This window comes from Gallinula chloropus, assembly GCF_964237585.1.
Source record: "Gallinula chloropus genome assembly, chromosome: 19".
NCBI lineage: Eukaryota > Metazoa > Chordata > Aves > Gruiformes > Rallidae > Gallinula > Gallinula chloropus.
The window spans coordinates 9,782,079-9,853,494 of NC_140104.1; the positions used below are offsets into that span (position 1 = coordinate 9,782,079).

Here is a 71,416-nt window from a genome sequence, read left to right on the forward strand (position 1 = left end):
ACTTGCATGAGGCCACACATCATCAAGACTGGGAACAGAACTCAGGCCATGCCCACAGATCTCTCCACTGTAACACACTGTGTTACCTACCTAATTTCATCTCCAGGGATGAATGAAAAGCATCCACATAGCATTGACAAAATACACCTAGTCCAACATCAATCTTTCTGTAGACTATTTCTACTTCAGAAAGGTGTTACAAAACATTCTCATTTGACCTGAATTCCAAAGCCCACAAGACAGCTCCCATTGCTGTCAGCCAGCACAGGTCCTAATATATGGGCCCCTAAATTAAAGAGCCCTTCTCATGCCTTGTCTCCACTCCAGAATTCCAGAGTTGATTAATAAAGCAGATCAGGGACCAATCCAGGAACTTTCACAATAGGTGTGAAGTCCCACAGGCAGCACTGGTTATTTCCAGGCTGGCACTAACTAAACTGGTTGGCACGTGAAACCACATCCTGTGGCTGAGAGTGGGAAAGGTTCCTGGCCCTGCCAGTGCCACAGTGCAAGGAAACACAAAGTCAGACCTAACAGATCACTGCCTGAGACAGCAACTGAACCATGACCAGCATGGAATTACGTTATCTCAACCCTCAATAAGGGTGTCTAAATGCAGTGAGAATTGTGAGTGGAAACAAGACAGTGGAAAATGTGTTGGATGTTGAATTGGCAGGATTCCACCACATAGTTGAGGCCCAACAAAAAAACCTAACATCACATCACATCACATAATGTGCTCCTTCTTTCACTAGACAAGTCACAACAGGGACTTCTTTGTACAGCTGCTGACTTGTGGATAAAAGTAATAGTTAATGAATTTTCAGCCCCTGCCTAAGTACAGTGTTCAATGCTAATGATTTACAAGTACATACATAGATTGAGACCAATTAATGCAACAGCCTGCCCTCTCTTTATTTAAAAGTTCAATAAATTCTAAATCTTGACTTTGGAAGTACAATGGATCACTTGATCATACTTACGATCCAGACAACTGATTCTTAGGGATGTGTAATTTAACTGCACTTTTGGCTCCAGCACAACCTGAATAAATTTCAGTTGGTTCATGCCTGAACTGGTGTGTGACTCCTGGAGGGCAGAAAACATCTGTGGTGGTGATGAGAGTCTACAGAGGGCTTTGGGCAACAGGGAGGAGTATTAAGGGTCCTTTCCTTGTTTAACACATGAATCCTTCACTGCTTACTGGTTAGTTGTGCTGTTTGCCCAGGCTGGGAATGTGTCCAGGTTAAACATCGGTCTTCCCCATGTGTTGATGGCCAGTGTGACACAGAAGACTCCAATGATGTTCATCACAATTCCAGATTTAACCTGTGAGGACAAAAGTCCAAACCAACAACAATAACCAAACACCAGCAGAGCAAATTGCAGCAAGGCCTATTTGTACATACACAAGAGGCACATATTTGTACATACACAAGAGGCACATGTTCAAATATAAACCACAGAACAGCCATTGTACCCACTGCCCTATGTTCTTGTTTAAGTGGAAACACCCAGGAACACACTGTGCAAAGCCTTTGAACACTTTGCTGTCTAACTTCACTAGGAGCTTTAAGGCAGGTACAAGTAATTGCTCTTACTAGTTAAAGAACAGCTTCTGCCCCCTTCAAGTCTCCAGTTAACAAAATGGATAATGTTTGGGTGTTTGGCTCAAAACCTGGAACTGTGTGGTCTGGCCTGCCATCAGAGGACTGGAGCCTAGGGCAACTGATTGTTGCTTTCAGCTCCAGTAGAAACAAGGCTTCAGCTACACTTGCCAAAGCCCCAGAAGACTTGAAAGCACTGACTGCATGTTAACCCTTAGGTGTTTAAGAGACTTATGACTTGTCACTTTTTACTTTCAGCTGGGCTATGCTCTATGTCTACCAAAACCTGTGAGAAAGGTACTGTTGCTTCAGAAATGCAACCCTTTATTGTAATATTAACACCCCACAGGAGTGGAGCAGAGGGTGGTAGTTACAGCCCATAAGAGCTGCCTGGTTCTTTGGAAATACTTTGCTAAGAAAATTAAATTCTGACCATACTTAAGGATAACAGACAGCAATTGAGAGTTTCAGATAAGAGACCAGGAAATTATTTTCTTACCATATCTAAAACACGGAGGTGGCCATAGGAAAACACTATTGCATTTGGTGGTGTTGCAACAGGTAGCATGAAGGCAAAGGAAGCACTGAGAGTAGCAGGCACCATAACATACAAAGGATGGATCTTGACAGATGTAGCCTGCAATGAAATGGAGAGAGTATCACACTGGAGGTTTTCCAAAAGAAAAGCATAAAGAATATCTACCAGACCATTGAGACACAAAGGCTCATTTTGTTTGCTGGTATTGTATCACCAGAGTAATTTACAAGCATATTCTGAAACCCTTACGTGCTAGAACATAACTACTCTTGTTTCCTGTCCCACAGAACTTAAAAATAATGCTTGATGCTTTCTTGTTGTTTGTTTTGCTCTATGGTATAATTTGGAGTTCTGGTCAAATTTACTCAACAATCTTTTCTTTGACCTTGGACCACACTTTTGACAGAGTAACATAGGGATGGGATTATAATTACTATGCATGTGGCATAATACTCTTAGATGTTACATGTACTCTATGGAACTCAGAACTTCAGTACCATTTTAAGTCACTAATAGCTCAGCACCTTGATGGGGATAATTTTACTTTCATCAAATGGTACAACAAGGCAGCTGTACTTTCCTAGTTAAAGAACAAAACATTTTTTCCTTTATGCTACAACTCAAATTCTGCTCAGAAAAGGCAGCATCACTTACCAGGTTTGCCTTCATGAATTTTAAATTTGTTCTTGTTTCCCATGAAAAATAGCACATGGCTAATAATCAGGCCTACCACCTTCTGTATTCTGGCATAAATGAAGATGAAGGAACCATTCAAAGGGATAAATAGAAAGTGGTGGATTTTGTTTTGGTTTGGGCTTTTTGACTGTGTTTTTCCAGTTCCGAGTTGATGGTTGAAACGCAAAATTACCAGAAGTAACTGATGTTTCCTGATCAGGATTTAAAAAGTGACTCTCACATCACTTTCACCAGAGCCAAGGAACACACCTTAAAAAACAGCTTGAACTGGCTTCTGTTTCAGTGTGGGTGGCATGGGGTAGGCACCCTGAATTAGCTTCATGCCCCAAGAAGCTGGTTCTCAGGTTTTAGGCATATAGGTAGGGCAGATTGGAGAAAGCTGACATTCACACTTTCCCTCTACATGTGAAGCTATGAGCATAGCAGTGACCACCAGCTGAAATCACTAAGTATTATGGTATTCTGTCAGGTGGTCTGTTTCATTACGGGCTCTTGCAGATTAACATAGGAACAACATTCAAGACAACAAACATGACATTGCTTAGGCACTGGAGACTGACAGTTTAACTCCAATGTCCCAGCTGATAGGAAAACAGGAAGGAAGTCATCATACCATGGATGAAAAGACAGGGAGGAAGAGAGTGGCTGTGGCGACGTTACTGGTGCATTCGGTGAAGACAGCTATAGTAAGTGACAGTACTGTTGCAATGGCCCACGGTGGGATAGATCCGAGTGGAGTCATCTGTTGACCCAGCCAAGCTGAGAGCCCAGACTTCTAACAAGAAAAAAGAAAAGCATTTTGCAGTGAGGCTCAGAATCCCTACCTCATGAACAGGGAACTCATGTGCTATGTTCCCACCAAATAATGCTAAATGACTCCTGAATTACATAAACACCATCCAGGAATGTACAATCATCTCTGACACTAAAAATAAATTCCTGGCCAACTAGACATAATACTGAGTCCATCTTTCCTGATTTTTCTGGAACCCAACTATTTGCTCACACTTTGGCTACAAAATTATGGGGTTTTGCTAAATGGAAACAATTATTGCTGAGAGTATTGCAGATACTTATTGTATCAGTCAGAAGCTTCCTGGCATGTTTTTGTAAGGCTTCTGAAGATACTGATGATCTATGAATGCTTTTAGCATATAGATCACAGCATACATAAGCAGTGATTGAGTCAAACAGCTTACCTTTGGCTCTATGGCTTCTAATGCTCTGGATCTTTAGTAATGTACGTAAGATGTATGTAGATGAATGTAAGGCCCTAAAGCTTTAATTTGCCCCGTGGTGTAAAACTAACTTGCAACGAAACTTAGATCTGAATATGAACTTCCCCAAACCATGGCAGTGCTGGTAGTTAAAGCTTGCTTTCATTTAGATGTGTCTTAGCAGTGATGAAGGAAACAGTATGGTTCTGCTCAAGGTTGTTTCCTGGTTTGGGAATTCAGGTGCCTTTTCTGTGAATTTATGACCACAGGATCAAACCATGGGCTTATGGAATGTGGCATATTGCCTGGCAAAAGCCACGGGCAAGAAGTTCAAGAAACTCGACTGTAAACAATTTTGAAAGACATCTACCCACAATGATTTTCTTCCTGACCACTTCAGTAGTAATTCAGATTAAATCTGAAGATCTATAGCCTTTAAAGAAACCTGAAATGTTTCTGAAAAATCTTACAAGTGTTATCTCTACTTGTGTTTTTCTAGGCAGTGCTGGGATTGGGACAATAACAGAAATATGAAAGGCTGCTTTTCTGGTCTGCTGAGCAGGTGAAGATCCCAAATTACTTTGCAGCCTCCAAAAAGTAAGATAAATAGAAGAAATTTGGTCAGAGCACACAAATTCCTGAAGAAGAGGCACAAGCAGTCCCCTCTCCTCCCAGTTATTGCTAATTTGGATCTTAACATCTCTACTGGGTTTGGCTTTGGGTGCGTGCCCAATAATACAGAACCAGATAACAAAGCAGGGAAGTTCAGCTTTGAGTCAGAGAAAAACAGATGTCAGGACATACTGCGCTTGCATCAGCCAAAGCAAAACCTCCTCCCAGCAGCAGCACAATGCTCCAGGGCATCTTCCTCTGAACCACATTCCAGTCTAGCAGCGGGGATGATAAAAATGGCTTTTGTATATCTGAAGTGAGAAATGAAAAGCAGAACATGTTTTAGGAGAGTGAAGACGTTTTACCTCCTCTTCTGTAAGATACCAGTGAAAGAGTGAACAGGCAGTTGCATATTACTGAGAAACATGCACAGAGTAAGGGTAATTCACACGAGTACAGACTGTGCCCCAGCCTTGTCCAAGAGGTAAGGGAGGTGAGCTACCCTGAAGAACTGCATGAAAATCCACTACATGTTTCTGCCATGTCAGCTGGAGTTGGCTAACTGTTTCACAATGTTACAATTCCTCCTTTAAATACCTTCTTTGGTGTGTTCAGGGTCAGAAGTGCTTGGATTCCTGCCTATGAATTCGGGCTTATTAGCAGGAAGGATGAACAGCAGCAGAGCAATAAACACAGCAGGTGCAGAATCACTGATGTACCTACAGAAAAGAGAGGATCACTTAGACATCTCTCAGAAGATGGCTGCCTTACAGCATTACACTCACTGTTAGTCATCCTGTTTGGGGCTTGAACTCCAGCAAAACGAGTCTTTATCACAATACTGAGGTCTCTTACCCCTGCCACAACACACACAGAGTAATGAAAGAAACTAACTACAATGCACGTTAATAACCAGTCACAGATGACCATGGCTCCTCAGAGCTGAGTTCCTTGGTTTTGTTCTTTGTGGTGAAGCCAAGATTCAATACCTGTATCTCAAAGAAAGATATGTAAAGAAATGGCCTGAATGATGGTACTGCTGTGCATTTTATGTTATTAACATGCCACAAGCATTATGTGAAGAAGCCCTTCAAAGCACTGAATCAACTTCACTGTGAGTTCTCAGCTATTGTTTAGAGGTGATATTACCAAATATTGAAATGACATTGCAACTAATTGGAGCTCACAGAAACCAAATACCAAGATGAAGAGCAGTGTGACTGAGACCAGTATTACGGAATTTTCTCTTCCTTTACGAGGTTCAGCTTGCTCCATGTTCCAGTTTCCAGCCTTCATTGCAGCACAAACTGTCAAACAGTAGATCACTTGGTGATCTCACACACAAGCAATAGGATCAAGCCCAGATGAGGTTGGAATGAACCACCTCACACTCAAAATGGAATGTAAGAGCAAGGGAATCTGACTCACAACCAAGAGTGTACAGGATGAAAAAAAAACCCAACATAAAAACTTACTTTCCTCCTCCTGGGAAGAGCATTGTGGCCCAGCCTTTTACAAAGCCTGGGTGTCTGGAAAACCACAAGATAACCAGCAAAATAAACATTAGGAGGACATTGAATTCAGCATATGAGATAGGGCCTAGTTTCTTCATTTCTGCCTTCAGCACGGTGTATGCAGCTTTTTCTTTAGCAGTTCTCTCTGTCCCACAGCCCCAGCTTTTTTTCAAGCTTTAAGAAAAAGGGAGAAGAAAATACTGTAAGTTTTAACATACTAGAGGGGTTTAACATGCTTGTCTCTCTGAAGCTGTCACTCCTGGGGATAGACATGGACTACAGCAGAGGGCAGGAAAAAAGAAATTACAGCAGTGTCAAAGTGTTTCATGAGGACATATCAGTTCTCAAAGAATAATTGGGTCTATCAATGGAAGTTAAGCCTCTGTCCAACTTGAAGCAACCTGGGATGAAAAACTCAATTTTGAATCAAGGATAGCAAAACAGGTATGTTAGCTCTCCTAGGGTTGAAATTCTCAGATGTAAAATTGAAAAATAAAACTGGTAATTCTATCTGGGCATTAAGAATGTATAAAGCCTTGACCTTAATGCAACTCCCATGAACATGAAAGGTTTTCAGACCTCAGAAGTTGCTGTGAAATGGAACCACTCTCCACTAACAAATAAGTAACTTGTCAGTGCGGTTTTTTTAATCCAGATTTCTCAGTAAGGTGATCTGCATTACCTGAGGAAATCACACAATATCATGTACTCACTTGAGTCCAATGAAGGAGCACTGTAGCCAAAGCCAAGCTAGTACCAACATCAGAATCATGTTTGGGAATGCAAACCCAAACCAGGAAGCAAAATTCACTACATCATTGTTGTTGGGGTATAACCTGAAAAGAAAAATGCTTTCTGTATGAATGTCAAAACATTTAATAATGTACTTTCCCTTTTATAAGCACTAGTGACAATTATACATGTAAATCTAGGACCACCATTACAAGCAATCATAGGCAGCATCCATAGCCTAGCTGCATTTAAATCAGTTCCCAAACTCAGTTTAGCAAAGCAGTTTGTGGAAAAGTCCTTTCCTTTCCAACAGTATCTGTACAGTTTCCACAGCCACACCATGGGGGAATAATATTACAGGAGAGGCTAAGCTATTTTTAGCTGTCTTCGATGTGCTTATGAGAACAGTTAATGATACATTCTTCTGATGCTCTTCACTGCAGTTCCCCTGCTCATGTGCCACATTTCAGTTGAAAAAGAGGAGACAGAAGAACCAGTACCTCATGATCAACCATCTGTCTGCCAATTACCAGCAAGTATTTCTGAGTGTCTCAGGAGACCTATAACACCAGCACATAGCTATCTAAAAAAACCTGAAGCAGAACAATGAAGCCCATCACTTCGTACACATCCCTCACTCTCAGAATCCCAGAGCTTTAGGAGTTGGAAGGGACCTCGAAAGCTCATCTAGTCCAAACCCCCACCAGACCAGGATCACTCAGACTAATTCACACAGGAACACGTCCAGGCAGGTTTGAATGTCTCCAGAGAAGGAGACTTCACACTCTCTGGGCAGCCTGTTCCAGGGCTCCATCACCCTCACAGGGAAAAAGTTCCTCCTTATATTCAAATGGAACTTCCTCTGCTCCAGCCTGCATCCACTGCCCCTTGTTCTGTCACTGCCATCACTGAGAAGAGCCTGGGTCTGTCCTCCTGACTTTACAATTTTATAAACATTAATGAGGTCACCCCTCAGTCTCCTCTCAGTTATTGCTTACAGTTTGCAACTAAAGCTCTCACCTAAGACCAGTCAGTTGGTCACAGAAGCTGTAAGATTGTGTAAGCAAAAGAAACAAGAAGAATGACTTACTGATTCATCTGGCCTTTCAATACTATGTTTGGTCCTGTTCCAGTGAGTGTTGCAGTTCCTCCAATGCTGGCAGCATAGCATACACAAAGTGTCATTCCCTTACATACACGTTTCCTCATTTTCTCCTCCTCAGAAGATCTGGGGTCATCAGGGACTTGTCCGTTGCTTATGACTAGACACAAAGAACATGACTTGCCTCAGGTTGCACTAGGGGGGTAGAAGAGTTCAGTGCAGGATCTGCAGGTTCAGTACTTCCAGTTTGCATATATGGTCCTAAATACTTTGGACTCACATTCATGAGGAACCAAAGAGAGAGTATGACAACCTGGGTCTGCATGATCCAAGTATGCTGTTGTACATATTGGTGCCACAGTTCTCAGCACTAATTTCCTGGTTCACACAGAGGCTTAACACCACTGCAGTCACTGGAACCATCCCAATACCACATTGAGAACCCAACTAATTTTAACAGCTGTAAATTTGGGCAGAAAAATCCCCACCCAAAACCAAATTCTTGCCTGTCATAACTGTTAAGATAAATGTTATATTGGTTTACATCAACTGTTTGTTGCTGTCTCCCTTGTTCTCCGAGGTTAACAGTCTAATCTTGAAGTCTGATGGGACTGATGGAGCAGGACCATGAATTGATGGTGATTACAAAGAACTGAAAAATGCCAAAGGATATTATTTTTTGCACAAATTAATTACCTTCACTACATGTTAAAATAAAGTAGTCATCAAAACCAAGCAGATTCTTCTAAGTGGACAAAAACACCCAGCAAAGTTATTACTACTGGCCTTACAGCAGAAGTCTGGTTTTGGAAGTCAAGAATCAACATTAAAAACAGCATTTGGAAATATGAAAACTTATCTTTAATACAGCTGTTTAGAAGCTAGAAATTAGAAACCTTATAGAACATTCTGTGACCAACTAGCATTCTTGTAGGCTTGCACATCCTACATCAACACGCTGTTGGAGTTTTGCACAATCTTAGTTCATTCTCCCTTCACAAGTGAGGTAAAAAATGAGGCAATCAAAAAGCATAGCTGTATCTAGGCTATACCTCCAAGGCTCAAACAAATGCAGCAGTCTAGCAATGCCTGGCACACATAAACACCCCCCTCCTTCTACACTGTGTCCTCCATGGACAGGCAAGCCAGAAAATGGGCATGGTGTGTTCCAGCAGAAGGTGTGAAGTGTGAGACACAGTATGCACTACCAACTTTTGCACTCCTTCTTGCACACAGTCACACAGGGAATTGTGGCAGACCAACTTGCTAATTCAGTGAAATTACATCTCCATGAAAATTCACAAAATGAACCTTCCTCCTCTGAAAAATCTGATCCTTAATAGTATTTAATAATACAGCCCTCTAACAGCACTGCAGAGCAGTGAAATCAAAGGGACTGAGTTTGTGCATATGGTTAAAGTCAAGTGAAACCTCCTGCAGAACCACAGCATTGGCAGATGGACCTTGTGGAGTCAAGCATTGGGGTAAGACCACACTTTAAAGTGTTCCAAAGAGTAGTTTGTCTGCTGTGAGTCAAATGACACTGGCTCCTGTCTTCCATGTAGCTTTTAAAGTATTCCTCTTTCTTCTCCCCACTTCCACATACAATCTGGTCAATAGATATTTATTGCCCCAGAGACCAAATAGGTTGTGTTTGCACATGTTTTTTTCAGACTTTCTTATACAGCTTATAAAAGCCAAATCCCCACTGATAATCACAAGATTTAGTCAGTGGGGCTCTTGGGGGTTGGATATTTCCCACAGGATATGCTTTTCACTTCCCTGAGCAGGCAGTTAAGTCTAAGGAAACTATGAGAGGATGACCCCAGCTGGAAAGAACCAATGTAACAACCTGCACAGGATTTAGCACTAAGCATAACAAAACAGCAGCCACCAAAATTGGAAGCCATTCTGTAAAACCCAAATGCTATGTATTTAGGGATTTTCAGTCAGGTTACCATCTCTTTCCTTGGAAAATTTATAGACAACTCCTCCTAGGTCAGGGAGCTCTTCAGTGTAGCAAGTTCAGCACAATCAACACACTGCTGAGTAGGCCCTTACCTTGCACTGAAGTGGGATCTGATGCATTCTTTTCCTCCATCTCAATCACTGAATTTGTTTGCCCAGCTGCTTGTTCCATCACGGTCACATCATGCTCTACGTTGTCCATTTGATCCAGGACAGCCCGGACAATGGGAACCATCATAGCTGTGGTGGCTGTGTTACTAATCCACATGGATAGGAAGGCAGTGACTATCATAAATCCCAGCATGAGGCTGAAACAGGCAGAGGAGAAAGGAGGAAAGAAAACAGATGCTGCTAGGCTTTGTAATCACTGTAACTTAAGACAGCAGAGCAAAGGCAGGGATGTGTAGCATCCTGTAATAAAAAGCACAACCAGATTCCCTTCTAGGGCAGTTCTGCTACCTTCACTGAAGGAACACCAGAAAGCCATTTAGCTCCTTCACCTGCACCTGATTAAGTCTGTCATTGTGTTGTCTCCAGTGGCAAGCATCTATAAATTAGCCAGATTCTGGTTTTGGCTGGAGGACAAATAAACTGTTCTTGTTGTTAGACTTCACCTCTGGAAACTCAGCACAAGTGCAGCTAGAGGTTCCTTAAGTTTCCATTCTCTGCTGACTGTTAAACACCATCCCTAAGCCTCTGCTAAATTGACACAGGCAAGGAAGAAATAATATAATACTCTTACAGAGCAGGTTTCACACCAAGAATCAGCAGGACCCTCAGAGCAATCCTTTTGTGAAGATTCCACTGTTCAACAGAAATTGCAACAATTAGCCCTCCAACGAAGAGCATGTTTGTGTCATTGAGGTACTGCAAGCACACCTGAAAGACAAGAGAAAGTAGGTCAGGGGCCCAAATGTTGCCTCTTGCCAGCTTCACTGGAACATGTTGCCTTCCATCCTCTTGAAGCCACTTCCTGCTCTAGGCCCCATCCAACGTTGGCAGAAGAAGCAGTTGCAGCCTCAGAGCTACCTGCAGTTTCCTGAAACTTTGGTCCACTAAGTGCTGAACTGTCTAGTGCAGGAGCTTTTTGTGCATCATGAACCTCCTTTTTGGATCATCAGGGGTTTACAGTAAAGTACAAAATGACAGTAGTTTCCTAAAATTTTGTTAGGTTCAATGTATTGTATATGTAAAAGAAATGCCAAGCTCCAACACTGATTTCTCAGCACCTTTGGTAACCACACCTGCCCTTACCATCTTGTAGGCCTGTAGTGAACCTTGGCTAGAGTACCCAAATACAGCCTCTCTCCCCTGGACTAAAATGCTTGCACAAACAGCCAGAATGAGCTTTGGAGGGGATATGGTGTCCACCCTGTCAGTAGAAGCTTGCCCCATATATTTTGAAATCTTCCAGAGAATATGGTAGCACTGCTCTCCCTTGGGATGACAAGCTGCTGGCACTAATGGGATGCTCTCCAGCAGGATACTCGCTCAGAAATGAACCTTTCCCTCCACCACCTCAGGCCCTGCATCCTTGACATTTCAGGCAAACGTGTATTTAGTTCAGCATCTTCCCATACAGGAACCCTGAAAACTGTTCAATGTGTTCATAAAGACCCACAAAACTGGAGCACTTTTCTATTAGACTTATTTGCTAAATACGGATGGGGGATCAGAGCAGTGGACATCCCTGTATCAGACAGGGATTGAGCAAGAACTGTTCCTTACTGATTTAGAGCTCTGAACTCCAAGCAGAGGGAAGAATACCACAGGTATGAGGGAGGTAATAGCCAGTGGGATCACTTCGGTGCACCAATACACAGCCATGATGATGATGATATATGCACATTTGGCCTCCTGCAACATAATGGAAGACACATTTAAGCACAGAATATTCTTAAAGATAAGAAACACATTGGCAGCACTTATAAAGGGCCCAAACTCTCCACTGTCTGTAGCTTAATAAGTTATACTGAAATAGGTAGCAGAGGCATGGGGATTTAAACCTGTACTTTTAAACCTTGTTCTGAAGTCACTTGCATAAAAAGATCTTTTTGACCACAGTGTTTCTTCTAACAGACCCACACAAAGTGTAGGGTGTGAGAAAAACAAACCTTCCACAACTAGGTAAGTATACAGTTTGCAGTGTGCAATTACCTCTTGGCAGCTGAGGTAAGCAGATTTCAAGTTTAGGAGCCAAGAACTTTTAACAGTATTTGTAGATTTGGGAATTTCTATTTTGAGTTAATTATTTTTAAATGGATGGCCAAATTTCCCAGTGTGGATGCTTTGCTTGTCTGAAACTCAGAAGGCTTCAAGGGGTGCCCACTAGCACACCTCAGCCCAGAAAATACAACACTGAATAATTTAAGGTTTTAACTTTTAAAAGTAACTTTTAAATTAAAACTGGTTTACTTTTTTACTCTTTTTTTTTTTTTTTTTGGTGATTAAGCACATTAGAGGTATTGAATCACTTTCCCAAATCATACTGTGCTTGCCTACCAAGGGGATTCCCTAGATTAGAAATGTCATAATATGTCTTTTTATACTGTCGATCAGGCACTTCTGTAACCTAGCCTTCCTTGGTTGGTACTTTCAAAATTGTTAGGAGAAGCAAGCATTCATTAGCCAACAGTAAACAGTGTTTTAAAGCTTAAGTCAGTGTTCTGTAGTTCAGAATTTGCTCATATTTAGAGTATGTGTTTATAGGATTTTATTCTAATACCACAAATAGGACTTTATTGCAAAAATAAATGGTGTTACAGTGACATTTAAAAACTGTCGTAAGGTGATATTTATAAATAGGGGTGTGTTTTCCTTCATTTTGTTGAGAAGCTTAAGAAAAAGAAAACAGCCTTTATATTTATTTTGAGGGGGTTTTCTTCATGTTTCCAGGAGATTAATTACTGCACAAGTTAATAAAAAATGTATTGAGAGACTAAAAGATATCGGACAGATCCTATTTAAGTGTCTTCCCTTAATAAATATGAGGTAAGCTCATGATACAATTTATGCTATACCACAGTAACTAAGTGCTAGAACTGACTGTGGTTAATCTGTTGCCAGTATGAAAGACAGATAAACAACTCAAAGTGAATAAAATTCACAATACAGAAGAAACACTGGTTTTGTATACTGGAGAGTAAATAATTTATGTGAAGTTCAAAAAAACCCAACCATGCTTATAAATTAACTCCAATAACCACAGCCAATTCAAACATCCAAAGATCTGGAATTAAATAAATATCTGTATCTATACCTCTATCTACCTGCCATTTATGGGAATAGTCACAAAATGTTTCTCTGGAAACACAGTGATCTGCCTTCTCACTGAGACCTGAAAAAGAGGTCACTGATGGAAATGTTACTCTCCCATTGTGAAATACTGTAATTTCCCAGATTAGACTGATGACACAATATTCCTACAAATACTGGAAAACTGAAGACATTTTTTTAGGGACATTACCTTTCCTAGTATTAATCAAAGCAGTACCTAACAGGCAGGAACTCCTCATTCTATAAACACAAGCATTCACCTGAAAGGCAGGGCTGGCATTACTTAGACAGGCAAACCAGAAGGGCTGACACTTTTTGTTTATAAATATGCATGACATTTCCCCCTATTTTAAAATACACTGAGCAATAGAGGTCACTCAGAAGAAAGACTGGTTTTAGCATTAGAATAGCCTCTAAAGCTCTAGTAGGCTAAAATACTGTCAACTGAGCTTTCACATTTTGCCAAGAAGGCATTAAAGACCAAACCCTTCACTGGGTTATTCCAATTTCATGCTGGTGTAATGCCACTGGGGAGCAAAGGAGTTGTGGCATTATCATCACTGGAGTAAGATGGATGTGGATTGGAGGATATTGAGTTTGAAAACCTGTTACAATCGCTGCATAAGACAAAATGCACAGCTTCTGACTGCACCACTGATGAGGAATGCCACTCTGCAACACTCCTTAAAGTATCTTGGAGCCTCCACAGCTGAGTGAGCTGGACGACCCAGAAATCCTGTCTTTCAGTCCGCTGCCATCATTACTAGATACTGCAAGGCACAATGTGCGGGCCAGTGATGCATGTATTTATCATTGGCCCCAAAAGAATTCCATCTCATTTGCAAGATGGGTTGAGCCCCAGGTCCTGGCAACGGCACAACCTCTAGAATGAATAGAGATTGGAACAGAGCTCCTTCTGCAAGTTCAGCTCCCCAGCACCAATGCCTGGGAGTGAGACCTGCAACACGCATTCCTGAGATCTGTCTGGGATTGATCTCTAATTGGGCTGTCCCAGAAAGGCTTCAGGGACGAGGTGGCAGGAAGGATCTGCTTCAGTGTGGCACTGCTGTGGCAGGGGTTGGGCACTGCTCGCTCAGGTGGCAAAGGAGATGCTGTGGTGAGGGCAGACCGGGTGGCCAGTGCCGCACGGGGTGTCTGGGGCAGGGCCCCACATGAGGCAGGCAAGCAGGCTGGGTGCCCAGCAACCCTGGACGTGGCCTGCTGCAGCTGGCTGGGACAGGGGGCTTCTGGGCAGCAGGGCCCAGACCCGAGGGACAGAGGGCTGGGCTCCTGTGGGGCTGCAGGACCAGACCCGGGGGACTCTGTTCCCTGCATGGGACCCGCTGGCACTTACCCGCGTCGGCACAGCGACCGGCAGCGGCAGCAATAGCAGCGGCGTGAGGAAGAGGATGGCGAAGGACCGGTACCTCAGCAGGGGCCGCAAGCACGACGGGGCCATCTTCTGTTGGGGACAACGGTCAGGGCGCGAGCAGGAGCAGCGCGCGTCGTTGCCGCCTTAAGTACGGGGCGGCGGGGCCGCGGCGGGAGGGACATGGCGGGGGGCGACACGAGCCGCCCGCGCCCTGACGGGTCACCGGCCCGCCCGCGCCCTGACGGGGGGCCGGCCGCTGCCGCCCTGACGGGACACCGGGCTCGCTCCCGCCCTGTCGGGGGCCGGGCCGCCGGTTAGCGGTGCAGGCGCGATTGGGAGCGGGCGAGCGGCAGGAGAGCTGCCGGTCTGGCGCCAGCCCAGCGCCCCTGCCCCGCGGCGTCTTTCCCTTCGTCCCTCCGTCCCTCCCCACAGCAGCCCCGAAGGACGCGGTGCCCTCAGCGCCTGTCCGACACCTGGGAGGTTTCCTCAGCCTGACCCAGACCACATCAGAGATCGCCGGCCCGCTCCGTCGTATGGGCGCCGGGACAAAACATGGGGCGTTTTCCCTCCCTCTGTGCTTGTGCTGCCGCAGCCCTTCCATGAACAAGGAGAGGTGCTGATGCCTGCGTGTCAGGCAATCACACCAGTCGTGAGAATATGTTAAGAAAACACTCCCTGCGCATTGTGCCTTCGGAAAGTTTGCAGTGAGCGCAGCTCCTCGTCATGCCTTTGAAGTGCTGGAGCAGGGCACTCAGGTGCTGGCCAGTGCAGGGTTCCTCAGGTGCTGGCCTTTGAGGAGGGAAATGGAGGTGCCAGGAGGACCCCGGGGCTCTCACAGTGGGGAGGAAGGCCTGAGCTCCCCTAGGGAAATGCAGAGTTAAACCCACTGCCGGGGTCTCCTCACAGCCAAGGTCTGTGCAGGGACACGTGGCTGTGTCTCACTGCTTATTATTTTGTGAGAGACTCTGTGTCTGTGGTCTGGGTTAAAAATAACCCAGAAAGGTTAACTTGAAAGGTTATTTTTAATGTTGTTCATTTCAATGATTTGGCCTACAGTGCAGCCAGAGGAGCAGAATTGGAAGGGATGGCACTACTGGAAGTGCAGCAATCGCTATCAAGGTGGCAGAAAGAAGCAGTTAGAGGGGCTGGAGACAAAACCGAAGACAAATAATTTGTTGATATTTTATGTTCTGCTTCTAGGATGCCAATAGCCACCTCAAATTGAAGGCAGCATGAATCATATCTTGAGAATTTGGTCCTGCAGTCTCTTACTACAGCCTTACCAAGGAGTTAGTCACAGAAATACAGAATTTCAGATACCACAGCAAATAATGAGGGAGCTCTGGCTACAGCTTGTACTATGTGTCCTCTACTGACCAGAGTAACTTGAGCGACAGAAGTTCAAAACAAGACACTCCAATGTTACTGTTCTGTTTGTAAAAGCAGTGAATGTCCACTAAGCAGAATAGTAGCCAACCGGATCTGGACAGATTCCAAATCTTCAAACCTTTAGCAGCAGTCCCTCTGGGTTACTTACCAACACAGAGGAAACTTCACACCAGCGCAAAGCCTAGAGAAAGTGGGGAATCGGCCAAAACTTGCATTCCTGTGGCCAGTCTCCAATGAAAAAATGGTCCCTAGTCAACAACAACAACAAAAAAAAGACTACAAGCACTTACATAAGAAAATGCAAAGAGTTAACTCTAAAGGAGTTGTATGAAGGTTCACTTCAATAGACTAGTGCAAATATGATTTGCTGTCTTCTTGTTTAAATAAGATGCAGTGCAGAAAAGAGAAAATAAAGAAAAACCTGCAATACCCACTTCCCACTTCTGGTGGAGCTGCCCAGCCAAGACCAATTGAATGAGAAAAAGAGGTCTAGGAACAACATTGACTCCAGATTTGAAAAGGGAGTGTGTCTCAATATCTTTTATCTGAGCATATTTTTATGTGAGATGCAGATCCCAAACAAAGCTACTGTAATCTTTTCATGAATCAAGACCAGCACTGATAAACTGAATTTAGAAACCTAAATTTAAAGGCTGGTCATTCCCAACACTTTGGCTAAAACAAAAGCTGGGGAAAAAATCTTAGTCACGACCATGGCAATGCGCAGCTTTTATTTATTTGTTTGTTTGCTTGCTTGTTTGTTTTAAAAATTAGGCTCCTTTTCTAGAGGTTTGCTTCAGGAGGAGTGCAGGTTGCTTTGTTGGAGTGCATGTAGAATATTTGTTCATGCAAAATGTCAGTGCTGACTCCCCTGAGAAGATATCAAGTTAGTGCCAAATACAGTTCCTATGGAAGTCTACTAGGAATTCAGTTAAAACCAAGCAAAGCAGCTGGCTGCTGTAGAGTAGCAAGGACAAAATCCTGCGCTGAACTGACCTGTATGCTGAAAGGTAAATCCTGACCTTGTTATCCCCTTGCTCAAGCCATCCTGACACTGCACACTTCATATTTAAGAAACCTCCATCACTATTTTATAAACCATTGGAGTTATGTGTCAATTCATGTTCTACTGTAAGAACCAGGAGGCTGAGAAGTTGATAACCCCAGAGGGGTTGTGGAGTCTCCATCTCTGAAGATATTCAAGACCCGTCTGGATGCTGACCTGTGCGGCCTGTCCTAGGGACCCTACTTTGGCAGGGGGGTAGGACTCGATGGTCTTTGGAGGTACCTTCCAACTCCTAGAACTCTCTGATTCTGTGATGTTAAAACCACATATTCACATATCTTCACAAACAGCAACATATGCAGGAAGAAGAATATTGAGTGAGGACAAGACAGAAGATGCCTCTGTTCAGACTAGGAGGTGGAAAAGCTGTGCAATGCATAGTCAAGATGCAGGAAGGATAGAGCATGATCAGATGAAGTGGGGGAAGAGAGCATTTTACAGTGGAGGCTGGGTAGGCACTGCTCTCTATGGGATCAGCATGCAGCAAGCCAAGAGGAGCAGAGGAGCATGTTCAATCTGGCAAGCCTTCCATCTATTCTCTTTCTCTCTCAATCCATGCTTACAACTCAGATACATTTGGCAGTGGCTGGATATAAGAGTGTAACAGGAATGGCAGCTCTTTCACATAATTTGCCCACGAACTTCCTCTTTGCTGTGCCAAGAAGGCGGCAAACAAAGCTTTGGCTACTTGCTTTACAGAGCTAGCGTGACAGTTGGGCAAAAGGAAGCTGCAGAGCCCATCCTGTTTGCAAAACCTCCAGCAGGAGTTTTAGATTGTTCAAAAAGAGCATTCAAACAAAAACCTCCCACGGCCTGAAATTCAGCTCATGCTAATTGAGCTCTAACTGCAGGCCTTCAAGGAACATAACAGAGACCAGAGCAGTATTTGCAAGCATGCATGTGAGATGTGTAGTTTCATGGTCTTTAACTACTGCTTTAAAGACAGTAGGTAAAATTAGGGTTTGGTTGCACACACCATTTAGAAGTGGGAGACTTTGGACCAAATTTTGATACCCTAACGTTGCATAATGCTGCTCTTGTTCTTCTTGGTACTAAGTTTCAACTCAGTGTACCAAGGAACTCAAATCTGTGTTACAAAGAGACTTAGGCGTGGGTGTTGACGTGAAGTGGAACCCAGAGCTGAACTGTGTATCTTGTACCTGAATCCCTTTCCCTGGTTAGTAGTCAGCACTGCTCCCATTTGTAACACAGATATTTTAAAGCAGATGAAGAGCCAAGGGTACGATGCAGTAGCAGAGCCAAGCCCAAGAGAGTGGGCCACTGTACGGCTGGGACAGGAACAGCAGGGACAGAAACAGCTGCAACTTTCAAGACAGCATGTTTGTAGATGAGCTTGACAGTGTTGTCAAATGACACACAGAGACTTGCAAGCTTCCCTTTTGTACTTCACATGCCAGACTCAATGATTTGAGCCACTGTAAAGAGTTCCACTCTGAAGTGGGACACTACTGAAGACTAATTGACAAAGGCTGACCTGTATTGTTTGTGTTAATAGAAAGGGACTAGAAATCAAGTCCTCTTGGAAGGTGGGAATTCCAGGGTCATCAGTCCAGATGGAAAAATTGGAAAGTTCAGATTTTAGCATAGATTAGGTTATTCTGAAAAGGCTGCTTTTCTGATATATCCTATTCACTACAAGCCAGTCATCCCAGTTACTCCTGTTATAGATGGACAGGAAAAGTCTGTGGGAAGGAGGCTGTATAGTGAGCAGTTGATTCTTTTAATTACAATGATACATATTTTCTGCATCTAATTCAAATGCTGTCCAAACACACAAGTACAGTCTGTCTGTTTAAAAGCAGTCCATCTGACCTAGATAACTGCTGTTTCCTCTCAAGACAAAAACTCTCCTCACATTCTTTTCAAAGTTTTTTTTCATGTTGCAGGTTCTACGCAACACCCAGAGGTACAAATATTTAAACAAAATTACCTAAAACAAGGACTGCAAGACCTATCATACTTGCTACTGAGAAACAAAGATGCAATACAACTGACCAGGAGAGATTCCTAGAAGAAAAAGAAGTATCCTCTACCCAGGTTTTTGAAAATCACATTTAAAAAACAACCAGCTCAGAACTTACCTCTATGTGATGCTTGATATAAAAGAGGTGCCTAGAAGAGGTCTTGTACAAGAAAGGTATGCAATGGAAGGTTTACACAGAGTTTAAATGAGAAGTTTTTACCAGCATTCAGAAAAAAATCACTGTTACATTACTGTCCGTTTTCCCTCCTATCAGTACTTTCCAGCCACTGCGAGTCCAGTGTGTTGCTTTAGGAGTATCTTTCAACTAAGTTCCCAGTGGAGCATCTGATATTTTTCCAAGAAAAGCTTTTGAGTCTCTGAACGAACAGTCCTTTCAGTACAATCCCTCTGCTCAACAACTTTCTACATAAAAGCCCTCATTATGAATTTTGAGTCAGTGGGGTTTTCTCACTCAGTGTGTGTTGCTGATCAGGCTCTCTTGACCTAGAGTTGGTATTTCCCATATAGTATGCATGAAGCCCTACAGCACACTCAAATGCTGGAAAGACTAATGACTAGAAAAGAAAAAAAAAAAAAAACCAAACACAAAAAACACCAAACCAAAACCAAGAGGAAATCACATTAAAAAATTTTATTTGGATTTGGCAACTCTGTAACCTCCCCTTTTGCTGCCATCTCATTAACATATTTGTTCAAAAGCCTTTTCTTTGCTTCATTACATAATTTGTGTTACAAAATCCAAATAAACACTCATTATTCTCGGGTCTAAATAATGGCTTATTGGGCTTCTTTTTTCTTCTTCTTTTGTTTTTCCCAGAGAAAAATGGAGGCCAGAAGGGGCTTGTTTGCATGGGAAATAAACCACATGGATTTCTGAGTAACATCTGTTGTGTATGGCCTTACAATACATTATGCAAATACTAGTGAATGATCCTAACCAATACCTCTGCAGAGTAGAAGAATGAATATTATTGCCCTACTTCTACAAACTGAGAAGGTGAGTTCATATTTTCTACATCTCCCATACCTCATTGTTCAAATAGCTTGTCCCTATAAACTAGAACTGAGTCTGTGACATCAGAGAAGAGCCACTTGCATCATAGTGCTGTAAGAGATCAGTAGTAGTAGCAGGTACAAGAAATGCTAGGCCTTCTATCTGAAAATCCTGGTTTTGGCATTGAAATGAAAATGTGAAGTTCTGGTCCTTTTTCTGTCCAACTTAGACTTCTTCCTTCTACAATTCCCCATGTAAAACTGTAGAGCTGCATGACCGCCAGCCGAGGTCCTTCCCAGCCAGGACAGAATATCACCAGGCAGAAAAGGCAAAGCTGGTTAATGCAGGCTGGAGATTTCACCTTGCACACACTTAGAAACCCTGAAGTGGTGCCAGGGTCACTGGGGTAATGGGAGGGGTCTGGGAGTTTGCTGGGACAAGGCTGTGAGGTTTGGTGCAGTGTAGCCTGGAGGACCAGTGCTGGAGGACCATGGTGATGGTGGGCCTTTCCTGCCCACCCACTGGCTCTTTTTGTCCAAGTGGGACAGCATTGCCCCAGAGAGGCCAAGATGGGTTTGTAGGACTGGATACTACCCTGACCACCACTCCAGAGGTGGAGGGGCTGTGGTGTGCCCCTGCCCTCCCTGCTCACTGCAAGCCAGCCCTGTGCCCAGCATCTTGGGCAGGCTGAGAGAGCAACGGCTGTGGTGACATCAGCCAGGAAAGGGCTGCAGCCAAGTGGGCACCAGCCATGGTGGGGTGCAGGGCAGATGCTCACAGGCAGCCTTCCCAGCCTTAGGCCACAGTGCTGGAGGGCTTGTTTCAAGGTGCTTCCTCTCCCTCTCTGCTGGGTCCTGTCTAGACTACAATGTTTGATCATCAGTAAAATACCATGAAAAGAGAGTTGACAGGTAGGGCTGCTGTGCTCCCCAAAGGTTTCTCTGTGGGCAGGTGCCAGTGCTGCTCCTGCACAACTCACAGCACAAGTGCTGGGCAGGAAGGGGTGGTGGGCCCGGGGGGCCCCCCGCAGCCATTGACCACTCCAGGCCTGGAGGGGAGATGGTGGCTGGAGGGCTCCCTGCGGCCCCCTTGGGATGAAGACAACATTGTGCTGCCTCTCATGTCCCTGAGGTGCTGGTGGGCAGGCGGCCTGCCACAGCCTGCTGCCTCCCTCCTCAGGGAGTCACAGGCTCATGGCTCCTCCAACAGAGTGGGAGAGTGCAGACATGGTATCACAGAATTGCACAATCACAGTTTGGGTTGTGAGGGACCTTTAAAGGTCATCTAGTCCAGCCCTCCTGCCATGGGCATGACATCTTCAACTAGACTGGGGTGTTGGTGCTTAGAGGAGGCCAGAGGCAGCCGTGCTAATGTGAATTAAACTTGCCTGGTTCCTCTAAGGATGAGCAAACTGATCTGTATGTGGAACTTGCACTAAAAACCAATACTTGTTTTGCAATTCTGCTGTTTCTCCTTTAAAGAATTTTTGGCTAAACAGCTGCTTGGGGAGGAGTTATTACAACAGAGGCTTTCAGTTTCGATTTTTTTTCCCCTCTCTGCTCTTAGAAGAGAGGATATCCAGCAGAATAAAAGGAAAAATCATGACAGCAGAGAGCAGGTTCTGCAAAAATTGGTAAGAGATCTTTCTTCCTCTCTATCCCTACAAAGTGTGGGGGTTTCAAGAGCTTTCTAGGGTTTTCCTTGATGTTATACAGGTCCCCTGAAACAGGGAACCACACACACAACAGGAAGGGTGTATGCTCACCATGGAGTAATGAACTAAAACATTTTGTATGCGTTTTTGTATACCTATGTTGCTGCTTTTTTGCTCCTTTCCTGCAGAGAGGATTCTTCCATAGCTCTCTCCTGTGCTGCATATTCTCTTTTTACATAGTTCACTGTGGGTAATTTTGTAGTAGCTGCAGAGTCATCAGGGCATGGACCATGCCAAAGCCAGCAGCTGCCTCAGTTTTACCCCATGCCTGATGTTTCTTTCTGTTGTTATATTTGCAGTTAAGTGATAAAAATATTACGGGGTTGTGGGGTTTTTTTTTAAGGTAATTGGTAGATTTCCTTGAGGCATCTTACCTTCCTTAAGAAAACTAGAAGACTTCACTATCCCAGGGCTTTTTTGCTGTGGCTGCTCTGTCTTGGGTCTGGGCTGTTTGCAATTTATGTGGCCTTATCCTGGCCATTACCTCCACATTGAGTGACAAGCAAATACGTTGGGCAGACTGGTTCTGTGGCCCAGACACAAGGTCAGAGTTTGGAACAACTCAGATGGCATCTCCTATTCTGCCTCACACATCTCCTCAAAGTAGCAGAACTGCAAGCATAGTGTCCTTTCCAGCAGTCTCCCTACCTTGTAGGCCAGAAAGGTTGCATGGGCTTATGTCTAGCTGTCATGTCCTAACAACCATCACTCTCTTGTGTCAAGCATCTGAACCTCCTTCTGCAGGGTCCAGGGCTCACCACATTAAAGGTTTTGAAATGACAGGGATATACCTCACTTCCCATTGCCTGACACACTGATGAGCCTGAAGTGAGGGCAGTGAGGCAGGCATCCTGAGATACATCCCATGGGATCAGGGTTCCAGGCCCTGCCAGCAGAGGAAGTCAGAAAACCCGCTGGTGTGCACATCAGTCATCCCAAAGCAGTTTCAAGGGCAGCAATGGAAGTTTTACATGGCTCAAGATTCTCACCTGGAAGCTTCTTCATGAGGTCTTATCCAAGCCCTGTTGAACTGTATCTCAATTCTTGCCAGTAATGTGAACACACTGATTATTACAATCAAATAAGCAGTTTCCCCAATATACTTCAGTGTCTCTTCCTGAACCCAGTAGGCATGGAGACATCTGTGTATCTCAGCTCAGAGATAGCCTTCATCTGAACAGAGCAGCTGCTTGGCTGGGATACCTTAAATTGGTCTACTGGAAGCCAAAGAGCTGTTTATTTTGGGATGCCTTAGATGGACCCAGAAGAGGGTCCCTTCTTTTCTTTACACATTTATAAACAATGTAAACAGCAGCCAGAGCTCTTACTGAAACAATTGTTGGAGAAATAAATCAGGAGCCTCCAGCAGCTGCCCTGCCCCTTTCAGAAGTATTCCTGGTAATAAGACAGAACTGAGTGAGTAACAGAATCCAGTTTCTAAATCTCTCCTTCAGATGTTGCACAAAGACAAATACTTATGTCTAGTCTTTAGGGACAAACTAGTTGAATTGTAACCAGTTGTACTGGGTCTGGCTGAGATGAAGTTTATTTTCCATAGAGGCCCATACCCTGCTGTGTTTTGTATTTGTGGATAGAACAGTGTGATAACAGACAAACGTTTTGGCTTTTGCTGAACAGTACTTGCAACAGTGTCAAGGTTTTCTTTTTTTCCCCACTCTGCTCCCTCTCCCCTGCAGTGAGTAGGCAAGGGATGAGCAAGAGTATGGGAGGGGACATCAGTCAGAAGAGCTGACCCAAACTGACCAGAGAGATACTCCATACTGTATAACCTCATGCTCAGAAAGAAAAGGTGCATTAGATGAAGAAGAACAGGGTTGGGGTGGTGTTTTTAGCTTCCAAGGTGGCTGCTGTTCAAAGACTGGTTGTGCACAGCTATGCCTGTGGGGGGTGGCGAGTGATGCTTCACTTGTTCCACACCCACCCTCCCCCTTCCTTCAAGCATTAAGCTGCTTATCTCAACCTACAAATCTTATCACTTCCATTCTTCCTATTTCCCACCCCTGTCTCACTGTGTGTGTGGTGGGGTAGCGGTGAGCGAGCAGCTGTGTGGCTGCTGGGCTGCAGAACACGATCAACCCAGTTCTTTTCTCTCCCATTTATCTTCTTGGTAGTAAACAAGATGTGTCTGCTGACAATTTCTCCCTCCATGAGGTCCACTGCTTGCGGTTTCTCACTCTCTGTCCAGAATGTGATGAGCCAGTTGCCCAAAAGGATATGAAAGACCATCAAACAGAAGCACACAAAGAGGTGAGGAATGCTACATGTTTTTCAGGGTTTTCTTCCAAATAGCAAAAAGCTTTGTCAGCCCTGAGGTAGTAGCATGGCACTGTTCTCTATACTAACTAGATTTGAAATTCTGCAATTGTTTGACCAGAAAACATACAAGGGTCTCATATAACCCTTCAGGCCTGGTTACAGTACCTTTTGATCTTACTGCACAGCTTAAGAGAATAAAGCTTCCACTGCAGTATCTCAGCTTCCTCCACCCAGCAAGATAAAGTGACAGATCAGGTATACATACATACAAGCTCCTAGTGATTGTGAATTAGCCAGAGCATGCAATTTGATTAGAGGAAGATGAACAGTACCTCCTACAAAGCTATTACATCAAGGCAGGTTTTTAACAAAACTGAACAGTGAGAGTAAATTTATAATCTCTTCCTATATTGAAAAGACCCCACAATAGCATTTTAGTATAGCATTAAGAACCCTGCAGCTGGAGGTACTATATTGAAGAGGTACTACCTTTAAGCATGAATACACAGGCATGACTTTTTATTCTGTCTTAGTAGTTTTACTTTTTTTAGCAATTCCATTGATTTCAGTTACTTATCAGAACATGAGAAGCTCTCAAGGCAAACCTAGAGCAAGCTAGCATACCTCCTGTGTTTTCAGAGAGGCTATTATAATTTAGACTGCCTGTATATCAGACCTATACTTTTAAGTTAAACCTCAGGCAAAATTTGGGATACACAATCTTTATTTCACATCACACTTTGCATTTCACATGGGCATCTTTGAGGACTGAATCCATGCACAGAATGATGTTTTCCAGCAGGATCATCAGATACCTGTTTTCCTCAATATCTCATCAACACAGCTCAGGCCTGGCAGGGAAACAAAAATTCACCAACAGCTTGTTGATGGTTGGCATGGAAATTACAGGAAGGTCACCTCAGCAGCTTGAAGTTGTATTGATATATGAAAGCACTGATCATCCATGTATGCTCCCAATGAACTGCCATATGTTTTGCTTGCAGGTCAGGTGTAATCTTTGTCACCAAAGCCTGCAGCAATACCAGTTGGAACACCATGAGGTAAGTGTGGAGTGCAGTACTTACTACCTTCTGGGCTCACCCCTTTGACCAGCCACCAAGAGTCTCACAGTAATGGGTTCAACAGCAAAAAAGCAAGTCCTCAACTCCTGTCCTGGACCATGAATAAACTTAAACCTCTCACCACTTGCAGTGTTTTTGGCATGCCTTTCTCCCCTTGTAAATAAGTATATTCCATGGTGGTTGCCCATCCAGTTGTGATGGGATACTCTGTTCCAGGACATAACCTAGTACTTTCTCATCCTTGGCACCTTAAGCTGATGTTCTTTGAGGGCTTCTCAAAGATGTTTTCGTCTTGTGCCCACACTCATATTACCTGCTTTTCCAAAGGAGCAGTTATACAAAATGACAGTCAAAGAAACAGCTAAGATGATGACACACAAAAGACTTGGTAGAGGCTGTGAGGTGAGAGCAGCCTGTCTGTGTCATAGTCTCACTGTTTCAGGGAACTAAAGCAGTGAAGACACAGCAGCCTTCCCCTGATGGTGGTAGCTGGAATATTGGAATTTCCTGGGTGGGCTTGTGGTCTGTCATTAACCTGTACTGACACAACATCTTCACTGCTACTGGTACCCATTTTGTCTTATATTGCCAAAACCATCCTAAATTAAAGATAGTTTAGACAGGTAAACTCCTATATCAGTTAAGCCTGCATTTGGTTGTGTAGATACCTCTTAGGGAGGGCATTCTCAAGCAGTCCCTGTTCTCTCCCAATGTCCTCTTTTAGTATTGATAGAAAATTTGCAACACTTTTCTCTGTTCACGTACAGACGAAGGAATGCCTCGAGCGACCAACGACATGCCAGATCTGTGAGCTTGAGATGCCTTTCAACAAGCTGCAGGAGCACTTGAACACCTGTGCCAGCCGAACGGAGCGGTGTTGGGAGTGTAACAAATACATCATGTACAAAGACCTGAGCAAACACAAAGGCATTTGTCAGAACAGAGATCTGCCCTATCCTAAAGATGGGAACTTTCCAACCAGTGAGGCATCCACTAATGCAACATCTATTTGCCCCACTGGTAAGCAAAATTCCTCGTTTTCATGGACTGGGTCAACTCTGTTAAATCTCAATGAGAATTCTCCTGCCTTCTCTACATTTCTCAGTAATCCAGACTGGAGGAAATTGTTGTTTAACCAACCACAGTGAATGAGACAAGTGTTGGTTTCTATTATGCTGGTTATTGTAAAGCCAGAGTGGTTAGCTCATTGGCTCATTGCTCTTTTATGCCTCCCTTATATACTGGAAGTGAAATTCCTTCTGTCAGAAAATAAGTAGACCTTCCTCCTCTTTCTATTTGTCACACAGGAGAAGACATGATTTAGAATTTCTTCCTACTTCATATGTAAAGCCAGTGATGCATACCTTGATTTCTTGAAGTTGATGGCAGCTTTATTAGGCCTAAGGAATTGGACAGAGTATGTCAAGACAAAAAAATCATTAATCCTGTCAATGATTTCAGGAAAGAGCAGCCAACAGTAGGTGCAAAATAAACCATAGAGAGCAACACCAACCACCCCCAACCCCCTGCTCACCCCCCAGCAACAGGATTAGCTAGGTCAGGGTAGGAGTGAAGCTTCTTGATCCACAGAACATGGGGCTGTACAGCTCTAACTCCTTTGTGGACACTGGAATCAGCATTCTGTGTTTCTCTAGCAATAGTGGCCATAAATGGATCTGAGCAGCCTGTCTAGATGCCTAGTGTCAGCACTATATTTCTCTTGATGATTTTCTTTTCCTTCTGAAGGTACTGGGGGCAACTTTTGTCAGAAGTGCTGTAAATTGTTCCCAGATGACCAGTACTCCCAACATCTGGTAAGCACATTTGCAGCTTAAGCACAGACCATTCCATTCTCTTGGTCATTTTCAGCCTGGTTATTTCTCTGAAAAGCTATATTTTAGGTAAGAAAGGGCACATGTCTTGGCTTTTCATGCTAGTTTAAGGATACAATGTGTTCAGCTGAAGCATCACTGTGAGTTGGTGTTCACTGTTGTTGTGTTGTGTGTCCTCGTGAGTGTGTGTGCCCATTACTCATGTCTGCTGCAAATCACAACATACCACACAGTTGGGTGTGATGCCAATCTTCACATGCTCTCTTTTGACAGGAGAAATGCAGTGCAGCCCATAAGCTGACAAAAGATCCTGCTGGCCAGTCAACTTCAAAACTCAGCGGTTTCCCACCAGAGTCTCCTTCCTCCCTGGCTACTTCTTCCTGCTCCCAGAATGCAATGGTGTGGAAAGATGTTCGTCCCAAAGTGAAAGAAAGAGACCAGCCATTGACCTCCAAAACCTTTCTTAAACCCCCAAAGAACAAAAAGATTGGCATTCCCTCTCCCACAGGAGGAGGACTTTCCAAGTCACCTCACGCTCTGGAAGAAACCCAGTCTTTTGACATGCTGGTAACCTGTGCCCATTGCAACATTATTCTGCCTCTTCCAACCCTTCAGAAACATGAGGTGAGAGGTGACACATAAGACTTGGCCTCCTACGTGCCAAGGGACATACTTACTGAGCCACTACTTATCTCCATAGTGCCTGGGCTCCCAGTGCCCCTTTCTGGATTCCACAGTGTCTTGAAGTGCTGGCCATAAGCACACTCTTTCTGTAAAGTGTGGAAGTTATTAATTCCATTACCTCTTTATGCTTGGATCTGCACAAGCAAGAACCTATAGTCTGTTTGAGTTTTAGGAAAATAATAACCATGACTCAAATAATTAATTTAAAGCTGAAATCTTGGAAGGTCTTCAGCAACTGTCTGTATTTGCTGAAGGACAAGATTGTTCCTACTAAGCAAATAGTATGATTCTATCTCAGCTGCATCAGAGATCCCAACCAAGGGGCCCGGTTGCCTCGCTACTGAATGTGATTGCATGTTGAATACAATGTTAAATTCTCCTCTGATATGACTGCTACTTATTTTTCTAGATCAAATGTCATCGTTTGACATCTTTGAAAAATGCTAGGATGAAAGAAAAAGCAAGCCATGGAGAAGAAGGTACTGCAGAATTTCAGAAATTTGGAATAGAATTCATCACTTGGGATTGCTCTACTTTGGGTTAATAGGAACAATGGGATATTTTGCAGAGGAAGTGTGTCTAGAAAAGCTAATACTTGGACTATCACACAGGTCTTTAGATTCCAACACACAGTAGATTCTCATGAGGTAGCATTAAGCAAGCAATTTTTCAGAGCAAATACATTTTCACTCTCTTGACTCAGAGTAACACATACTGTGCCTCAAAGTGTGCTACTGGGAACAGTGCAGTACGTTCCCTGCTCACAGAGAGACCAGCACAAAAGATTCCACAGAAGAGATGTTCTGTCCCAGGTCTGTCTGCTCCCACAGTGAACAGAGACTTAAAGAATATCTTCATAAGACAAGAAGTAAAATTACTTTTTCTACATAGTAAAAATGGCATATTCAGTGGAACCACTGATATAATTATTTCAGAGGAATATTCCAGCTTGCACTGATCCATAGGCAGTAAGTTAGCCTCTTTCCTCATCCTGTCCCAGACAGGCTGTGAATCTTAACACTTCTCTCTTTGCTAACATCCCCTTTTGCTTTTCAGTTCCTAAGGAGTATCATTTCCTCTCAGTCCAATTAATTAAGTGAAACTGAAGGCAGTTGTTCTCAATCTGTCCTTTTTCTACTTGATTCAGTAAATGAGGTATTACTTCTCCCTGTAAAACTTTCCTCTCCTGGTAAATTAAAGAGAGAAAGCACCAAAGTGAGAAATGGGGGGTTTGTCTGGCTTTGAATTACAGGACTCTAGTCCTGAAATAAAACTAAGTACATGGTGATTACATGGATTATTTGACTTGAATTGTGGGGTTTTTTTATATTGTACAACTGAGTGATGGCATAGGAAGGCTGTAAAACTGAACCACTTGTAACTGGGCTTTGTTTGTTTTACAGAAGACTCATGCTATGGCACTCGTGATTAAATCTGGAAATAGAGCCATATCTTCGGTTTGAAGCTTGAACTCAGTTTTACAGAAAGGCACTGGAAGTGCAGCAGCTTTATTGACAAATAAAACTGACTTGCTACTCTGTATGAAGAACAAAGAATGACTCCGATTTTTATTCCCTGTTGAAAGGCATTTAAAAGGCTTCACCAAAAAAACCTGTAAAACTGATGGGACCTCAACAGTTGTTGTCATTTTGAATCCTTCTGTGTAAGCTTGCCCTAGGAAGGTACTTTTCAACCCACTTCAGCAAGGCAAGCAGCTTGTTTAAAAATGTTTGTTCTGGGGGAAATATTCAGAAATATTCAGAATACCTTGTCATGTTGGGTGCAATTAATTCCCCTTGCCCGCCCTGAGAGCTGAGACCTTAGAGTTTTTCAGGGCATGGCCCAATGAAATTAAAAAACATTAAATCCTGCTTTTCTTCACTTCAGTGAACCACTGAACCTGGGGCTAGCACAAGCAGCTTAGTCTCAGGAGACTGCAAACACATCCAAGAATAACAGGGTGTTCATCTTCTGATATACAAATGGAACTGACAGAGCCAAATGGTGGAAAAGCTACACATGAAGAGAGAGTGGATGCTTTGTGTTAATGCTTGTGAATATTTGTGAAGCAGTGCTTGGCACAGAACCATAGAATGGTTTGGGGTGGAAGGGACATTAAAGATCATCTTTAGAGAACAAGATGCCTTTTTCAGTCAGTGGTCAGTCTGATGGCTGGAACTAACCTGCATGTGCTGACCTGGCCTATAATTTGAGTAACATCTTCTCACATACAAGCTTGATATCTGCATCATTTATGCACAAGGACTCATGGGATATGAAGTCAGGCTGAGTTCATAAACCCCCCCCAGTGATTCAGCAAGGGCCCAGGCTCATTTATGTGTATCACAGGCATATCTATATGGGCAGGGCTGAGCTGAAATGCTATAATGGATATCCCAAGGGTAGATATTTCCAGCCCTGCAACCACTGGGCTGGTGCCAGCCGTGCGAGTGGGACAGCGGCTGGCCATGTGCCCTGACGAGTGTTAGTGGTTTCTGAGGCTCCCTTTCAGCACAGAGACTGACCATGGCAGTCAACAGCTTTTCATACATGCAATCAGACCTCATTAATCTAAATCTGAAACTCTGCTACTCAAAGGCCAGGAGTGTGGAACTTCACTGTCCCAGTTTTGCTAATCAGTGTCTAGTGAACTGCATTTGAAAGCTAGCAGGAGTACTCTGACCGCATTTAAGAAGGGATTTGCAAAGACAATCTAAGACAGTGCTCTTGCTGAGATTTATTTTAAGCTTTTAAGAAATTGTTCTGAACTTCTGGTAAGCAGGTCTAATACTGAACACGGTGCTGTGAGACAGAATTTTCTTTATTTGGGGGCAGAGGAAAGGGCCGTGAAAGGATGTCCTTAAAAACCTATCAGTCTATGCATAAATTTATCCTCTTTTATTCTGTACTCACTAGGGTTCCACACAGTTTAGTATTCTTTTTATTCTTTGATGTACATCACAGACTTGATGGATCCCCACACAAACATAGGCTTTCTCCCTCTGTTCAGTATTTGGGTTCTGTACAGGTTCCAGCTAAGCTGGATTTACCAGGCAACCCAGGAACTCTATTGTTCTGGTTGAAGAGGGCTGGTAAACACAACATGGTCTGAAGAGAGTCCACAGTAAGTGAGCAAAACACGTTTGAGTAGCTGTGTCTGAAGAGAGTCACAAAGCTTACATTGAGGAGCACCAGGCCAGCTTTATCTGTACACATGTCCCTTTCAGGGGCAGGGGAAGAAGGCTGAGCTTGCCATAGAAGTCTTATTATAGATACAATTTCTCTATTCTGAAAAGCAGAGGGCTTGTTTTGGAAGTTATGCTGCAGTGTCATCGTGTGGCTGTTGGGGTATTGGCACGAGCTAAACGGTGGTGTGCAGGACTGCGTGCTTGCTCCATCGCTCTGAAGCTTTGACACTGCTACCGATCAATACTTAGTACCTTCAGGCTCCCAGCTAGGTTAAAGACAGCAGCATCTGGATACTGAGACCAGCAAGCTGGGTGCCCAAGGACCAGGGCTGCATGCAGATACAAGAGCTGGCTGCTATGAGTTTGTCTCAGCAGGAAGAGAGCCGCCACTTGTGAGCCCCCAGAAAACATGAGCCAAAGGAAAATACCTCTCTGAAGGAGCTTTACAATACCTGAAAACAGACTCCTTCTGTCTCCCAGGAGAGGAAATAGCTGTCATGGCTACATCAGATGTGGGACCCTGGTCCTGGAGGTGCTGTGCTTACCCTGTCCAGCAAAATGCCCCCTGTTCCCGAGCTCTGTGAGCTCCCTGGGGACAAAATGAGGCTATTTTGTTTTTTCACAGTAACCTCTTCTTAAATTGCTGAGCTCTAGAGGGAGGGTAAAGGGCCTGTCCATTTGCAGAAGCTGTATGAAACCAGCAACAGCCTACACTGGGTGCAAGTCTGAGGGTCCAGAAGGGATGCGGACAGGGTAGCAGCAAAGTTGGAGGCGAGAGGCAACTTCCTTTCCTCTTTGCTCTCGTCCGTTTCAAAATTCCCCAGAGTTGCAACCTGGTTTGGTCACTAGATGGCAATAAAGAATCGGTGTGCGCTTCCCTGGACAGCCCGGAAAGGGCGGGAGAGCTTGGCCAAGGTTTGCCTGGGAGAAAGGGCGGGAAGAGAGGTCAGAAGCCATGGAAATAAGTGTCCAATCGTTCTGCTTGATAATGAGGATTTCTTTTGTTAGGTTGTATTAGATGGGTTGTATTTACCAAGCAGAAAATTATTATCAGATTAGAAGTGTAATTCTGAGTAAGGAAAGGAAGCTCAGCCTCACCAGCATGGGTACTTAGAATGGCATCATACTCCTGAAACACTGCTCATGTTTCACACACAGGGATTTCTGTGTTCTACCCAGAACCTTAAGACACATTTTTATTCTTAGCAGCAGCAGGAGGCAATGCATTCCTGTATAACTCCCCTTACACAGCAAAAACCTCACCTACATGCCTCTCCATATGTTTGGGGTCTGGGGGCGGAGGGTGGTGTTGTCTTGTTTGGTTGGTTTTAGCCAATGTTTTGTTATAGTGAAAACTTTAGTACAAATCTGTAAGCTACCAGTGAAGCAGCTCTTGTATTTGCCCATGCTCGGGGCTTCTTCCTTACACTGCCTGGTGCTGGGTATATCTCAGTTTGCTTGGAGGTTAATCTCCTTTGAAGGCAGGAGTTGTGTGTGTACAAAAACCTGCTAAGTCAGCTGGCATATCCTACTCCCGTACAGTGGTGTGATTTGAGAGCAGTGTTAGAGGAAGCTGAAGGAGCTAAATGATTAAACTGACAATATAACCTGCAGTGAGCTGATGGGGGAAGCCGTCCGACCTATTTTTAGATCTGCTCACTACTGCATCTCAGTTGTTCTGTTGCAAAGGACAGTGTGGGATCTTGGGACTTACTATTGTCTTCTATGGGATGTGGATTTTCAGTAGCCCAGCGGGTAAAAGTGAGCTCTTAAGAGCCAACTCAAGGCCCTCGTGCCACTTCAGCATGTTAAAAGAAAAAATATTCAGCATATTTTTTTACAAGCCATACGTGCATAGTAGGTAATCATAGAATCATAGACTGGCCTGGGTTTGAAGGGACCCCAAGGGTTATAGAGCTCCAACCCCCCTGCCACAGGCAGGGCCACCAACCTCCAGGCCTGGAGCTACACAAGGTTGCCCAAGGCCCCAGCCAACCTGGCCTTGAACACCCCCAGGGACGGGGCACCCACCCCCTCTCTGGGCAGCCTGTTCCAGCACCTTACCACTCTCTCTGTAAAGAACTTCCCCCTAATATCTAATATAAACCTTCCTTCCTTTAGTTTTAATCCATTCCCCCTTGTCCTGCCATTGTCTACCCTTTTAAAGAGTTAAATCCCCTCCTGTAATGATTGACAGCTCTTCATTTGCTGTTGAAGGACTTTCTGGGTTGGGATAAAACTTGGCAGAAACTTGAGCCCAACTACTTCTCTGATTTTTTTAGGAAAAACACCTAAAAACTAAGCAAACTGGTAATCTCCTATGCTATATGAACATTTTTCCTAGTAATGAGAAAGGAAAGCGGTAAAAGTGCAAGAAAATAGTGGGGGAGATTGAGCACTAAAAGTAAATGCTCTGGGTGATTGCCAGTGATTTCTGTGATTTCAGAAAGGTGTGCTTCCCACAGAGCACCAGCCCAGATGCTGTCTTTGCCTGGACGTGTGCAGAAGTGGTGGAGCTACTTACACCAGTTCTTATTAACAGCTGTCAAGAACAATCGTGTTCACTAGAAGACAGAAGAGCACAGCAGAAGGGTAGCAGCCTTATATATAGCTGGGCATCCTTATGTGTCATGCTATCCCGTTCTTGAAGCGTTGCTGGCAGATTGTCCTTCGATTGAATGGGAACTCTAATGTGGGCCTTTATAAGGTGTGGGGTGAGAGCAAGTTGATATACATGCCAGGCAAGTCAGGCCAACAGCTTGGTTTTAAAATAAAGAATTCAATAACTTTTCCTTGGCTTTGTAAAAAGGTGGCGTTTCAGTTCTGTGCCATGAAGTATAACGATAACCACTGTAACCAATGACTGCAAAGGCTTGGCAAGCCCATGGTTGGAAAAACATTCAGACTGCCTTTTGGGAGGTTTCACTTGTACCCATCAGTGCAAGAGAGGCAGCCAGAGGTCTGCAGTGAATCCTTCAGGGGATGACCAGACTAAGGTCATCCTTAGTCAGCTCAGCCCTTCTCAGAGTTACCCTGAGACCAAGTGCAGACCATGACTGCCTGGGTCCTGTGAAGAGTAATCAGCAGCTGGATTACTGCAGTGACTGAGTCCCGCAGCTGAGGGTGGGCAGTGCCGTGGTGGCACCTGCTGTGTAAGTGTGACGTCTGTGGGGAAAGAAAATCAGGCTACCCTGTCTGCATCAGAGGATGTGGCTGACTCCTAAAGGCTTTTCAGCATGTGTGAGTCTGTGGCAGTGCAATGCTCTGATCTAGGGAAGATCAGGAAAGAAACTCATCAGTACTTGCAAAGCAGTAGACCCTGGTGAGGTGAATCTCCTGGAGCTGCAGATGCCTACAGAGATGACTGCGGTTCTGTCACTACCTTGGGTCTTCAGACCCAACAAGGACCCTGGATGTCATTCTTTTGGCCCATTTTAGATGTTTATTTCAGGGTGAGGCAGCTGGTGTCCTAGAAGTGCCTGTTATTTTCTATTGACTGCAAAGGGTGCCTCAATAACCAGCCCAGATATATAAACCTCTGCATGTCTGACGAATCACACCAAAACCAGCACAAATATTTGAACTGTCAATCTCAGTCATTTCCTAAAACCAGTCCTTTCCACATCAAGGCAGGTGCCTTCTCAGGTAAAGCAAGGAGGAAATGAATGAGAGATGACTTATGAGTTAATGTGTCAGTAATTATGCTTTTTTGAAGTCTTTATAACCAGAGTAGGCTGATGGGTGCTTTTTGAATCACACTTCTCTGTGAACTATTACACAGGTCATGAGTACTGGTTTATGCTCACAGATGCTTGCAGATTAGGGACAAACATCACAAGGGGAAGAACCACCATAACTATTCTATGTGGGCATCATAGCAGAAGCAGGTCTTTAGAAAGGACTTAAATACAGTTGGAACAGAGATTTTTTAGAGAAGTTGTGGGAGAGAGTGTCTGAAGTGCTTACAGTGTCATACTAAAGTGAGTATGCCAGAAGCTGGAGGGGGTCTCATCTTCCTAAACATTTCTTACACAGAGTGTGGACAGTCAGGGAACCCTTATAATTTTTGTGAAGGGTGTCCACTGAGGTTGCTGAGAAGGTCCTTGCTGAGGAGTGGTCCTTGTCCTTCCCAGTGGCACAAGAACCATGTGAGGGAGAAGAGAGCAGATAAGGAGGTCATCAAAGACATGACATAGCAAGCATGCACAAGGGACCTGAGTTCAGGAAGCAAAGGCAACAGGAGTTAAGCTATGCCTCACTTTCAAAAGCTTCTCTCCATAAACTCTGCAAGTTCTCCACAAGTAGGCTGAGTGTGTCCACCTGTGGGTAATATTTACAGATGCTTGAAAACACATTTGCACATTTATAAAATATGTAAATATAGAAGCACAAATAAATATAAGTTATTATGTTTGACCAATCTCTTCAGTGTTCCTTTAACTGAGAAGGATTTAAGACAAGAGCCTCCATCAAGCATCTGTCTCTGTTTCTGAACTCTCTTCATGTTACATGTATTTTTATCATGGTTAATGTTTTTGTTACCTCATTGTTTAGAAATATAGGTATCTCTTTTGCTTCCCATAGCAAAACAGGTTAGTAATGCCGTAGGAGCCTGGGGACCAGGCAGTATGTATCTTACACACTTGGCTCCTGGGGACTGCTGGTGCAGGCAAGGCATAGACTCTGTATGATTAGGAAAGCTTTAATATACTGATAGACCAACCTGAAATAGGAGCAGCAGCAGAAGTTTAACTGTGTGCTGTTAAACAAAGGGCAGCATCTTAGGGAGTTTCACACACTCCAATGCCAGGGGAGAGGTGCAAGAGGCACTGGCCTGATGCTGTTTGCTGGCAGGGGTAGGGTTAAACCAGCTTGCAGGGGGCTTGCAGGGCATTTTTGCAGGTGTGTTGTGGATGCTGGTCCTGGCTAGGCTCAGCTGTGGCCAGGGTGTTTACTGCAGAGATGGGGATGCATAAAAGGATGGGAGGGTCCTGCTGGAGGAAGAGGTGTTTGTGGGTCTCCAGGAGAGTGGGTTGGAAGCTTTCAGGCTGAGGTGGTAGAGGAAAATGAAAGGTAGTCTCAGGGGTGAGCTGACCTCTGCTATCCTGCTGCCTCAGCTTTTCTTCCTGTGCTATTAGAGATTTATTGCTGTGGATGTGTGAGCTGAAAAGTTGTCCATTCAGCTTGTTGGAAGATCCCTGGAGCTGGAGGCAGCAGCAGGTAGTTTGACTGCTGGTGTCTGTACCTCTTCTTAATCTCAGAGTGATTCCCTGTGTGCAGAGTAGTGTGGTGATAGGCTTGGGGGAGGTATTTGTGGAAGTGAGGTTGTAGCACTGGCTGTTAAGTGCTGTGGCTTGCTTTGATTCAATCAAGTCCACTAGCAAGTGGTTGGGGGGAGGAGGAAACTGAAGCTTTTGGGGGACTGGGATGGGTGCTGCATTGCCATGAGCAGCTGGACTCATCTTGCACTACTTTCATGCCTGTGCCAGAACAATGAGAGGACCAAGGTAGTTGGGAATCTCCCTGTAGTGATGGCAAGCCTGTCAGAGGCAGCAGAACATCCTTGGTCTGTGGAAATGGGTATCCTGAGCTGCTTGGCATCCTGCTGAGCTGCATCTGGGTTGCTGGAAGGACATGGGTGGTGCCAGCTGGTGCTGTGTGGAGATCTTTCTGCTCCTTGCTCTTCTTTTAACAGGCAAATGGTGCTGTTTTTTCTTTCTCTGAGATGGATACTGCTACTCCCATAGGCCTGCACAAGGTACCAAAACCTAGTTTCCTATGACTGGAGGGAGTGTGAGGAAATGAGAGTTTATGGTTTCTGTTCTATTCAGAGATCACAGCGGAGTAGGATGGGGTTATAACATCATAAACTGCTTTATCAAATTTTGTCTGCAGCATGGTTCCCTCTAGTACCTCTAGACATCTCCTCAGAGGACGAAGGTGGTAGATGGGCTGGTTTCTAGCAGTCTGCTCTGCCAAGAGTAATTTCTTATACTAAATGCCAAGGAGGTTCCATATTGCTTCCTGATTCTTAAGAGTTTGCTTTGTTGTTACTTGCCAGAAGCTGCTTGTGCTGAAGGTTTAAACTTCATGAAAGCTGATGGTTGTTGCAGAAGGTCAGGTCACCCTGCCCCGTAGGGGACTCTCCTGTGGAAGGAGCTGGGCTGCTGTGCAGAGCTTGCAGCCCAGTGCCAGTGCTGCCAGCGTGTTAAAGATGCTTTTCAGGCATAGGGAATATACTTTTTGTAATGACTTACAAATGTCATGGCGTGGGTGTGTGAGGAAACACTGAGCAGAGGTGAGAAGTGAAAACTGCTCTTTTAAAAGTAACTTGTAGTGGTGAATAAGAGTGGCTGGTGCACAGATCCATCCTGAGCTACGTCTCATCTTGGGCTGCTCCACAGCAGTAGCTGCAGCTGTGTGGAGCTTGTCTTGAAGCAACACTGAAAGAAACTCTTCTTTTTATTCCTTCTTTTCCAAAAAACTTCACAAAAAGGGGTCTCTGGCTAATGTAGCACCTGCTTATTCATCTTGCTCCCTGATGGGCCCATCTCCACGGAGCCCCAGTGCCTGTCCCATGGGTGGTGTGCCAGTGCCCACTGGGCTGGTGGCTGCCCACTGGACTGGTGGCTGCCCACTGGGCTGCCTTTGGGCCTTGAGGGCATCGCTGGAGGGGTGGCAGGCTGGCTGACCTCGGCAGATGTGCTAAGCCTGCCCATGTGCACAGGGTGCAGCAGGAGCAGGGAGCCTGCGTGGAGCCCAGATGACCCTGTGCTGCTGCTTGGTAGTGTGACCTGTGAGTCCTGCATAAAGGCCTGTAGGATTTCTGCTGTGATGTGAGTAAATTTAGTTGCTGTTGTTAGCTTGGAGAACCTTAATGGCCTTTTTCTTTCCATCTAATTAGTGAGCTCTTCAAGGTGTGCCTGAAAGAAAAACTCCTTATTCAAGTTAAGGTTACTACTCAACTGAATGTGTTCTTGTTGTGCAGAAAGCTTGAGTTTCCAGACAATGATTTTAAAAAAAAGATTGGGAGTTTTAAGTTGTCAATAAAGCTTGTTTTGCCAGTTTGTGAACCACTTTAGTGATTAATAGAAAATTGCCACAGAAAACAGGTGTCTGCATAATGTCTATATAGGTGAAAATCGATTTTCCAGCTGGGCTGTCTTGCAAGTACATTTTTCTGATTTGGGAAAGCAGCTTCTGGCACCAGGTGCTGACCCCAGGCACTGAGACCATATGGTTTTGGTGCCTACATATGTGCCCTTTGTTGGTTTAGAACCCTGAGCTGTGCCCTTCTGGAGGCAGGGAGAAAAATATGTGATGACTCGAGTGTGGTTTGTTCAGAAGAGCTGTTAGAGGAAAGGTTTTCAACATCTCCAAAATTTCATACTGTGCTGCAAACCTTTTGTCTGTAGCCATTTTTAATGGAGAGCCTATTATGTCTTATTGTGACCTCTTAATTTGGTTGAAAAGCTGTTTTTAAGTAAAGGGTAGGCTATTTTTTTCCCCAGTGCTACCTAGAAAATAATCACAGAGCTATTAAAAAAAAAAAAAGCCTTAAGATGTGGGCCAAATGGAATCACAATAGCTGCTTGTCCCCGAAATGACTCATGACACTAGGACATTCTTGTGATGTGCCTGGGTTTGGCACAGGAAGCCTTGAACTCCCTTGAGTGGGAGGGTAATGTACATTAAAAGAGAATGGGTGGGGGAGACTTGGTAGTGCTCAGTAAAACACTGATCTCTATCCTGAGGAAGGAAATATGAAGCTTGTCTGTTGTACAGAAGCCTTATGGGTGGAGGAGTAGACTTTAAGTGGGCACCTCAAAAGCTGTGGAAGTTTTTTCTTCCACCTTTGTCCTCCAGTTCTTTGAAATCCTCAAGCCTCAGGGAAGAAAAGATGGTTTTAATGTGTCTCACAGCACAGCAGTACCCAGATGAATGGTGTCCTGCCTCTGGGTGTCATCCTCACATACCAGAGGGAAAGCCTTGGCCCTGGTGAGTGGTGGCTCTGTTTTTTGGAGGCAAAGATGTTTTATTTTTAAGGCATTCTGAGAACTTTCAGTAATGTAGATAGATGCTGTTTACAGTGAGACTTTCTGGTATGGGGAAGGACTACTTTATACGGGTTGTATTCCCTCCAGAGCAGAAGTGGGGTGGTTTTCCTGGTATGCCCCTGACTAGATGTATGTGAGGAAGATGAGGGATACCAGTGGCATCCATGCTTCTGTGCCAGCCACATTTCCTGTTCTCAATGGAGATGTCTTGCTATGTGTGAGGCAGTAGAGCAGGGACCAGGTTTCACTGTGGTGTGGCCCTGGACAGTGAGGGTGGTGGGATGGACAGTGGGACCCTCTTGCACCTGTGCTGGCAGAAGCTGGTGCATTTCTATCTGCTCCTCTGTGTTTTGGTGAAAGGTTCAGCTGCCCTGTGTGAGGAGGGGTGTGTAACTGACTGTGAGCATGTACCTGTGGTGATGCTGGCTCTGTGTTCTGCTGCTATCCTCAGGAGGGGTTCTATGTACAACTCCCTGTGCTACTTTATGCATCGAAGCAAGCAAGTTGTTCAAGCTGGATCACTAAGATAACAACAAGATAACATCAAGAGAGAGTTGTTTACTCTCAGTTTTTTCAGACAGGGGAGCTGTGAATCAAAGGGCCAAAATAATTCTATTTAAGAAGTATTTTCCCAAACTTCATTGAGGAAGGATGTGTAGGAATATTCTTCCAAATTCTGTTGCAGAAGACTTCAATTTAAATACCAATTAGACATCCTTAAATGACTTTCTCAATCACCAATGTATAATGAAAATATATATAAACATATTTTCTGATCAAAACCAGTAGACATGTATTTCCAGTCTGGAGAGGGCAATGGAATGTGACAAAATAAGATTTTAAACAGTTACCTACAAATTTTTTTCTTGTAATACCAAGCAGATAAATGTAAACATACATCATAACACATAAAAATGAATCCCACATTGAATATTTTGTTGGAGAAGCAATAAACTGTACTAAAAATTGATGAATGGCAAATACATTTTTATTTAACCATTTATTTTTATGGCATTAACAAATAGAAAAATATATGGAAGTATGCAAACAACTTTGTAGAGACATTAAAATAAAATGAACAATATCCAGTTGCTCATCCTTCATGGAGATTTTGTGCTTCACTATTGTGGACATTATTAAAGTACATATAACATGGCTGGTAGAAACACTGGAAAGAGATTTAATTCTTCAAAAACCCAAGCTTTGACTGTATTTCCCTTATTGGGAGCTTCAGTTTTTTAAATGATGGAATGAATCTGCTTTATGTTGCTTTTGATAAGCCTTTATGCATGCATGTTTTATAATAGGATATGTAATGGGATGTTCTTTGTATATTTGTCCTGAAAGTTTTATTTTAAAAGTCAAAGAAACAGTGAGAACTGCTCAGTAGAACCTTGTATCAAGTAAACTCTGCCAAAGGGTGATTGTCTGCAATAGGGTCTTGAACTGTTGATTATGGTCTCCTTCTGGCTTTATGAAAAAAGGGACTCTGGTGCTGTTGCTGTGTGAATTTTTGGAAGCTGCTATGGTGTCTGGGGCCACCCTTTGCCAGGCAGCGACCCCCATGGGCTCATTGCTCCCTGTGGCTGGCAGGGTCCTGCTTGGGGAGTGCTGGCACCTATGAGCAAGGACAGTCTGGAGCGGTTGACACAGGTCTGTGGGCAGCAATGGGCTGCCCCTTGCTTGGGTGCAGAGGTGGGATGCCCGAGGCTGGGTACATGTGCTGTTTGGCTTGCTCCAAGCACTGCACAAAACAGCTTCTTTCTGGGTGTGTTCCTCCTGCAGCCTGGTGCTGCTTGAGCTGGTCTGACCGCTGCCTTGCACAAGTCTTCAGGACTGGCAGGGGCTTCTCACCTTCCTGTAAGTCTGCTTTTTCACTGCTAATAGTAATTCCTGGGCTTTGCCTTCCACCTGATGCTCAAGCTGTATTTCTCTTTACGTCACCATAATGAATTTATAAGCTCAGAAGTGACAGATAATGTTTATTATGGAGATGACTTTCTTCAAGCTCCCTGAAATAACCTCCAAGGATTTGTAAGGAACCTTGCATTTGGTAATTAATTATGCAAAGCTACTTTTAACATATCTTTAGGTAATCATAACAAAAGACGACAGTTGTCTCTGTTAATTATAATGAAAATTTATTTATGAATATTGTAATTATGCACATTACTGTGTCTGCTGTCACTCATGGCCGAGGTACCTTCAGGCAGTATTGTTTTCCTCCCATTGTCTTTGTAACAAAGGGCTGATGAAAAGGGATGAAGTTAGAGGCGCTGTAGTTTAACTTCAGAAAACATGATTTGCTCTTTTGGATCAGGATTGGAAGCCAAGGCAGCGGTGTGGGGGAAAGGGGCAGACTGCCCCTCTGTCTGCAGCAATGGCACGCAGGGGCAGCAGGCAGGGAAGAGCCCGCTCTGCCTGGCTGCAGAGCAGGAAGGGTCCGCATTCTAGGTACATCCCTGTTGGTGCAGGACCATGGACACACTGCCCATGGGGCCACTGATGTTCCTTTGACATCATCTGCCTCCTGCATTGAGGCAACACACCATTTTGGTGTGGGGGACTTTTTTGTGACTGCTTAAAGTTGCTTCTTAAGTGCCTGAGAGCACTTCAATTTAGCTTCGAGATAGAGCTGTGCCTATCTGTATCAGCTAAGAATTTACCCACTAAGTTTTACTGAAGCATGTTCACAGGTCAGGTTTGCTTTAAGGTGATGAAGGCACAAATCTGGAGATCCTCTGGCCTGTTCTTGCGAGCTGGATGACTGTGACAATTAATTACAGGCTCAGATTCAGCTTTCTGGCACTTATTGTGGCCAAGGGCCTTGTCCTTCTGCAAAAGCAGATGATCCATCAGAGTGGACCAGCTCAGCCTTTGGCCCTCATTTCTTCTCCAGCACACAGCTGATAAAGGAAATTGCCATTAAATTAATTGAAGTTTAAAAGTTCACTTTATAGTTACCCTTTATAGCACAGAGGATGTCTTTGAATTTCCATAGCTTGACACTCACCAGAGGTCAATAATGTGTCATTAAATATCTTTGTATGTGCAGCTAATACTCAATTTTCTGCCCTATTGAGTAGTGGAAATGTGAAATGGTTTTGATGCCTGACTATGGGCAAGCTCCACCTTTAGCCTGTGCTTCCAAGACTCAATTTTCAAAGGCACTCTTGAGGTAGCTTGATTGAATGCTTCAGTGAAATAATTTCAACACACTACATGCTTCCTCCTTTTTACTTTGTACCAGCACTGACTGTATCTGTGTGCATAAATGGTGTGACTGGGTCCTTGAAGTGCATCTCTGTTCTGCTGAAAGCCTGGTTGAAGATGGTGAGTTTTTGCTTCATTTTATTATTTGTATGAATATCACACCTCCCTCCCCCAGCTATGCTGATGGCCCCATCCTGGTCAGGAGTGTGTAAACACAGGAGGGAAATTCCTTTCTTAGAGAAACCCGAGATTAGACACACCAATCTCACATCTGTTTCCCAAGGTCAGTTGGAGAACCCAGGAGATGCAGGCTTTTGGGTCACCTCTCATGTGCCAAAGCCAGAGAAGGGGGTGAAAACATACTTAAAAGTATGGCCTTGCTCAGACCATTTTATAGGAACTGGGTTCTTGTGCTTTTGATGAAAACTCTGGCAGTGGCCTTTGAGTATCTTTCCATCTTGTGCTACATTTGTAGACCATGATGGCATGGTTTTTGATTGACGTGGGTTTTTTGGAGGGTGGGAGGAGGATCTCTACTCTGCCATTTTCTAAAATCTAAGCTGAACAGTAGTCAAGACTGAGTTCCAAATTTAAAACCTGGAGGATGGAGAAATGGCCTAAATCTCCATAAGACTGCTTTGAAGTCTTATTTTTAAGCCTACCTCCATTCCCCAGATATCTAAACCTGGAGAGGCAGACACACATACAGAGGCAGGAGGCCCTTGATTTCAGAACCTGACCGAAATGACTGATCTCTGTGAGCAAACCTGCTTTGTAGATACCTGCAAGCACCACTGCCATCCCCTACACATCATTTTACTGTCATGCAATTAGAAGCTACAACTATGATGCCATTTCAGCTTTGTGGTTTGCCCTTTTAATTTTGTCTTGTTGCTATGGTAGCAACGAATGATTGCAATCACTGCTGTTTACAGTGCAATCCAAGTCACATCAATAGAGGTCTTGGAACCTAAACAATAAAAATCTGACTTAACTGCATTTGTTGTTGTACATAATAGGCTGTTCACAATAATCAGGATTCATCGAAATACTTTGTTCCTGAAGCATTTGGAAAGTTCCTTTAAAGGGTTGTCAAATGATAATTTATTTTCAATACATACTTACCCAGTGCTCTTCATGCTGCTGGACAATAGTTCTTTTGCACTGTTTCCTGGGGATATCCTTGAAAACAATTATTTTAATAGCCTTTCTAGTTTTGAAGAAAGGCTAGGAGGTTTTGGGGTTATTTTACCTCATATTGATCAGCATGGTATATAAGGTCTAAAATAAAACATCTTAAAGATAATTCAGTACTTTCTCCCATACTTTGTCTGTCTTGTCTATTGAGATTATTCAGGTTTTTTGAGGAAGGATTGTCTTTATTTTGTGCAAAGGTTTGTATGAAGGAGCTTCTATAAGCTAGAATGTCATCAGACTTTAATAATCAATACCTGATTTTTGAACATCACCTGCTGAGCTGAGAACAGAAGATGAGGGATAATGTGAGCACACAAGTGTCTCCACAGGCAGCAACGGGCACCAGAGCGGGGAAGCTGGTGATGCCGCCTGCCTGTGCTTGCCTATGGGTATCACACCACTTCCCAGTTCACACTGGGGATCTCAGGACTGCCATTTGCAAGGCAGGTTAGCTAATAGTGCTGCCAAACAGTGTGAAAGCCTGTGTTTGTGAGGTTTAGGGTGGTCTTGCTATTGATTTCAGCTGGGAGAGGATTGTCTGTTCTGACTTCTTCAGCTGTGGAGGGGTGAGGCAGGAGGCACACAGCTGCAGGGCTGGGGGATGGAGCATCACCTCCTGACTCTACCTGCAGCTGTGGGCCAGAGCAGAGCTCGTGGGACATGAGTTTTCTTCTCCGTGGTCATGCTCCAGTGCCTGCTCTTCCTTCCTGTACAGACCTGTGGGTGCCCTCCCTCTTCAGGTGTCCAGTGCCCAGACCCAGCAGAGTCACTGGGGCTAATGTCTGCTCTGAGCCCTGGGGAAGCTGGGACCATCTCTTGGGTGGTGTGTCTTTTCTTACAGAAAGTTGAATCTAGACTGTCTAAATAGGAGGCTAGTAAGGCAATTTGCTGTTTAAATGACCCAATGCACATTGGGTATATTGAAGAAAAAAGCCATTTCCTAGTGACTAAATCTCATTAAAAAAGCAATTTTCCAATCAATTACAATGCAATTTAGCTGCTAACTGTTTAATTATCAAAAAAGGAGCTATTTTGTTCTCTGTTCCTATATTTATGAACCGTGCTCTAAAATCTCATCTTCAGAGTACCTGTTTGGAGGAATGTGACTGCTCTATTGATGCAATTATATTAAAGTTAAAGTTTTCAGTTCAATGTATTGTATTAGTTCAAAGAAATACTGTTTGCGTGAAAGCTTTTGAAATAGGAGATTTATTGATTTCTACAAGAGCTTGAATCTTTATTGTTATTTTCATGCACTATAAAAATGGTATTATCTTATGTAGGTTTTATTAGAGGAGCGTTATTTCTCTCTCTTTTTTTTTAAATCCTGTGCAAGGATTGAATTTCAGTCCTGAAAATAGACTGTTGCTCTGGAAGGCAGGACTTCTGTCTCTCAAGAGAATGGAACGGGTAAAACATAGAGATGGTTACAAGGGCTGTACCTCTGGTGGCAAGCTGTGACTCCCTGTCTCAGGGTAACCACCTTGGTGAGCGATACACTCACGGGCTCAGTCCTGAGAGTAGGAAGACATTCAAGCAGCAGTGCTGCTGTATCCCCAGTTGAGAGAACTCTCGATAATTACTGAAATAATACATCCTGTGCCCTTGGGAATGCCAGTTCCTTCTCTGTAAATAGCTCCAGCACTCAAGCTTGCTCAGTCTTTTACAAGTTCAGAGACTGCCCTGACCTTTTTCAGCAGGCCCCAGAGAGCAGTAACAAGCCCATCTCCAAGCCATCATGTTACATATGACATGATGATGATACATGGAAAAATGTTTGGACCCCTGAACCGCGTGGCAGAATTAAGCACTCTGGTTGACTCCTAGATGGTCATGTGTGTAGGGTGTTCCCTTCCTGGGAGCTGTGTGGTGCCTTGCATCTACCTGCAGATTTTAAGGCAAGCCCAGGCTGCTGCCTCTGGCACAGGTTTGGGCACTGGTGCTGACCAGCTCCTGCCTGGTGTGTGAGCAGGGCAGAAAAACAGTGTCAGGCTTTGTGGCTGCTGCTCATCGGGTAACCTAGAAAGGGCTGTCTTGTGTCTTCCTCTGAATAGAGCTAAGGGAGTGGGGAAAACTCTTAATTAGGAGATAATTAAATAGGCCTTTCTCCAAGATGTGGCAGGAATTAAAATGGAGTTTAATGGTGATGACGACCGGATATCTGCACTTTGTTCCTCCTTCTCTCACAACTTTTAGACTGTGGCAAAGAAAGCCATTATATAAAATCCCTAAACAGGTTGTGACCCACGTCAGTACCACTCAGCATATAGTAATTGCCTTGCTAATGTTTGCATGCCCTTGTGCATGTCCAGTCAGTGTTTAAAATCACGGTGCAGAAATAATACTGGATGAGGTAATTAAGAATCTGCTATTGATAATAAAACTTTGGAAAGGCTATAGTGGTTTTAGGAATAAATTAGCAGTTTATGGCTCAAGACCTTTGCAAATCTCACTTTTAAGCACTTAGGAAAAATGCAGTTTTTCTGAGGAACTGCTGCTTTCCCTCTTTCTTGCAGGTGTATGTGCAGCTGTTGTGCATTTGCAGTATGTCGGTGGCCAGAAGGTTCTGTTCACGAGGGCAGTGGTATGGCACATGTAATTATTTATTGATTTAGCTCAAAATGATTAATGATTCAGCTTTAACAAACAGGTCTGGTTTATTGCTGTGCATAAACAGTATTGAGGTAATTAAAATGGTTTGATTGCGTTGCGAGGAAGGTGGGTGATGACCTCCCTCCTCTGGCTGGCACGGCTGGTGCTCTTTCACCACCTTGTGATGGCAGCCAAGACAGGCTGCCACTGTGTGCAGAAGACCAGGAGTCTGGGAAGTGCCTTCTCAGGTGTGCTGTGACTGTCTCAAAATAAGAAATCAAAAGTGAGCTGCATATGCTAATGAAAAACTGCAAATTGATCAAATATTTCCCATGTTGAAGCTGTGATGACTGTGGTGTGATGGAGTGGGTGCTGTCAGGAGCTGAGGCATTGCAGGGAGATCCTGAGGGAGCCAGCTTGCCTGGGGCAGTTACCTTCCCTGCTCTATCAGTGCAGGGGCTGGGTGTCAAGAAGCTGGTCTTGATTTACAGGGAAGCCTTTACAATGCTGTGCCTGGCAGAGGTGTGCTCCCTCTCTCTCTCACCTGGACAGATAAGAGCAGTTGAAACCCCTGAACTCCAAGCTGCTAAAAATGGATGTTGAGGAGCAGTGGGTGCCTGCAAGTTTTTTAGTTGATCTAACAGAACCAAGCAGCTTTGAATTATCCAATCTCCACCTGCCTTTCAGTGGGAATGATGGGTCATGCAGGCTTATTGAATGGGAAGGGGCAGGGAATTTGTGTGCTGTGGCTGGGGAACTTGCAGACTAGTTGTACGTGTACATAAGTGTAAAACATCCAGCAGCTTGAGAAGGAATACTCTGACCTTCAAAACACTGCCTGGGCCAAATAAGTGTTATTTTATTTCTAAAGTGTTAGGGATGCACAAAGATTCTAATTCCTTGTTCCTTAGTTCCTAAGAGTTGTCACTTAAAGCTCCATAGGAGTCTAACCACTTGCAAAACCCAGGGTTTCTGGGGAGAAGGGATATGGAGCTCTGGAAGAGGCTGGATGATTAATATTTGGTGATTGTAGCTTTAGAGTGATGTTTTGACACAAAAGCATACCATGAATTTGAAACTGAGAGCTGTGAGAATGAGCAGGGCTTGGTGTGTACTAATAACCACTATGTGCACCAGAACAGATGGGCATTAATAAGTACAGATCAGAGATATATCCCGGGGAATAATCTGTTATGCTATTAGATGCCAATAACATAATGCTGTGCTTCCTCATGGCAAGATACAAATCTATTCTATTTCTCACAATTAAGGGAGCCTTTCCCTTCTAAAACTGCCTGTAACTCATCAGTACAAACTATCATTGTATTGAAAGCCAGCTCTCCAAGAATGCATCAGCGATTTACTTTGATAAACTGGTTTTCAAATCTGAAGTCATTGCTACAAAAGGAAGTGGGGCTGAAGAGCTCAGAGGAATGCAAAGGGCAGGAAGGATAAGGCAGTATGGAGGGGTGGCTTGTGTACTGGGTTCTGTTTCAAAAAAGAGAATGGCTGTTTCTGACTGGATTTTTCTACCTGATGCACTTTTTCACGTGGGTCTTGGGGGGTCCATTTCCTTCCTCATGGCTGCCTGTGCTGGTTGGTAGCTCTTTGACCTGACAACTGTCTTGGCTTGTACAATGTGACCTGATCTAGGGGTGTCTTTCATAATTACCCTGCGATAATGCTTGAGTTTTTCCTTTATAGTTTATGAATTTGATTGCAACCAAGATTAACAGTCTTAAATGTGCTATCAGTCTTAGAGGGGTTTTTTGACAACCAAGAGTCCCACGTTTTGATAAGCAGCATGCAGTGGACTTGCAGCGTTATCTTTGTTAGGGAAAGAAGGTATATTTGCTGTCTTGTCTTCTGATGGTGGGTGCTTCCTGCTATGTCTCCACATGCTCCCTCCAGCCTGGAGCCCCTCCGTGGGCTGCAGGTGGGGTCTCGGCCTTTTCCATGGGTTTCTCCACGGGTTGCAGGGGCATCTTTCTCTCTGGCACCTGGGGTGCCTCCTCCCCTGCCCTTCTCTGGCCTTGGTGTCTGCACAGCTCATTACATCTTCTCACTCCCTTCTCCAGTGGCAAAATGCAGCTGCTTCTGGGTTGTTTTCTCCTGTATGTGATTCTCAGAGGCGCTCAACTATCTCTCGGGCTGCGGCTTTGGCCTTGAATTGCTCGTTGTTTATAGTTCAGGCTGGCAGAAAACTCTAACTGCTGCTTAAAGAAACTGTCTCAGCAGCCCAGCCTCACAAAACTGCAGCAAACCTGTAGGATGCCCTTGGAACAGGTTACAGAGCTGTGGGGGTTAAATTTCCAGGTTTGGTGATGATGCACAGTGGTAGGCACGTACATGAAGAGGCAGGTAGAGAAATGTGTGCATATAAATAAAGCCTATAAACTTGCCTATATCCATGTGAATTGAAATGATGTTCTTCAAAACACTCCATTACTAGCCAAATTTCACTGAAATATCATTCTGCTCAAGTGAGTAATGCGGGAAATATTATTTGTGATAATTACATACCTGAGTTGGGTTTACTAAAACATGATTACTTTATACATAGTGTAGGATGACTTTGATCAAGTTGCTCATTTTGTGCTATCAATTTAGTGAAGACAGGAATCATTTGTTTATGAAAATTACCATAAGTAAACAATGAGACAAGCCCTAGATTTATGGCTTAATGTTGTAATTGGGTTTTGCTGAAGAAAAAGAAGTCTTTTGAAAGAGTGAACTTGTAGTTATTTGTGTACACAAAGAAGGTGCAGTGTGTTGTAGATAGCTCATAAACTGCCTGCCAGCCTGTTTGTGGGAATCAATTTACGTGGGCATTCAGTGCCAAGCTTACTAAGGAGATACAAAGCTTCACTGCAAATGATATAAAAAGATAATAAATTTCTAAAGCCCTCTGCATGCAGCTGCATCCATCCATCCACTGAGCCAAGGCCAGAGCTGCTGCTTTCCTGACCTGGCAACGTGCAGTAAGTTGCAGGCCAGTTGATGAAGAAGGATTTTAGTTGCTGTGCTTTAAATGCAAGTGCCGGTACGAAGGGCACTCAGTCCTGAGGGGTCCCAGCTTTGATGCTTGTGTTTGTCTGGGGGAGCTGATGTTCAGCCATGGGGAAAGCCTTGCCAAGGTCAGGAAAACTGCTGATTTCCCCCAGGTTGTGAAGGCTTTGGAAGAGCCATAAAGTCAGGGTAACTGCATGGGAGTTGGCTTTAACAAGGAAGTGATATTAATCTTCTCAGTTATAGCCGAATAAACTCCGCTTTATCCATTCAACTGTCTTAAGTATTTGTAAAGAAGATATCTCTTGGACTGGCAGAGAAATATTTAATTAAATGTTTAAACCATTACATATACATCTTCTAATGAAAACATTTTATCAGACTGTCTTTCTGAATCTAATGGATTCTTTTTTCACTTGAGCAAACCGTATGTTATTTGGAACATTAATATCTAGGCAGATTTTTAGTCCCCTATCAGAACAGAAAAATAAAATTCCCGAAGATTCATATTTATTTCCAAGGCAATTAATCAGTGATTAATGACCTAATGCATCTATTACATCCATCACTTTACTGGTGCATGCATTCAAAAGGCTGCATTAGATAAACAGATGGTACTGTTTGAATACAGCTAGGAGAAAATGAAAACAACTTCTAAGAGGCCCTGCTTTGACATTACCTTGAAGCACAACTTGTAGGAAGGATTAAATTATTTTCTTAAAATTTGCAAATGTGCAACATTTATGACACTGCAGGTGAGGAACAGAATAAGGAATCCAGACACCTGCAGATTTTCAATTATTTTAGCCTATTGTATATCCAATACCATAGCTAAAGGATGCAACCCTAAGCTTCCTAATAGCACACCAAGCTTTCTATCTTTGGCCAAACAATGTTGTGGAGATTTCAGTCATCAGGTCTGTGTGGAAAGAGAGATCCTGTTGTACTGATGTCCTGGGGACTACATCTGTCTGGTTGTTTTCTTGTTCCTTTCTCTTTAGCTATAAAATGCTGCTGCAACCTCAGCTGGAGATAAGTGTCTCCACAGCCTGGGATGTGATACCCGGTCGTGGAAGCACAGTGGAGGTGCAGCACTGGTAACAAGGTGTGCTGCTTGCCAGCATTCATATGGACAAGGAACAGTCAGTGCTCAGGTACTGCCTCTTGTTGTGAGGTTTGGGGTCTCTCAGGACAGAGACCTTGAGCAGAACCATGCTAAAATTCAGTGAGGCCAGGTTCCTCTTTGGGTGGTAATGAGCAGCCAGTGATGACAACTTTCTAGGCTGTGCAGCCAGCTCAGTCTGTGAGGCACAGAGTAGATGAAAATTAATAGTTTGGATCATGAACTACTACAAATGGGTGTTGTTCAGAGGAAGTCAATAAAGCTTCATTGACTTACATGGGGCAAATATTTGGCTCAGTATTTGTGGTGTTGTGGGGGGATTGTATTAGCAGAATGGGTACTAGCTGTCCCCTGACCTGTGCTGGTGTGAGGATGCTTTTTTCTAAATTAATCAAGTAATATGTACAATTCATCTTCCTGAACTGAAAATGTGATCTTATTTTGTAACATACCAGAAGGAGTTAGTGTCCACTGTATGCTGCATCTCACAAGCCTTTAAATCCTCCTTCATGGATTTCTGTGCAATTACAGTTTCCTGGGAAGCTAAGAAAGGAAGAAGGCTGTAATCTGTGACTTAGATTAATGAAGAAGTAGAGCCTTTCTCCTTCAAATTTATCCTTTATGAATTTTAATGAGGCTGTAATTTGCAATAAAAACTATGCTCTGTCATAATAATCCTGCCCTGGCTTTCATGGGAGGGTCATGTTTCGGAGCAGGTAATTGGTAAATGGCAGTAATGACAAGGTGTCCTGCATCTTAACTTCAGGGTGGAATCAGCACAGGGTGTACTTCAGGGACAGGCAGTGTGGGGATCCACTGGCAGCAGGTATGATCACAGCCTAGCTGCTGGGACTGCAGTATCTAGGTGGGTAGGATTGCCAAGGTAAGACTTTAAGGGTGCAAAGGTCCTGAAATCAGTGCTGATGTCAGCTAAATTGCAAGTGGTTGTGATTTTGCTGGTTAGTCACGTGAATGCTGCTCTGTTCATAGATGTGACACTTCTTGCAGTCAGGCCTTAAGGTATTTCCAAGGTTTTTAGTGTGCAGAGACTTGCCAAACAGATTTTGGAGACGTAGCATCTTGCCTAATGATTGTTCATGTCAGAGCTGGTGATGTGCTGAACAGGAGGACCCAAGCAGGACCGGGCATGTGGCGGCTGCTTTGGGACTGCTGGGGCAGTGTTTGGCTGTGTCAGGTTCACCTCTGCACCTGAAGTGAACCGTCCCGGCTCTGGCAGTACAGTCAGTACATGGGAATCCAGCAGGAAGCTGATCCCACGCTAGGGTTTGATGGTGAACCTAATCCGGTGGAGTCACAGCCCAAAAGCAACTCTCAATTTCTTGACCCAAGTTAGGGGGACACTGGGGTCTGGTCCAAATCATCAGCATCAGGACCAGCTTCACTGTCTCTGAGGAGCCACCTGTGGGAGCATGGACCCACATCAGTGCAGATTCTCACAGACAGCTGAGTCCTGAGCACCCAGCGATGCTCAGAGAGGATCTTCAAGGAGGGAAGAATCAGTGCAATGGACTTCAGAAATGTCCTTTAAAGCTAAAGGGGAAACTGCTCAGAACAAATCCCTGCAAAACTTTATAACCTTTCTTGGCGGCTGAACAAAAGCTATTACAGCCTGGTGGTTACTGTATATTACAAAGGTTATTTCCAAACTCTTGGCTAGCACCCGGGGAGAAAATATATGCCTTGTGGTTGACTAGCATCTGAGTGCTTCCTTTCAGAGGATGTACAGCTCTGGTGTAATGAATACAGCAATCATCAGGTGCTGTGAGAAAAGGACAAATATTATTGTTATGATTAAACTGTGAAGGTTAAATGAATCATTTGGGAGGGCTGAGGCGTTCTGATATTAGACCTACTGGGGAACACAGAAGGAGGAAAATGCCTTTGTGAATTCTCTATTCTCTCCCTCCATCTTATTGATAGTGTTTTCATGCTCAAGTAGAAGGTCTGCTTTATGGGGTTTTGTACTTTTCCCTCAAAATGAAACTGCTGCTGTTATGCACATGTCCCTTTGAAGGCTGACATTGCCCATTTGTCCCCACTATAGATGATGTGAAATGGTGCCATTTTGACTGACCTAGGGCAAGGACAGCATGCCCAGGGCTGGAGATGTGACATGTTTTCAACAGGAAGGATCTGGTCAGTCCTGTTGTATGCCATCTTCTGCTGCTCAGACCCTCACATCTTTTGCTGTCCAAGTTCAACAAAATGTGAGTCTGGTCTTGTCATCGCTGGGTTTTGGGTCAGCCACATTGCAGGGTGCATGTGTGCCAACTCCCAATGCGTTGTCCTCCTGCAGTGGGTGGCCTTGGCTGCTCCAGAGATGGAGATGCCCGAGTGGTTTGGTGGGGCTTGGCCAGGCTGGAGTGGGCAGGGTAAGTCCAGAGCAGGCCTTCAGATCTCCCCTGTATGGCAGCCCACAAAAAGGAAGATACTGGAAAGTAAAAGGCAAATTGGACCTTTTGGCAAATGGCTGGAAGGAAATAGTAGATAAAATTCAGCTACTTGATTCATTTCCTTTAGTAGCAGAAAATACTGTCAAAAGTAGCCACTTTCCTGTCTGTCTGCAGTAAATAGAAAAGGTGGGCAAGGAGGAAGAGGAGTGTAGCAGCCAGGTAATACCAAGAAGGGCTGTTAAGTATAGACAGAGGATTACTCTGCTGAGAGAACAATGAAAAGGAGCCAGACCTCTGCAGCCTTGCTAAAAGCTGAGAAAACACAGGAAGGCCACTATTTGTGCCATTCATGGTGGTAGCCCAGCTGCTATGGGCTGCAGTGGTGAGGCTGGTGCTGGCCCCATGCGTGGTCCCCACCATGGGAGGGAAGAGGATACCTTCAGGGACACCGTTCCCACCCATAGATGGCTGCAGGAGCAGAACACATGTGAGGAGCAGAGCTGCTCTTGGAGAGAGAGTGAGGCCAGGAGAGACTGTGTTGAGCTCCTTGTCCAAATTAGTTGGGACTCAGTGTGCCATCTGGTTATTGCTTCAAGGCTGTTGACAGCACCACTTTGGAGGCCTGAGGAGCTCTCCTCTGGGAGCAGTTCTGCACATCCTCTGTGCAGTTCTGAAATCCCCTAAAACTTTCAGCACCACTGGACCTACCCACTTTTACTGACTGATGCTCTGGCCCCAGGCTCCAGAGCCCAGCCAGCTTGGGGTAGTGCTGCTTTCTTGAGTGTGCCAGCAAAATGTCTCCAGGAAGCCCCAGCTGCCCCGAATGACAGAGGACAGACTTCTTTCCTCCACAAAGGAGTCAGAGGAGGCTGACCCTGTGTAAAGTCCCTGCTGGGACAGCAAAATAGCGTCACCCAAAGGTGTATGTGACTTACTCTGTCTTATTGTGTTGCCATTCAGCTCACATATTCAATATGTACTGATATCCAGACTGCAATGTTGGCTTCCACTGGAATGACAATTAGTCTCTCTACCTTGTCAGTGAAGAACTGCAGTAAAGCTCATTGCTTGACACATCTCAGATGTGCAATAGAGAAAGAAGGAAGACACTCTATAGTGGATTCGTGTTGGGTACTTTTATTCTTCAATAGCTCCTGTACATCTGTTCAAAAAACCTGAAAAGGTAAGAAATGCCTCTTCCTCTGAGTGAGGACTGTAACGAGCTTATGGTTTGGATTTCTAATGTGTTCTCCATCCCTATCTGCTGAGCTACTGTGGGCAGGGCATTCTGCTGCTCATTCCCCATCTTCCCCAGCTGCAAAATGGAGATACTGAGAGTGTTGGGAGCTTATGGATGTATAACTGGGAAACAGTATAAAAGAACAGCATCCTGTGAGATAGGAGGTTTCACCACATCATGCAATAAGGAAAACAGAATGACTGAATGTTCTTATGTTTCTCTGAGTTCAGGCTTATCTTTAACAGACAAAGTGGCAATTCTAGAAGCACGAGTTGCACTCCAGTGCACCGCTGTGCCTCTCAGAAGTAATTGGATTTGTTACTTACCTTCCTTCTGAGCCTTTACAGGTGTTGTCCCAGACATAGTTCATTGGGGGGAACTATTTTTAATCAGGCTTAATCAGATCTTAATTTTACGTGGTTGCATTAAAAATCATTTCACTGATCACACCTCAAGGTAAATATGACATAATCAGCTCTTACTTCTCAGTTACATCACTGTCAGCAGCAGGAAAACTGATGCTTTTCCCTCATGCCCTAAGGAAAACCTCTCAGGAAAACCTCTCAGTCTATTGTACTCTGGTCAAAGCCTGTATGGGCTTAGCAGGGAAAGAGAAATCCTGCCTGAGACTGTTGGCCCACACATGTATTCCAGACTATGCTGGAAAGAAAAGCCACTGAGGCCCTGTCCTCTGGCTGGCTGGTTTTCAGTCTGCACTCCATGTTCTTCTGCCACTGGCTCCCTGCTGCGCTGCAAATTGTAATGTGCAATTTAGCTGGAAAACAAGCACATCCCCAAAAAATAATTACTGGAATGGAGATACCTGCAGGCTCTGTGTTTCCTGTGAATCAGATCTCTTTCGTTCAGAGTCTCAGGTCTGCCCTGCAAGGCGGTTTCCCCTTGTGTGAAAGACATCTGGATGGCTGCTGTTAGGTTTCAGCAGGTGCAATATGGGCAAAGTGCTGTTTTGCTGGGCTTTTACACTGACAAATATTGTTTCCTTCCCTCTCTTTTAGGCTGAACTGACTTTAGTATTTAGTATTGAACAGACTTGGATGTCCCTCCCAACATTTTCCCTATTCGCACTTTGAGGACAAAGTTATAAACTCAGTGAAATCTTCCTTTCCTCCATGTATTCACTTTGTCCTGTGTGGAAGAAGTTAAGATATCTCTCAAAAGCCTTAGCTTAAGCTAGGACTAATTTACCAGGGGCTTTATGCTTGTTTTTTCTTAAACTAACCTCCTTTTTTGGCTGCTGATAAACAGAAAATAACAGTGCTGGTGTGACACCTCTGCACAGGTTCCAGGCATGTTGCTGATTTTTTTTATTTGAACTTTGCATACAAATGAGTGATCATCACTGCTCTCCTCATGCTGGCCTGTGGCAGCCTGCAGTTGTATGTTGTTGTGTGATGCCTTCAGGATGTGGTTGACGGTGGGACCTGCAATCCTTGTATTCCACACCTGATACGTGTAATGAGAGGGCAGGGATGGCTTGTAGCAAGCAGTGGGACAGTTGTTTGTTATGACTGACAGAAAAAATGACAACAAAGGATTAGATTAGAGAATGCAGGAAAAACAGATTTTGCTGGAACATTACAAAACATTAGGATGCCCTTAAAGCCACTTAAATCAGAAGAAAGGGAAGTCGCAACAAGAAAATAGGACAGCATTGTGTGCCTGTAATCATGTTAGTTCTGACTGGCTAATTGAGTTATATGTCAGATTTCACTTTGGAGAGCTTGAGGCACACATCAATGCAAATCAGCGTTATTTAGTCATCACTAGCTGTTTGCAGGCAGAGTAATCTGATAATAGCAAAGAACTAGTAATGATAGATTCGCTGCTTTTTTCCACCCTGTGTGCCTTCCAAGCACTAAATTTGCAGTTTGCCAGTTGATACTTTCATCTGTGCTATAGAAAATTCCCTGCCTACCCTCAAACTTTATTAACCTGGCAAGAACACCCAAGATAGCATCCTGTATCTCAGTACATAATCACTGCAGAAACAATTTTTTCTTTCTTTTTTTCCCCCTCCAAAAGGAAGGATGTGACTTTTCAACAGTCAGTTTGTTTTATTTACAGCCATTAGAGGTGATCAGCACAGGAGAGCTGCCCCTTGCTCTGTTGGCCTCTGTGTAGAGGAATTGTATGAGTTCCTTCAAAAATCTCATTGCAATTAGTCCCAGACCTCTTGAATCATGAGCCAACCTCTTACAAAGAAGTCTGGTCTTTACATTTAAATCAGTTCCAACTAAAGTTGATACAAAATTCCATTGAAGTTCTGCTAGGTTTTTTAATTATTATTAATTTTTTACTCTTTTTTAGCAGCTTTGAGGAGGACAGGGGCCTGTGCAGTTGAATTTCATGTCAGAACACTTCCTTCCTTGCCTTCAAACCCAGCAGTTTCATTGTGCACACCACAGACCTGGGCCAGCAGCGTTTCCAGGTTTCAGTTACCCATTATTGGTGATTTGTCCAAGAATTTGTTGGCAAGAAATTTCTCTTGCATATGACTGTTTGGGGACAGTTTTCCTCCCTGGCCTAAATCAAGGTCAGAAGCTGCAGACCCATACCTATTCTACATTCATGGGATTTTTTGGGTTCTATTGTGCTTTGTTTTCAGTATTACTAGCTGACTGAATAATCTCCTAGAGGAAAACTAAAGAGCATTCAGCTGTATCTCTCTCCCTGTGTGTGCCCTCCATCAGCTCATTTATATGGGGACACTTTTTCAAGCAGTCATCCAGCTTTGCCTTACAGTCTGGTCTGTTGGGATGATCCTGCTCTCCCCTGTGCTTGTGGAATCATAGAATGGCACGGGTTGGAAGGGACCCAAAGGATCAGAGAGCTCCAGCCCCCCTGGAAGCCTGTGCAGTGTTGAGTTCGGCTGGCCTTGCTGGGTTTCTTCATGGCAGTGCCCTGCCATGTGCTGAAGAAAGCCAAAATAAATGGGAAATGGGGAAAAAAAGGAAGGGAGGGAATATACATACTGCAAACAGCAGGTGGAAATGGCTGGGGTCCCATCCTAGTTTCCTTGTGGCTTTGGGCTTCAGGTTTTGCCAGGATTGTTTGCCCTTGTTAGCAACAACACCAACAGTACTTCAGTGGGATGTTCCTAGGTGTAAGGCTTAAGGCTTGTGCACAAGTTTGCCCAAGTTACACGCTGATTTATGAATGCCACAGTGACCCTGGACAGAAAGAATGGCATCTGGGGCCTGTTGTTATATCTGTTTCAAGCTCCTGGGAAATTCCTGTTTCCTGAAATGAATCTCTGCCTTGTTCTGGGAAGTGCAGAAGGTGACTCACATTCACAGGCTGATTACCAGTTCTTTGATGAAAAGACTCTTCTCTGTGTGGAGATTTTTTCTACGTTTCCAAGCTCTAGGTGCAAAGCAGCTACCAAGGAAATAGCAGGGAGAGGAAATCTGTGCCTGCAAACATAGCATAAGTGATGATAAACTGTCAGAGCAAATGCTGCCTACGGCACATCCAGCCTCTTCCATCCTCTTTTCAGTATTTACATAATCCCCACAATACACACACCTTGGGCACGCAGGAGGAGACCAGTGTAAACCAGGAGATTGCGGCATTAGGATTCCGAACCGCTTTAGGAGGCTGCTGGATTTCAATATGTTCTCCCATATGTTTTAACACTTTTGCATTTCCTCCATCTGTTTCTGGGAAATGTGAAGGAATTTAATGATCTTTTCTAGGGTTATTAAACCAACAGCTGTTGTCATTAATAGAGGACATTCTTTACGGCAGCGTGCAAACTCCAGTGATAAATCCAGCCCTGCCACACTATATTTCTTTTTAATGAACACAGCATTTGTACTGAAACTGATGTTACAAATACAGTGAGTTCTCAAACTATTATTATATGATATAGGTTTGGCATAAAAATAAGATGTATTTTTTTTCTCGAATGTTTTTTTGCTATGAAATGTATTTTATGCTGGGTTAGACAAGAAATACTTCATTTTGTTTCCATTTTCCTTAGGGGAGACCTGATGGCTCTCTAAAAATACCTGAAAGGAGGTTGTAGCCAGGTGATGGGCTGTCTCTTTCTCCCAAGTAGCAAGCGATTGGACAAGAGGAAATGGCCTCAAGTTGTGCCAGTGGAGGTTTAAATTGGGTACTAGGAAAAATCTCTTCACCCAAAGGGTTGTCAAGCACTGGGACAGGCCACCCAGGGCAGTGGGGGAGTCACCGTTGCTGGAGGGATTTAAAAGATGTGTAGATGTGGTGCTGGTGGACTTGGCAGTTTGAGCTTAATGGTTGGACTTCATGATCTTAACTAAATACTTCTATGCTTTTTAAAGGTTCCTCTTGCATGCAAAATTGATGGTGACTTTTATTGTATTTGGAGCATATTTTTGCCTTCAGTGACCTATTGTCCAGCATCATAATGAAGACTCTAAATATCTGCTTGGACACACTTTATGTCTAATTACACACTCTCCTGTTTTTCAGTGCTTTCACTTAATACTGTATAGTGATGAGATTTTTTTTCTGCATTGCTTTGATTTTGCTACTGTGTGTTTTAATAACAGTAAAATAACCCAACATCATAATTACAGTTTTGAGCTCAGTGAAATACATAATGTAAGGTAATGATATCATATTCACTTGCATAGTAACAAGTATCTAATATCTAATAATTTCAGTATCTAATACCTAATAATGTCAGTAACGTGCATTGAATATGTAATATTCTTTTGAAGGCTTTAGGAGCTGTCTAGCACCTGCAAGTGGGAAGAACGGGATATTCCAGGGCAGCAGAGTCTTCTTCGGGCAGTCTGTCATTCCAGGCTTGTGAGTTGCAGCAAGATTTGGTGTCCTTAAATCAGACTCCAAGCCAAATGAGATTTGAACTTGTGTCCCATTTCGTCTGGATTAATGAGTATGAATATCTGGCTGTCGTATAGGAGTCAGAATAAATGGGTTTTGGGGCATTCTTCTTGCTGGGCTGCAAATCTAAGTGGTTAGAGAGTGGAACTGTAAAATGCACCTGTTTACTGTCAGATACTGTTTGCAACCCACTTAATTTCATCCTGGAGAAGGGTGAGTGATTTCTGCAGTTGGAGATGCCAGCAGACGCTGCCCTAATCCCCTTCCCAACTCTTCAGGAAGCCTGTCCCGGGGTTTGACCACCCTACCAGTATGGAAATGCTCCTCAATGTCCAGTCTGACCCTCCCTGGTGCAGCTTGGAGCCATTCCCAGGCGTCCTACCCGGCATCCCGGGAAAGGGCTCAGCACCTCCTTCTCATCCCTCCTCTGGAGCTGCAGAGTGCCCTGAGGTTGTCCGCAGCTGCCTTCTCCCACTGGGGACAGACCCCACCAGCTCCCCAGCAGACATGCTGGCACCACCTGGGCTCAGCTCCTCTGGACATAACTGGGGACCAACACATCCTTTAAATGGTGGGGCCCAGCACAGCACCCCGTGCCCAAGGTGATGCCACACCATTGCTGAGTGCAGCAGGGGGAAGACATGTTCCTCTGGCTGGTGTTTTCCTGTTGGAGTATTGGAGTCAAAGCAATTAACACTGGAAAAATACTTTTAACATCCCTTTCAAAGTACTTGAAGGATTCCAACTAGCATTAAAGTTGTATACAAACAACCAGGAGGCTGCTGATGAATTTCACTTAGGAGTAATCACTGCATTTGTATCATTAATAAATGAAAACAGGAAGAAAATGGTTTTCTGTTGTCTTCTGTGGTTTATTCATCCTGCACCTTAAAAAACAAAGCACACAACAAAGTCGTTTTTCATCTTGACTGAAATGCATTTTAAAATTAATTGTTTTACTGGCTTGAAAGCTTCATAAATTGGATTAGAATCCCATATATATATACCAGCCATGGATAATGGGTGATCTGGCCTGTTTGTTATCTTTCTAATGATTTTCTCACCTAGCATTTTAATTAAAATAATCCCTGCACTGACGTTGTAAGCAGAGATGGGCAGGAGCTGAAATATTCTCTCTGCCATGGGAGAAGATTTAGGCTGAAATTACCAATTTAAGAGGGATTTACCAGACCTGTACAAAATGCAGATATTGGAACCTGAATTAATTATCATGGAAATGACTGAGCACAGTAAAATGCATATGTCTTGTTAGTATTCAGCACTGCTACCATGAAAGGAGGGAAGAAATGAAAAAGATGGGATAACATGAGCAAGAGCAGGAAGAGAAAAAACAGATGTTTCTTCATCTGTGGTACTCCTTTCGTTGAACTTGCAGTCCCATCCAAGGAAGTCATGCTAATAATTCATAATAAATAGTTTCATTGCAGGATATCAATGTCCAAGGGTTTCTGGTTGCATTAGATGTAATTAATAGATGATTCTGCATCTATCTGGGGGCTTTATGCTGTTGCTTAACACTGCCATATGTTTCAGCTCAAAAAGCAATAACTGATACTTAGGGGCCTTCATGGACTCTTTGGTATATTTATATATATTTCTCCTTTTTTTAGCCCAGTCTCTGTGTTGAAAGTAGCAATCCTTTCTCCAAAGAATGCTCAGATATTATGATTATGAGCATCCTATAACTTCATGGGTGTATGGCTAGTGGGACAGATGTACAGGGACAGAGATGGATGGATTAAACACTTGACATTCACCTCTGCAGAGAAAGATCCTGTTTTGAAATACAAAATGGAACTGAAATAGAAGTAGATTGTGTGTGAAATATCAGCCCTGGTGTGCATAGCTACTTTGAACAGAAATATTTGCTACCTTTTTGACAAGCTGGACTCGTAGTCTCATTCTTTTCAAAGGAGAGAGAAAGCAAAAGGAAAAATGCAACTTGTCTTTAAAGAGCAGCAGGAACTCCGGATCATTTATGCCTTGTAGCATTTCCCCTCAAACAGAACTTTTCTGAGGATGCTTCAGGCTGAGTTTTTAAAAGAGGTTCTGGGCTTTTTCTTCTCTTCTGAGGGAACTCATTTGAAGGAAAGTTTTCTGGGAAAAGTGAGACCCTCAGAAAGAGAAGAGGGTTAGAAAGACTCACTCTCCAGGGACCAGAGACCCTTCTTCCCTGCTGCTGGTGCCCATGTCTTCCACCCCTCTCCTGCAGGGAGAGGTGGCTGCTGAGGGGGTAAATGAGCATCTCCAGGCACCCCCTGCTTCCCCAGGCACGACCCCATCTCTGCACCGCAGGCAACCAGCTAATCATTTCCACACTTCTATCCTATCCTGCTTCATTTGCTGTAAGGTCCCAGCAACGCTCATCTTGGCACATGTGCCTGAGTGGTGCTAAGAAAACCTGTCTGTTCGTGGGGTGCCTCCTGTTTCTGGGACCCAGAAACAAATAGCAGGGTTGATACTTGACAATGGAATGTCTTCCCAGCTGAGCAGCGCTTAGAAAAGAAGTATCTTTTGCATGATGGAGTTAAACAAATATCTTTGTTAAGGGGAATATACAAGACAGATTAAAACTGTCAGCCCCAATGTGGGAAGAAAAAAGAATACGGCCACTGGCTGGTCTGATTAGGAAAAGGGATCAATAAAGTGTCAGACTAATTTTGCTCTCTGATTAAAACCCTGAAGTACAGAATATTCTTGAGAAGAACATTTGGAGTCTCATCACTTTGAGTTGGACTCTTTTACCACTTTCATGCTTGTGACATGAGTGTGCAGCTTGTGGAGACAAGGAACATGAGTGATAATCTGAAGGCAGGTGTTTAGAAAAGTAATAAATACTGCATTTTACCCCTCTGCCTTGCTGGTAATTGATGGAGTGGATGATGACAGTTGGTGTGGCTTTTGGCAAGAAGGTACCTCAGGCTGAGTGCATGGAGTGAAACGGTCTGTGTGGGCACCCCAAGTTGGGTAGTTGCAAGCTGGGGCTCAGCCTGCCCCTGGCTGACAGCATCCCTGACAGCATCCCCAGCAGCAGCATTCCCAGCACTGCTGGCAGGTAGAAAACAACACAGGGGCCCCTCTTGGACAGTGACAATAATACAAACCCCATAAAGCCAGCCTGTGGTTTCAGGTGTGTCTGTCCCAGGGAAAAGTGTGTGACTTCCAGTGGTGCCTTCTGCCAAGCTGGTGACATTCCAGAGAGGACCTCCTATGTCCATCTCCACCTCCTGGTGCCCTGTCTCACGGCGGGATGGGCTGCTGGAGCTCCTGCTGAGGCTGTCAGATTTCTTTGAGCAAAGCCAGCAAAAGCGAAATTTTTAACTGGGATTTACAAGATTCAAGCTAAACCAAACCCAAGAATCCTGCCTTCCCTGAGGGCCAGGCAGAGCTTTGATCAGGGCAGCACCTGTGCCCCAGCAGCTCCCAGCTGTGTCCTGCTGGTGCAGTCACTTCCCAGTCCATGCCATGGGTATCCTCAGCTTCTGGCTTGTTCTCCCTCCTGGGACAGCCCTGCTCCTGCTATTCCCCACAGGCCTCTCCCTAACATTAGGCTTAATAAGATTAATTGCATTTCAGAAATGAAGAATCCATCCTGAAAGGGGAGATTGCATTTAAATTATATCTGGGCTTGGTAATGTTTTAAGTGTAATGCCTCCAGCATTTTTCACTTTCAAGGTGACAGTAATTGAAAGATGGATTCCTGTGATTTTGACATTTATAATTTGACTGAGAAAAGGTCAGCTTCGTGGAATCTTGTTTAAACTGGTAGAATGGCATGGAAATGTCACATTGTCTTTCTGATAGTGTCACCTGTGCTTTGATTAACAATAGGTTCAATCTGTAATGCAGAATAAAACCCAAATGCCACAAATAGCTCTGTAAGTGCCTGATCCAAAGCACCTGAGAGATCAGAAGAAAGATTTCCCTTGATTCTACCAGTTTGGGGATCTGGTCTCAGTGAAACACTGAAAGAAAAGAGAAAATGGGTGTCATTAGTCAGAAATGTGTTCTTTAGATTGGGGAAGCCAGGTTCTTTCCCCATGTTGAGCTGGAGGGGACCCTCCATGGGCAGACTCCACAGGTGTTCTGGCCTGAAGCTGCTGATGGGCCCATTAAGCCCAACTAGCCTCACCTGGTTGCCCAGCCCTGCCTGGCCCCGGGGGCTATTTAGCCTCAGCTTGGGGCCCTTTTCCTTTCTTTTCCTATGCTGCAGGAGCACTGGTCCCAGCTCCAACATGACCTGGATGTCTTGCCTGCATCGCCAGCTCGGCTGGAGGTTTGCCATGAGAGCCTGGTGAGTCCCTTGGGTCTCCTACTGTTGATTTCTCCCGGTTTGGCTAATGCTTCCCCTGATGGAAGGGGGAGCATTAAATTTAACCACTGGGAGGTTAAATCTTGAAGTAACTTGTGTGATTCTGTGCTTGTAGCTAAGCAGCATTAGTATGGAAAGCTGGTGTGGTGCCCTGTGTATGGCCGAACAGCTACATGGCTGGGACTTCTCTGTAGGTGTTTTGAGTATTACTATTAGTTCCACTGAATCCCTTCACCCTTTTCCTGTGAAATTTCAGCCTTTGAGAGTTCATGGGGAGGAGTATGCTTGATGCCAAGTTCCATGATCAGGCTATTAAGTTATTGCTGGCTATATAGACAAAGTGCCATGGCATGCTGAGACAGCTTGTGTTAAGGAGCTGTGTAGTGTTCTGTACACAGATGTTCTTTGCTAGAATAATTTTATCTGACACAAGTCACCCTTCAAGCATTTTTAGGGGAAAAGTGAAGTGCTGCCAGATAGGGGAGGCGTCTTGCTTCTTGAAATAATCAGTTCACATAATATTTTTCATCAAGTGACTTTTCTGAAAGACAATCTCCTGTTGCAATAGCTTATCTTCACCATCCAATTTTCAGAATGCTTGTGAACCAAGTATGACATGTCAGGAAACATTTTCCACTGACTTATTTAGTGCTGCCTGTTTCTATTTATAGATCCACTGTTTGTGTTTATTTCTATCACACTTTGCTACCCAATCCTTTCAATAATTCAGGAAAACACAAACAATGGAAGTTGCTGGGATTGTTAGAAGTATGCTGTCAGGTGAAAAATGTGTCCTGGGCCATCAGTCTTGAGAGTTGAAGAGTTTTATAAGGAAAATCCCCCTAATAATGGAGTAGAATAGAAAAGGCTAAGGTGTCACTTTTACAGGCTGGAAATTAGTATGTATAAGCAGTCAGCCTGGCACAGTCAAGCATATAGGTGCAGTAGACAATGAGGGGGAGAAATCATAGAATCCCAGACTGGTCTGGGTTGGAAGGGACCCCAAGGATCATAGACCTCTAGTCCCCCTGCCACAAGCAGGGACACCAACCTCCAGGCCTGGAGCTACACAAGGCTGCCCAGGGCCCCATCCAACCTGGCCTTGAACACCCCCAGGGACGGGGCACCCACCCCCTCTCTGGGCAGCCTGTTCCAGCCCCTCACCACTCTCTCTGTAAAGAACTTCCCCCTAATACCCAAGTTCAATCTTCCTTCCTTCAGCTTCACTCCATCCCCCTTGTCCTGCCAGTCTCTACCCTTTGAACAAGCTGATTCCCCTCCTTTTTCTCTGCTCCCTTCAGAGACTGGAAGGCTGCAATGAGGTCCCCCCGCAGCCTTCTCTTCTCCAGGCTGAACCAGCCCAGCTCCCTCAGCCTCTCTTCACAGGGGAGCTGCTCCAGCCCTCTGATCATCTTCGTGGCCTCTTCTGACCCCTCTCCACCAGTTCCCCAGGCCAGAGCAGAGAGGGACAATCCCCTCCCTGTCCCTGCTGCCACCCCTCTGCTGATGGAGCCCAAATGTTTGCCTGCGTCTGCCTTAGTCTGTGGCCTTTGACTGTGCAGTTGAAGCGCTTCTCTTCCATGTGCTATTTGTGCCATTGGCTTTCTGTGTCTGTGGCATTGTGATTTAACAACCTCAGCTGTAAGTGGGCTCAGAAACTGCGGTGCCCTGAAGTGTGGAAGGGATGTGGGTGCTTGTTGGGTGGATTCAGGAATATGGGAAACTTGATAGAGCTTGAAACTAGAAAGGAGTGTCCTGCAGCTCATCCTGCTGGAAACATCCGAGTCTGCTGATGGTGGAGTAAACTAATAGCTGAAATGTAGTAAACTAATAGCTCAAATCGCCTGACAAATACCTCAATTAGAGCTTTTAAGGAAAAGTAATCCTCTCAATGAGCTGCTGATAGCGAGAACCCTTTCAGAAAAAAGTGTCTCAGTGGTAGGGGGTTAATCTCTCTCCTGCTCTGATGGTGTCACCTTCTTAAATGGGGAGCATTACATGCTTCTAGTAGAAAGCTATATAAAAATGGACACCATGCAGATATTTATTAGGGCTGAGGAAAAAAGGGACCCTTTCTATTCCTGGCTGCTGAGCAGTGAGGGATGGATACAGCATCAGCTTCCCCGGCGAGCAGCACCGCAGGGAAAGGCAATTATGGAGAAATATGCGCCTGCAGTGGAGGAAGTCCTGTCCGGGAGGGCTGGGGGAAGGATGCTGAAGCCTGGCTGAGTCCCTGGACTGCTGCAGCCACGCACCCGAACACACACGCTCGTCTTTGAGCTGCCTCTGAGTAAGCGAAGACGCGATCGCTTAATGACATCCCAATGAGCTTGAACTATTCTCTTAATTTCTGCTCTGTGTTGTTCGGACCGAAGGGGTGCCAGTCTTCGCCTAAGTGCAGCAGTAGTGAACACCATTAATCACTAGTGCTTAGAATATTTCCAGTGGTAAGCATTGCCACTGTTACTCCCGGCTCTGGTCGCTCCTCGCTGCTGTCCCTACACCCTTGAGCAGGATAAAATAATCCACGACCGGTTTCTTTTTAGTAGTAGCTTTGTGGTAAAATACTAAAGTTTGAATGTAGGTGAAATGAAACTTCTGAGGAAAAGTGACTTTTATCTATGAGCTGGGCTAGGTTAAAAAAACCCCAGGCTGATAAGATTTAAAGGATGCACCAGCGGGAGCGAGTCTTTTAAGAGGAGCCTGGGGATGCTTTGTCCTGTGCTGGCACCCGAGTTAAGTGCTCTGTCCCGTGGTGGTGTTTGACCTGCTCACCTCCCCTCCGGCTACTCGCTCCCTGCTCGTTGCCTTTCTCCTTAACGCCCTTCCGCGCAAATTACCTGATTAGCCGTTGGTTAATTTAAGCGAGATGTACTCCAGTTCGGTGGCTCCCATTTGTAACCGGAGGCGTGGCTCGAGTACTGGAAACACTGTTTTCCCCAAGTGTCGCCTTTTTGTTTTAATAAGAGGAACTTTTCTCTCACTTCCCACCCGCGGGGAGACCCAGCCTGGCTCGGGGGGGGGGGGGGGGGAGCTGTTGTGCCGGGTTGGGGAGGGGGCTCTTGTCCCGTTTAACCTCAGCCCCGCTGCCGACCGCTGAACTCGGGATGCGATCCCTTTGTTGGCAAACACGGAGAGGTTGAGTGGAAACTCGAATTAAAAGCTCATCAAACAAGCACAGACTTGTTTACAGGAATGATTATAATGATATATTGTAAATTAACAACTCCAGCGGATCTAAAGCAAACACACGCGTGTAGCTGCGCTTCTCTCATCCCATGCCCCTGGCTGCAAATGATGCGGCCCCACTCGCTTCGCTCCGGGCTCATCCCGTCGGGAGCGCTCCATAGAATTACCTGGGAGCGACCGTCTTACCTCTTCCAAGGTAATATTTCAGTGACAGAAACTTGCCCTGTAACTGATAACGCGAAGCGGGTTTTTGAGATGCTCTACGGGCTTGTATGGGAAGTAAACTGAAATTATACACCCGTTTTAAAGACAGAGTTTGCAGACTATATCAGATGCGCTCAGCAGGGGATGCAGATTCTCATTTGAGTGGGATTTTCAGGGTTTTTTTTAGGTCTTTATTTTCATCTGACCTAGGAAACTTTTGGTGGAAAAATCCCTCTCTTAACGTGTTTGGACTTGATTTCTTTTTAAGGGTTAGTTAACTCGTTTGTAGTAATATTTAGCAAAATGAAGAGGTTTTTAAAATCCAGTTCTGAAAATGTTAAAACATGCCACTTGCAGAGCACTTCTGCTTTTTTTTCCTGGACTAAATGTCAGTAACAGCATGACACATTTATAGTGCATTAGAGGGTTTGATAGAACTGGTCTCTTTAGCTGTGCCTCTGACTTTCAGACCTGCGCAAAGAAAGGTGTACAGACAGCCCAGTGTGGCTAAGGATGTAATTATTCTTCCTTCAAATAAGGTCTTAAAGTGCAATCAATTTTGAGTTGAAAAATTTCCCTAGGAAAAGTGGGGAAGATACACTGAGAACTCAACCTGTTATTTTGAGGCTCTTCCCTTTTCTGGAGCCTAAAAATGTGTAGGTAAAATTAGAGGTAATTCACTACGTTCCTTTTACTCGAATTATTCTGAGTAAATTCCATAGTGGTTAATGCCTAATTACCTATGACAATACAATGTCTCAAAATATAGAGCTATTACAATTATTAGCCAAAAATAACTCTGCAAAATGTTAATTCACTGTTTGCTGTCTTCAGTGAGTGAGAAAACAAAAGACTGGCTTTAGGTGGCTGATGATGTGGAAAATGCTGGGGAATGTTGCTTTTGCAAACTGAAATGGGTTGTCTTTTATGCTGATTTGAGAAGTAGAGGTCTGGGGCTGCCTCATGATAAAGGACATTTGTCAATCTGGATATGCAACAGACATAAGGGGGAACACTGTCAAGGAAATTTTGTTGGCTCAATCAGAAACAGAGGAATACAGAGCTCTGCTAAAAGATGCAGATGAAACATACCCATACATCAGACAATGAGAACATGTAAGTGGTTAAATTGTGACTCAGGACATGCGGTGGAATGTGAGGATTATCTGGCTCAGAGTTCCACAAACAGGTTTTGCCAATGTCTAGGCCATCAGGCGACTCATGGGGGGTTGTGATGTGACTCAATCTTGAATTGCTTTGAGGTCCCGTCTCAGCAGAGACAACCCATAGATTGTCCCTAGCTTTGTAGATAGCTGGGACTTGAGTTGTCCTGTAAAAACGAGATTAATCAGGGCACTGAAACCTGGGTTGAGCCTTGAATTCCTTCAACAAACAATGTGCCCAACAAACAATCAAGCCCCACTATTCAGCTGCTGCAAGTGTTTGAGGCTCCCCATTTGGCTTCTTTCACCAGTGGGAAGCAGGAACCTGCCAGACATGCAATGTGTATTGTATTGTGTACTATTGTGAATAAGGCTCCTTGGTTGAGTCTGTAAACCTTTGAAATAGCTAATCCATAGATTAGGGGAAGGATTTGGGATGGGAATATGGTATAAAAATGCTGTAAACTCTGCCCACAGGTGTGCCTACTTTGCTCGGTCACCCGCTCTTGCACTAGTATGTCTACCATGGGTCCTTTCTTTAGGACCTCTGGAGGAGGAGCAATGTCTCACACAGGCCTGTAGGATGTTTAGTGCCTCTCTAGGTATCAAATGCATTGAACAAAATACTAGCCAGCCTGCAGTTGTGGTGTCTACTGATATAGTGCAGAAAGGGATCGTTTAGTCAGAAGGTGGCATTTCTGAATTAACAAAAAGCCCTCCAGGAGACATCAGGAATGGGATATGTCACCAGGCTTCAGATCAATAGCGTAGAAATCCCTGATCTGAGTCTGATGTATCGATACACTGGGTTTTTAATCTGCTAAGAGCAAGAAACTCTGCCCTGCAGCTCATTGCTTCCTAAGGTAGACCTTTAAATTGGTCCAATGACTTATGCTCTGGTGTGCCTATTTCTAACTACACCATTGATTAGAGAGCAACTTGAATTCACCAGCTGCCTGCAGGGTTGCCACCGGTGCTTGAAGCCCCTACTCTAAAAGGGTCTTGTTGCAAAACACTTGGGTCAGTGGAAGATCCCCTTAGGTGGACCTCAGAATTTGCTACAGCTCTCATTCCTGCTGATGCAGTTGCCACCAGTCTCCAACAGCTCATGAGCAGGAAAAAGCTGCAGTCTCTCTCCAGGATAACTACTTGTACCATTGTTGATATTCTCATGGGAGCTTGAGGCTGTGAATCATGGCTAATGGCTTGGGGAATGCAGAAAACAGAGTACACACTGAAGTTTTATCAGTAAATACGTGTTATTAAAATGATTGACAGTTGGTGCAGCATTTTTGTGTGGATAGGTAATATTGAACAGTTGTAGGTCTTAAAATAATGCCAATATAAACCTGTTTTCCTGTGATCCTCTTAATTAACAAATGGAACTTCTATTACTGAAGACTGTATAAATGTACATGTGCTATGTAGATATCCCTACATATTTCTGAATCTTTTTGTAACTGATCAACAAAATAATGGTGTGTTGAGATTAGATACAGGAAGTTTGACCCTTGAAGGTTAATATTTTTTGAATTAATTGGATGATCCACTGGGGAATTTCTCAGAGGAAGGTAATTACATTTCTTTTTCAGTAAATTGAGTGCTCCACTAGTTTCACAGATATTTTTTTTTCATAGGGAAATATATGTTAGGTTATAACATTCTTTAACTCTTTGAAAGAGCAGAAGCTTGTTCCTTGTATTGGGATCATGCTTCAGAGTTTCTTGGAGAAGCTGTTTCCTTGTATGAGCATTTAGATGTAATTTAAAACATGTATTTATTTTCAGCAGTGGATGTGACTGTCTTGGAGAATACCCTGGTCAGTTTGGTATTTAGCATGTCTGACAGCATTTGAAAGGAGCCCTTTAATGTTAGCTGCTCTTTCCCTCCTTTACATCTGTATCTCACCTCCTTAGTCTTACCTTCTGTCGACTAAGTTGGTCTTTCACCTGTTCTTCCCAACTCCTCTTTTGAGACTTCACATCATTCCCCTTTGGTTTTTTTCCAGCTGATGTTTTGCAGCAGCATCATGTTGCTGGCTTGTGGTCCATGTATCACCCACAATAACCACCAGCTGCCGTCCTGCGTGGCTGCTGCATCCGTAGTTGTTTCATCCTGTTCTTGCCCACCAGGTCTCTCCTGCTGCCTTCCTCTTGTCTGGCTGGGGGGCAGCCTGAGCAGCAGCAAAGGCCTTGGTGCTGTGCTGCCACTGTTCAGCAGCAGCTGAAGTGCCCCTGCTCTCAGTGCTGTTGGTCACAAGTCTGGCACAGAGCACCCTTTGGTTTCAGTGTGTCAATTATCTGTGTCTTAAAGATCCGGGGGGGGATAATGACCAAGATCTTCTGTAATGCCTCTATGGTCCTTTCTGTGACTTGGCTAAAGTATAGAGAGGCTAATGACAGAAAGGTACTGTGTTAAATCATTGCTACCACCTTGGGTTACAACTCTGCATCTCCTGGTAATGAAGAGACATGAATTCAGTTACTTCTTAGGTTTGATGTTCCCAAGCACCCTGCTTGTACATTGCAAGATGTGACCTCCTGTCTTTTCCTTCTTGTGAACTGATCTCCTCAAAGAGGAGGGGAGGAGTACTGTTCCTAAAATAGCAGTGTCTGAACAATAGTTAATAGCTTCAGTTTTGATCCTCAAAAGCAAAGAAACACTAGGCAAGGTACCCTTTGTATCCAGCATTTATATGCTCACCAAAAAATTGCTTTCAAGGCTGAGCTTTTAGCTGTGGACCTATCTGCAGCAGTGTCCCACGTGTCAAAGTTTAAAACTAGGTATTACCAGTATATTCTTGGCACAGGCAAAATGCTTGATCAACTGTAGCTGAGTGCACAGGCTAATGAAACTGTTTTCCATGTGAAATTCCCTGTATCCATATGTATGTGGCTGACAATGCTGAAGAGAACTAGCTTCAGTGGGCAAGCCCCAGTCATTCCAGTCAACCTAGAAATTGTTCCAGGCTATGATTTGGCTTCGATGGGCTTAGGGTGGGTTCCTGCAGCAGCTCCATGTGTTTTGTATGCTTTCTAGAATGAAATTAGTAGGGAAACAAAAAACAATTGCCCAGCGTGGGGTAACCTAGCAACAGGATCTCACTTGGAATCATTTTTTTCCTCTTTAGCATCACACTGCTTAATGGTCCATTCTGGGGCTGACACATTTTGCTTTTTTGTATTACCTATTTATAAAGTTTCTTTGAAACATGAGTGCTTTGACATTTCAACTCTATCAGAAACACCTTCATATGGGTTGGATGCAGAGCTCTTGCTGTAGTGCCCAAGAATGATGCCTGGTAACAGAGCTCAGCATCAATGCTGTGCATGGCAGCAGTTGCTATACAGTTGAGCTGCAGCTCACCTTTCTCCCCAGTATTAAGGCTGTAGGGAGTTTCCAGGAACTCAGGCTGCTCTGTTGCTGGGAGTGCTGGTGGCAGTGGGCACTTGGCTGACAGGAACAGAGGTAATTCAGAAGTTCCCAAACCCATGTAAAACCTCATACCATGCAGTACCCCATCCCAAAAGGCAGCATTGTCTGGAAGACCAAGTAGCTTTGTATAGATTAAATTGTGACCAAAAAAACCTTTCCAGCCTTGTGTTTTCAGCCTTCCTTTGCTGTGATGAGCAAGATGCTGATTTCCCATATTGTGGTCAATTGGAGCCCATCTTGCTGCAGCTGGCACAACATGAAGGTGATTTCCAGGTAGTAAGCAAAAGCTGTAGTGTCTAGTACAGCTGAATTGCATATGCATCTCTCCTGTTCCTTTCTCTGGGGCAACTGATATTCAATTTTGATTCACCAGTAAGCACACAAAGAAAAGAAAAAAATCTAATTGTGATGCAGAGTTCATTGTTACAGACATCCCCAAGCTTGCAGAGCAGAATAACGTGGGCTCAGGATATATGTCCTGTGTACAGCATCATGCATATCAATGAAGGGGTTTAGAAGAAAATAAAT

At 44.2% G+C, this 71,416-nt stretch overlaps 2 protein-coding genes across 2 annotated transcripts; one reads left to right on the forward strand and one right to left on the reverse strand.

The window, feature by feature from the left end:
* Positions 1–905: 905 nt before the first annotated feature.
* On the reverse strand, positions 906–14,724 carry SLC13A5 (solute carrier family 13 member 5). Its single transcript, XM_084272916.1, has 12 exons — positions 14,617–14,724; positions 11,715–11,843; positions 10,729–10,865; positions 10,080–10,294; positions 8,007–8,178; positions 6,898–7,020; positions 6,146–6,358; positions 5,268–5,389; positions 4,863–4,981; positions 3,455–3,616; positions 2,107–2,244; positions 906–1,329 (listed from the first exon to the last, which is right to left on the reverse strand). Exons 1-12 carry the CDS (start codon positions 14,719–14,721, stop codon positions 1,201–1,203), a joined length of 1,764 nt encoding a protein of 587 aa, XP_084129042.1. The 5' UTR covers positions 14,722–14,724; the 3' UTR covers positions 906–1,200.
* A 6,931-nt stretch (positions 14,725–21,655) lies between these two features.
* On the forward strand, positions 21,656–29,224 carry XAF1 (XIAP associated factor 1). Its single transcript, XM_084273270.1, has 8 exons — positions 21,656–21,721; positions 23,935–24,070; positions 25,084–25,140; positions 25,929–26,181; positions 26,908–26,975; positions 27,267–27,617; positions 28,087–28,156; positions 29,081–29,224. Exons 1-8 carry the CDS (start codon positions 21,690–21,692, stop codon positions 29,107–29,109), a joined length of 996 nt encoding a protein of 331 aa, XP_084129396.1. The 5' UTR covers positions 21,656–21,689; the 3' UTR covers positions 29,110–29,224.
* Positions 29,225–71,416: the final 42,192 nt, after the last annotated feature.

Coding starts and splice junctions, on each gene's coding strand:
- SLC13A5 (XM_084272916.1), bottom strand. CDS start 14,721: ATGGCCCCGTCGTGCTTGCGGCCCCTGCTGAGGTACCGGTCCTTCGCC. Junction 10,866..11,714: donor GAGTTCAGAGCTCTAAATCA/GTAAGGAACAGT, acceptor CTTGTCTTTCAG/GTGTGCTTGCAGTACCTCAA. Junction 6,359..6,897: donor TGCTCCTTCATTGGACTCAA/GTGAGTACATGA, acceptor TTTTTCTTAAAG/CTTGAAAAAAAGCTGGGGCT.
- XAF1 (XM_084273270.1), top strand. CDS start 21,690: ATGACAGCAGAGAGCAGGTTCTGCAAAAATTG. Junction 25,141..25,928: donor ACCAGTTGGAACACCATGAG/GTAAGTGTGGAG, acceptor GTTCACGTACAG/ACGAAGGAATGCCTCGAGCG. Junction 27,618..28,086: donor CAACCCTTCAGAAACATGAG/GTGAGAGGTGAC, acceptor TTATTTTTCTAG/ATCAAATGTCATCGTTTGAC.